The sequence below is a fragment of the Lolium rigidum genome, chromosome 7, assembly GCF_022539505.1.
Source record: "Lolium rigidum isolate FL_2022 chromosome 7, APGP_CSIRO_Lrig_0.1, whole genome shotgun sequence".
NCBI classification, from domain to species: Eukaryota; Viridiplantae; Streptophyta; class Magnoliopsida; order Poales; family Poaceae; genus Lolium; species Lolium rigidum.
The window spans coordinates 130,841,542-130,913,630 of record NC_061514.1 but is presented as its reverse complement, the minus strand read 5'-3'; the positions used below and the strand labels follow the sequence as shown (position 1 = coordinate 130,913,630).

Below are 72,089 nucleotides of genomic sequence, written 5' to 3'. Positions count from 1 at the left end.
CGCCTGTCGCGGTCGGCCTTCTTCTTCGCCGACGTCTGCGCCTTGTCCGCCTTCTTCTGCGCGTAAAATGCCTCCATGGCGGCGACGTCCTCCGGGAACGCGCGCGCCCACTCGAGGCGCATGCGCTCGTCCTGCTCCGCCACGCGCATGCGCTGCTCAAGCTCGCGGGCGCGGCGCCGCTGCTCGGTCGTGACGGACGGCGATGGCGGCGCGAGCATCTCCGCCTGCTCGCGCGTCCAAACATCGTTGAAGTTCATTTGGCGGCGGGGCCGACCGAGGCACCAGGCGACGGCGTCGTAGGCCCGCGCCGCCTCATGCGCGGTGTCGAAGGTTCCGAGTCGGATCCGCTCCTCGCTGGAACGGATCTCCGCGTCGAAGCGGCCTCTCGGCCGCGCGCGGACGCCGCGGTAGCCGGAGGCGGAGCGGCGGCGCGGAGGCATCTTGCCGGCGGAGGCGGAGTGTCGGCGCGGGAGGTGGACACGTGGTGGAGAGAGGGAGAGAGAACCGGAGGTGGAGACACGCGGAAACTCCAGCCGTTGGTGTGCGCGCGTCGCTTCGCCTTTATAGCGCGCGCGGCAGCGGACGTGGCAAGTTTCCCGCGCGGGATGGCTCAAAAGCGCGGGCGCGGCAAAAAAATTACCGCGCGCGCCTTTTTCCCGCTTCCGCTGGGAGTTCGCGCGGGCGCCCGCGCGCGCCAAACTGGCGGTTTTTTTGTTGTAATTCAATTTGTAGCAAATTAATTATTTTTTTAACCACTTTTGCTTTTTTTTGCAATGTATAGATTTTTGTTGTAGTAGGCCACAGTTTTTGTGGATAATATTTGCGACTTTTGTTGTAAATCGATTTGCAGGGAAAAAATTGTTGGTTTAATCATCTTATTGTAACATTACTTTTTTTACAAAGACTCGGACGTTTTGTTGTGATATTATATATTTTTTGTATATAGGTGTCACTTTTTTTTGTTGTAATACACTTTTTATGGCATATTTGTTGTAAATATATAGAAGGACACATCCAAAGTTATATAGCCTTTCGGTTTAAGTGGCAAAACTTGGGATGGCGGGTTAATTTGCAAGAACGAGGGGATGAAACTGCAAAAATGTGTTGCATATGTTGTGAACGTGGATATCCATCAAACGGCCGGAAGGACAACCGATTATGGGCAAAGTATCAACCCACTGACGCCTAGCGTCTGCCACGAACTTCCACGAAATGCCGCGCTGCACCCCGCATGCATTTCCCAGTGACACTTTAGGGCATGTACAATGGGGTGACGTCAGCCTTCCCTTACGGATGCCACGTCAGATTTATGATTAGTTGGAGGAGAGAGATTGAAGAAAGAGAACGCTGCATTTTCTTAGCTAAGGGATGATCCCTTATGAAATAAGAGAAGGCTATTTTCTCTCTTGTACCATTTATTTTCCCTTAGCAACCCAATTTTCTTCTAAAATTTATTTTATTTTCAATGATTGCTACGAATTACAATAAAAGATAATATATTATACCACTTATACTTAGTGTCCCATCTAGGTGATGTGGCCTGCTAATGTAAAGCGTGCCTTCCCAACCATTATACATGTCCTTAGAGCAGAACCAGTTTAATTGATCGATGACACGCTAGAGCATGTGCCGTGTGCCGACTTGCAATAGCTTAAAAAAAGTGCTGCTATGCATACGTATAAATTTGGTCCGATCTATGTACGACAAGCTGTTTGGCTTTGGGCATCTTCAGCGCACCGACTCAAATGATTTTGAGTTGTTGAAAACGGTTCGTGTGGACAAACGGACAGCCCACACACGCTTCAGCGAGGCGAACCAAACATGCAGCATGGAACGGCCAGGAGGTTCCACCGCCGCCGCTAGCGACACCACCGCAATTCGCGCACCCACCACCTCCATAGTACGCGTAGCTAGCGGAGGTGCAAGCTTGGGCGCAACAACTCTAGACGCCACTGCCTTTCGTTGACCTCGTCTTTGACGATGAAGAAGACGACAACGTCTGAATTTAGTTTAGGTTTTAGTTTTAAACTATGAAAATTATGTCTGAGTCAAAAAAAATTCAATTAAATTTTCGTGTGCTTTTTAAATTTGTGCCGTTTTATTTGTCTCATGTGCGCGGGCCAACTAGCCAGCGGACCGAATGGGTTGTGCCGCTGCGCGCACTGTTCGGATCGGCCAGACCGCTAGAAGCATCTTGTCAATGGGCCAACCCAAATGGATAGAAACGAACCGTTTGGGTCGCCGATTTGGGTCGGCCCGCTGGAGATGCCCTAACTTGGTAATGGCCCCCCTCCTCCTACCTCTGGCATGTTTGGCCCTTCGCCATGTTTGCATCCCAGCGTGCTCTCTTCGTAGGCAATGTCGCCTCCATGTCGGCGTCGTAGCGAGTCTAGTCCAGAGCCACCGCCGCACCATCGCCGTAGCCGTAGCGGCATGCTACACTCACGGGTCTCCCGTCCACCTGGCCGTGGGAAAAGGTGTGCACGGGGGAATCGAGCGGCCACAAGCCGGAACAAGGCGGTCGTGCAGGAAGCCAGCAGGAGGTTTATCCACGAGACATGTCGCATCGGCGTTAATGACGGTGGGAAAAATGTCGGGCGTTGGATCTGACTCCCCGACCAAAACGTACAACGAGACGTTCTGAGCCGATTTTTTTTATCTACGTACATATCCAAACAGAGTAAAACGGACACATTCGATATGTAAAATGGGTCTAACCTCTTAAATTGTCTTAATGGTGAAGATATTTGCATAAACAAAATAAGCTAAATCAAAATGATTGAATTAGGAAAGACCTCGATTAGTATTATATTTCGGAGCCGAGGCTTGGCAGTACTACGGGTTTGGGTCTGAGCTGGACTTGCACTTTGGGAGAGAAAACAAGATGAAAGGAGCGTCATACACGGATCGTACAGGTATTGTCGTGTGTGTGTGAAGAATTTTGGAAAAAAATGCCGACTTGCAAGAGTTTCCGGACTTGCAATAGCTAGTCGGCGTTGCTACACGTACTTTACACGTTTAAGTATTCCCTTTCACGCACCGTTTGCCAAACCGCTCAATTATTAAGAGCGTGTATTAAGAGCGTGTATTGTCTGCTTGGTAGTATATACTGGGTGGTTTCAAGCAGACCGCAGACGTACGTAGGAGCATGCATACGTAGGCTAAGTGCTTGTACCCAAAGGATTTATTCACGCTGCTTAACCTTTTTGTTTTGGTACATGTACGTACGTGGTTGAGAGCGACGGGATAGCGGTAGACCACTGCTCGCTCTGCGTCGTTTGGTCAACCAGGTACATACGTTCTTTAATGTGGGCATGTGGCCACCAGAATGCACGATATTTGCGTTCCCCTTGCTTATGATCGAGTACTCTACCTCCACCTGGTTGATATCCTGTATGACGAAGCTACATGAAGCCGCTGGCGATCCGTCGGATTCTGATGCTTGCCCCGGCAACGGCATGGTAACCTTTGGCATTAGGTGCGTCAGCGACGGCTTAAGCAAAGTATTTCTAACTGTAGCCTAGGTTTTTTTTTCCGGCGAGAATAAAAGCCAGGTTCGTTGCACCACACCACGGCGCCATGCATGATACCGTAGCGGCAAGAGCGATGGCTGGGTCAGGAACCAGGATGAACCTGGCCGGAATCCTCGCGCACGCGTATGTTGAGCCGATCGATCATACAGTCGGCCACGTCACCGTTGTCGCTGAAGGACGAGAGCCTCCGTGGCTCCACCAAGACGCACAGGGTGCAGTGATCCCCGTTCCGACAGCTACGGTTAACAAACCCCGTTACCTCAGCAGCAGGAGCCCCAACAGAAAACGGCCACCAATAATACGGTTTCTGCAGTATCGTGTTCGAATCGTGACGCACAACACAGGATTATCTCATTATCCTATCAACAGAATCCCGTGTGCGCGATGACTTCCTGCTTCAGCTTATCGTCGTATCAATCTACAGACCCAATAAGCTGCTGACGCCTAGTCCACTGGGTCCAGTTAGCACGGACACAAAAATAAAAAAGAGATCCATCCTTGGCAACTTCCACATCCGCCATGACCTGCGCTTGCTTGCGTGCGGCCTGAACCCTCTCGCGTCTCCCTGGAATGAAGGTCATCCTCACGCTTATCCTAATTAATCAAGGTCAGCCTCACGCTTCCGGCGGCGCATTAGCTATTAGCTACAGCTAATCCATTCTCACTACAGACTACTAGTACATGATGCGTCGACACGAAGCAGCTACTACCTCCGTTAAGTATAAGTATCCTTCTAAAACGTGTCGTGACAAAGCAGGTTGATCCATGGGATCGATCCGCGTCTTTCTCTTTACCTGAGCTAGCGAGAAGGGAGAAGGATTTCATGTGGTGTATGCGCCGCGCGCCACGGATAAGAGTAGACAGTAGTCATCTCCTTTACTCTAAAGTTGCAGTGCAGACGTGTCTTGACAACTCAGAATGTTCCACGGATCATCTTCGTAGTAATTGTGTGAGCAACAAGAGAACAGGACACCGCCGTAGATGGCCCCAACCGGGCCGCCGATGTGATACAGCAGAATCGATGTGGTCCATATACATCTGCGTCGATGGATCATCCAAGTAGGCAGCCGATAAGAATTATACCCATCTGATGTACTTTTCTCCGAGGTGTGCGGCTCTTGCCCACAGGGGCAGAAGAGAGGTTGGGCTAATGATTCTGAGGCTGGCAATGGAGGGGTGGTGGGAGACACAAGAGCGGCTCAGCCAAAGGAGTGTTTATGATTGTGATCCTAGGGCTTCAAAGTTCCAATGGACCCAAGCATGGGCGACTGGGTGTGGCCTCACCGCACGGGTCACCACCATGATGCAAAGCGGCGCCAATTCCATGTGGAGATCCCTAGGCCGCACACGCGCACCTAGCTGCTACGCATATGTACGTACGACGGGTCCACATAGACATATTGTACATTAGTAATCAAGAAGAGAAAGTTCTACCCAGCCAGCCAGGTCCACATGTAGTTCAGCAAACTATGCTCAAGCTCTGTCGTTTAGGATGGGCCTTTAGACGGGAACTCGGTTGCTTCCTTAGTTAACCTTGAATTCATGGATGCATCGTCACCTCCGTAGAGTACGTGTCGCAGTCGTGGGGATACCCGCGTCGCCGTTGCCGGCGCATTATGACACGGTCGCGGTAACGACTGGGAGGAGAGAGGAACCGTAGCATGATGGCGGCTGCTGTCTCCGGCAGGGTGCGGTGGTCACCGGGAAATTGGAGCTGTGGTGGCACCCGCGATATAGGACGTGCCTCTGTCTTGCTATCTACGGTTTTGTCAAGAGGGCTTGAAGGCAAATTTCTTTTGCCGTTTCAGCGGTTGTAACATGTCTCGTGCTTTGTGAGCAGGAGGTGCTAAACCAATGTGCGCAGGTAATGGCTTGGAGAAGTAACTTATGGTTGGATGGTTTGGAAGCTAGTGGAACCCCATCCAACCAAATTAAGTTCAAATCCTAGATTACAGTTTGATGTCTCATTAAAATACGAAATATTATTCAGTGGAGGCGACGTTTTAGTCGACAGCAAGACGTCCGTGGCAACTTCTTCAATCTTAAGACCTGTCAAATCAATTTGTTGGACTCAGTTTCTCGGAGATGCTTATAGTCCTATGGTGTGCGTGCGTGCTTTCATAATGGTGAGTGTATGTATATATGTATGAGCGTTTGCATGTGCATTATGTTTCACAAAAAAAATTAAGGATGACTTACTCGACTCAAACGAAGAATGAAAGCCTGCCTTACTTTTTTATCCTTGTCTTGTAACAAACTTGAACGACCACCCAGCCCCATCCTGCCCTAGATCTGCGTCATTTCGGCCACACCACATCACCGAGAAGCACATCCTCCGGTTGCATCTCCGCTCCCCTGAGTGGAAGCCACTGTGCCTCTCCTATATCCATCGGGACTGTTCCTGGAAACCTATCATGGATTCTGCCGAGACGGTTCGTAGATTCTAGGCCAAGACCCCTACCTCTTGTTTTGGGATCCGTCCCGCCGCCGCCATCCTCCTGCCCTAGATATGCGCCCGCGCTTGTTTTGTGACCCGTCTGATTAATTTTCCATGCTTGATTTGGAGTTCAACAGTATGATTTTCCTGTATATTTAACGGTTGATTTCTACTTCGATTTATCCTCGTCGGATGATTCCGATTGGAAATCCGTTGTCGACCATGGAGAAATCGAGGACATGCTTATGTTGGTCACTATGCTTGGAACTTCGACGACAAAGCCAACATGAAGAGGACCGAAGCGGTGAGGATCCACCGTCGACCGGCTATGGATTCCCCGTAACCAAGCGCTTGGTGCCGAGATGTCGATGAACGATGACTTCGTTGAGGTACCTATCTATCCTACGTACCTATTCCGTAGATGCTACCAGATGAGGTGAGAACTCTTCGTCCGTATAGTGGAGGCATGCGAGGCAAATTGCCAATTTTTCACTCGCCGGAGGAATACAGCCGGCCTCAACGGATTTACCGCCTACTAGAAAATTTATGTGGTGATGAGGATAATCACCTACGGAATTAGTGCCGATTACAAGGATGAGTATCTTCGCCAATAAAGTTGTTGCGCTTGTTTGCGAACACAATGATCCATGCTTTCGGAGATAAATATCTCCGAGCTCCGAATGAGGAGGACATGAAGATGTTGATGGCGATGAATGAAGCAAAGTGGTGGTAAGATTTGTTTATTATGTTATTTGCATTAATCTTGCATTATTTATATTTAGATGATTTTAGGATTTTTCACAAATTTATTTTTCTTTGCATTGTTATCTAACTCTACAGAAAAACCTTGTGTTAGTAAATTTTAAGGATGCCGGTTAGAAAATTGTCATTCGAATCCAAAGAGATAAACACCTAACCAAGCCGCCCGGCCAGGGCCTTTACCGGTTCCGACACCTACGGTTAACTAACCCGGCGACCTCAGCAGCAGGAGCCCAACTGAAAACAGCCACCAATAATACGGTTTCTATCTCGTTGGAATCGTGACGCATGGGGTGAGGGTCTCCCACGGATTATCTTATCATCATCGGAATCGTGACGACTTCCTTCTTCAGCTTATCGTCTACTATCACCGGAACAGGGTGACTGCTAATCCATTGGGTCCAGCACGGACCCAACTTGCTGTAAAGAAGAAAGCGTTGAGAGCCTTCCTTGTCAACTGCTACATATCCGCCATGACCCGCGCTTGCGTGCGGCATGAACCCTCTTTGCGTCCACGCTTAATTTTGTTTCCTTAAAGCCTCACGCCATGCGCAGCAAGCGCAGCATCATGTCGCTTATAACTTAATTAATCAAGGTCAGCCTCACGCCCCCGGCGGCGCATTTAGCTACTCCATTCTCACTACAGGCTAACCGATGTGTGGTAATAAAGTTGGGCAAATTTACATGCTTTTCTCTTCCACCAGCAAGTAAATGAGTTTGTTAAATATTTTCTGAAGTCTTAGTCACCTGAAAAAAGTGGAATCGCAGTTCATAGAAAAAATGCAGTTCGTTTCAGTTGCATTTTTATGGTCTAGCTAGAAAGGTGCAATTGAAGCTTCTTTTTTATTGGTAACTGAGACTTCAAGAAAAATGTTAGTCAATTGAAGCATAGCAAATCTGAAATAAATATGTGTCTCCACAAGTCAAACTGTTCCGTGGGGTCGGTCATCTTACTCTTACCTAAGTCCTTAGGTACTCCCTCTGGTCTCTTTTAATTGACTCGGATTTAGCACAACTTTGTACTAAATCTGAGTCAATAAAATAGGACGAGAGGGAGTAGAAGAGAAGAAGCCGTTGTGAGCGGGAGCGTCAGAGCGTGTATAATATGGTATTCCCTCTAGCCCTAAATATTTATCACATGTTTATTGAACCCGTGACAATAATTACAGTAAGGGGGAGCATATTTCATGTCATTCGTGTCGGGTGATCAAACACAGCGGATAAGAGTTGTCATCTACTTTGTCCTAACGTTGCAGTGAACGCGTGTCATGAGTCGTGACAACTACTCAGATTATACCCATCGCATGTACTCCCTCCGTTCTATAAAACTCATCTGAGATTTATCTAAATTTAAATATATTTAAACACTAGATAACATTTAGATAGACCAAGTTTTTAATAAATTAATACGTTTTCTTGGAAATGTGTGGCTCTTGCCGAGGGCAGAACAGAAATTAGGCTAATAATTCTAGGGCGGGGAGTGACAGGGTGGTGGGAGACACACAAGCAGCTGGGCCAAAGGAAATATATGATGGTGATCCTAGGGCTGAGAGCCCGAGAATAGACGAAAGCATGGGTGACTGGGACTGGGAGTGGCCTCAGAGCATCTCCACCGGCAGTCCCCAAATAGGTGTCGGCAGGGGGCCGGCACCTTCGTTTGGGGGCGTCAGCACATCATCCTCTATTTGGGGATGCTGCTCCCACACCGGCGCCCCCAAAACGGCGGTCCTGATAGATTTTGAAATTTAAAATGATATTTAAAAACTCAAATTCATACGAAATTTATATGAAATTTATACAAAAGTAGCTCGATTTTAAACATAACTAAACTTAAACTTAATGCCGATCTACTGGCCGTCGGTTGGAGCGCTCGACGGCCCTGCCTCGTCGTCGTTCTTCGCCATTGCTGCCTGCGTCCGTGCCCGCTTCTCCTCCGCTGCTTCGCGCATCTGGCGGTGTGGAGCATGGCGGTCGGCGTCGCAGGGGCTTGCCGGCGGCGCTGTCCCCGCGCTTCCAGCCTTTCCCGAGAAGTTTCGATCTCGGCGCGCCTCGCCTTCTTGCGGGCGAACGCGTCGTAGTGGCGATGAGCGTTGAGCTCTGCGAGCTTCTGTCGCTCCGCCTCCATGAGGTGGCGTCCCGCCTCCTCCGTGGCCGCTCGCTGGCGCGATATCTCGAGGACAAGCTCGAGGTTCGCTTCGTTGACGAACTCGCGCTCCTCCTCCCTCAACTGCTGGTATCGTTGCGCGTTCAGCGACGCGAGGATCGCCGCCTGCTCCGGGTCGACGGGGGCCTGCAGCGGCTCTCCCGACTGCGCTGCCTCCTCCGCCGCCTCTGCTTTCGCTTATGCTACGTAGACCTCGTGTCACGCCTTGAACCGTGGGTCCTCGTCCTCGTCGGAGCTGTGCTCGTGGTCGGCATCTGGCTCCAGCTCCGACTACGGCTGCGGTGGTGGTGGAGGCAGCGCGCGGCCGTTGAGGCCAAGCATCGAGTAGGTGGTCTTCAGACGGCGCAGCATCTTGATGTGGAGAGTAGAGAATGTAGCGGCGGTGGTGGAGAGGAGAGAATGGAGCGGCGGTGGTGGACGGCGTACGTACTATATAGCGGTGGCAACTACCCACATTTACGGCGTCCAGTCGCTGCCCTCGTGAACGCCTCGATTTCCGCGCGGGAGACCATTAAATGCCGACGACCAACCTTCCCGCGTCGCGACCGATGCGAACCGTCGCGTCCCCTCGCTGACAAGTCGCCCCCATCAGCAAAAACCGTCGTTCCGTGAGGCGTCGGCGCGCCCGATTCGCGCCCTTGGCGAAGGGGCCGGCATGGGGATGCCCGCGATTCTATTGGGCTCGAAAAATGGCCGGCGCCGTTGGCGCACCGATGCGAGCCCAAAACCGACGCCGGCCCTTAAATCGCTATCGGGGCTGCGGTGAAGATGCTCTCACCACCATGATGCATGATGCGAACTGGCACAGCTTCCATTCCATGTGGAGAGCCTAGGCCGCACACGCGGGACTAGATCCAACGAATGAGAAAGTTCTAGCCAGGTCCACCGGCCGCAATTTACTAGGAAATTATGCTGAAACCCTGCAGTTTAGGATGTGCCTTTAGAGGGGAACCTGGCCTAGCTACAGGTTCTCGGTCGCTTGTCAGTTAACCTTTGATGGGTGCATCGTCACCTGCGTGCTCGAGCGTGTGTCGCCGTTGCCTTGCCTTCAGTGGTGGCGCATTATGGCACGGTCGTGGAGGGGGAGCGGGACCGTAGCATGATGGCGGCCGCTGTCGCCGGCAGGGTGCGGTGGTCACCGGGAAATTGGGGCTGTGGTGGAACCCGGGACATTGGCCATGTCTCTGTCAGTCTGTCTCGCTATCTACAGGTTTTGTCATCAAGGCCTGAAGACAGTTCCTTGGCCGTTTCAGCGGTTGGCTGTGGTTCCAGCGGTACGTGTGATGCTGATGAGCAGGAGGTGCTAAACCATTGCGTGCAGGTAAGGGATGGCTTGTTCAGCTCGAGTGAAGAATAAAGGTCTGGTACTTCAAATTTATATTATATAAAATGTCCTTTAGCAACATATTCAGTATTTACTCGGAGGTCACTATATATGTAGTTGCTAGTCTAGAACAAAAGGATGTCCTCCAATGAAATCAAACGAATCTTTCAAAAAATGTTTTTCAAAAACTTATGATGAAGTGAATGGAAAACACTGCCCCGCTGAAACAGAAGCGACAAAGAGAGCATTGTGTGTCAACGCCCAACCCACAAATATATTAAGACTCCTTCAGCCCATAAGATACGCACTCCTCACGGCTTCCACTAATCCGTCTATTTGCGATGTTTTCTAGTTGGTTAAAAAATGAATATTGGAGAATAGAACTCTTGTCTCCTACTCCTACGATACTACCGAGGCTTTCCCTTATCTCATGTATAGGGGCTCCTAGCTCGCTAATAGCATTCACTAAAAAAATACCCTAATTACGCGCGATATTGCCCGCATTTGCACCGCCGCGCGGTCGAAAGTTGCAGGGTAAATTTGCGGTGGTCCCTAGCAACTCTGGCATGGTAGGTTTCATTTTCCAAAAAGACGGAAGTTATCATCGCCGTTAGCTCTGAAATGGTGTGGCCATCGCAAACGCACAGACGATATATTCTGGGAAAAAACTCACTAGTAGCTACCTTGTTCAACATGAGGTTTTGGCGGCAATGATTACGAAGAGAAAGTATTAATACAAACAATTTAAGTAAGCACATCATCAACGGGATGTAGCTCAAATGGTAGAGTGTTCGCTTTGCATGCGAGTCTCTCCCGCAAAAGACAGTTATCACCGCTTGATATCGACGATGTGACGAACCGCGCCTATCGTCTAGTTTTGTTTACCTTCCTCACTAGAGAGTTTGTTAGGAGCTTCAACATAAACTAAGAACGATTGAGGAAGGTGAGGTTTACTACATAAGGGTCTCCTAAGATGTGCAATTCCATATTGGAGGCAAAAGTCTAAATTTTGCACCTCTAAATATTTTGAAAAAAAATTAGTCCAAACTTGGGAGCAGATGTCTAATTTTACCCATCTAAACCCTATTAATAATATCTTCACAACTTGGTCCAAAAAAAATTAGGTGGGGCGGGGAAGGGGGGGGGGGCTATGGCCCCCTGACTTAGATTAGCCTCCGCCTCTGGTATCATCCAGCAGCGGTTTTGGAACGCCAACCAGTGGAAGAACTTGACCCGTGGGGGTGCCCAAGCTTTCCAAATGTGTTTCCACGCCTGGCAGGAGGTAGAGCCCTGGAACGTGGCGAGGTAAGTCAATCTCGCAGTGTAGTTGCCACTGGCCGTCCACTTCCAGAGCAACTGGTCTGGGGCGTCGTGGAGCTGTGTGCCGTTGATGGCCTGCCAGATCAAGAGGTACTGCCCAATCTCGTGAAGCCCCAGCGTGCCATGGATGTCTCGTGCCCAGGCGTGGCCCTGCAAGCCGTCCGCCACCGTCCTTAGTTTCCTTCAGCGCTTCAGGATGCAAGCATACAACAGTGGCGCGACCTCGCCGATGGACCGTCCATTGAGCCACCGGTCCTCCTAGAACAGGGCCTTGCGTCCGTCCCTAACCTGCATCGTGGTGGATGCGAAGAACAAGGCGTGCTCCTCGGTGGTGAACTGTAGGTCGAGATCATGCCAGGCGCGGCGAGAGTCGGTGCGACCCAGCCATAGCCAGCGCAAGCGCAGGGAGAGGCCCGTGCGCTGCAGGTCGTGCATGCCCAGACCCCCAAGGGGGATCGGTCTCGCCACCCGCTGCCAATTCACGTGACAATGGCCGCCCTTGGCGTCAGCTCGCCCTGCCCATAGGAAACCCCGCTGGATTTTGACGATCAGCTTGATGGGTTTTTTTTTTGTCAGGGGCTACATCCTACTCAATGGAAAATTTATGCGAAGGACAATATTATAATTTTGAAATGGAGCTACTAATTGACTTAATAGATGGGCATGACTACAATTTTGTATTATACTAGATGAACAGCGAGCTTCGCCTCGCCGCCTGTATTGTGTTCTAACACATCGTGACTAATACTTACACTTGTGGGCGATATGTTGTCCATCAATGACGTCACTTCATACAACTCCTAAGTGCAACGGAAAAATTCCCTTTTGGTTGAGCCACCATTGCAAGTAACAACTTCACCACTCGCACAACCATATGGTGCTAGCCCAGCATGTGTATAGATCATCCGAATGGGAGATCATCAATGACGTGGCTAAACTTATTTTGTTCAATGAATAGTACCAACACAGTTTCCAGAAAAAAATAGTGTGAGAAATCGTCCTGCATAAACGTTAAGAAGCCAGCGTATATGACAATAACTTCCTAGCCAACTACCAAAAAGAAAAGGAGAAACTACTGACAATTGATAACACCGAAATATAGCTAGCTTACACATCATGAGACAAATCAATAACAAAACAGGTGTTCAAAGTTGGTGTATGTTACTAAACAACCAAATTCATAAAGAAAGCCTATAAATTTTGGCCTACACAGAAGTTGGGAAAAGCCATTTATTCTTCTAGAATACACAATGTTACCCCATATACATGAAAAACATATATAGGCTAAGGCCACATAGTCTTTATTTCATTTTTGCTCCAGTTCCACTCACTTTCCATCTCCTTGGCTCAGAAGGATCTCTTTCTCGCTCTTTCCTTGGTCTCCTTGGGTAATACAAATCAAATTGCCCACCGAAGTGGAAACCTAACAAAAATACCTAGATGATCCAAAGTATCTGCATATGCAAATCAGCAAATCCAGCCTTAAAAGCAACCAAGCAGAGTAACAAATCTATCTACAATAGCCACATTTCACATCCAACCAAGGAGAACAAAAAATGCACAAATTTACATATTGGTATATTAAATGCGCCATGTCGATGGAATTCACACCGCCAAGTGAATTTGTTTTGTGATACAAATACCCATTTAACAATAGAATACAGAACTTTCCATCACCGTGAGGACCAAATATATAAAGCCCTACATATTAGGACATAATGGCAGTCACAAAAGATGTGTGCAAACATGACTAAGTCTTTTAAAATGGTCTGGGGTAGAGAAAATCATGTATGCTTGAAGAAAAACTAAAACATTTCCTTGGTTATACAGCTCTGCTTATTCTGATTTAGTATTTGATCACTTAATAGTCTACACAAAGCTAAACGAACTGACTTAGCAAAAAGTAATTTTTTTATCACAAGTCCATCTTAGCGCAACATCCAATACAAATTACACCAACATGATGTTACTACCTGCTAATCTTCTCATAGGCATAAGTTAGACAACAAGACAATATATAAATGGAAACAATATGGAGCCAATCGAACTAAACAAACAAAATTACAATTTGTTTTGATAGGAATCATGGAAAAATTCTTGAATGGAGAAGATGTATACATTTACCGAATACCAATATTTAGACGTTCCTTTGAAATAAAATGACCATTCCTTACCTGGTCCTATGTTAGAACCAGGCCTACTATCCTAGTCCTTCATGTGCATTAACCACCAAGGTACTCTAGCCATTTGTTGTGGAAAGACAAACATTAGTCTAGCATGGTAATTCACAAAAATGGAACTACTAATATTTATATATAAATAATCTGGACAAAGTATTCCTAGGAAGTAAAGTGACACCAACATGACATGAGAAAATAACCTCAAAACAAAGTCAACATTTCTGTATTATCACACAGTAAAGATTTACTGCAGCAAATAAACATTTTAGTGTCTGTCAATTTGCATTGTATATGATCGAGGATCTCCTATCATGGTATACACATGTTTTAATTTGGATCGATAGATGAATGCAACAGCTAAAAGAGACGCCAGAATATTATAATCAGAGACGATCCTAGGAAGAGAAACAATAAAGGGAGAAGCCCGACATGATGCATGTGGTCAGGATATAGCACACTACTAAAATAGACACTCATGTGGTTTGCCTCAATTAAGTAAACAACAATGATATGGACATGAGGACATGGTTATGTATCATATTCTGGCGAATCAAAATTGTAGCAGTGAGTAGTGATTCAGCCGGCCAAACTATACAACCCAGCCACGATTTGATTACCGTAGTAAATCGAACTATCAAAGTGGATTGATTTCAGAATTCACTGTTATGGTACAAGATCCAATGGGAAACTCTGTTGACTCCAAAATAAATTGAAATTACTTAAGCTCTCTTGAGATCTCAACCGTTTCAGCTAGTAGAAATTTATTTAGAATGCATAGCGAGAACTGCCTACATCCGTCAGGAACCACTCATTGAGATTGTCGCGATGTGTGAAGCAGTTCATACAGAAGTATAGTTTGATTTGGTAGAGTTGTTTATCTGTTAATTTACCCTTATAGGAGCTCCAAGCCTATTATGCAGCACCAAAACAGAGAGCTACATTAATACCTCATTTCATTAGTAGCTCGTTCAATTACGTGAAAATATTTTCCCACTGGAAAATCAACCCACATGTTTGACATGTCCAAACTTATAAAATGATTGGATTGTAGTATCTATGAATATCTCCTTGTGAAATCTTAAGGTTACGATTGTAACCCACCATGTATTTGCAGTGTTGCTAAGTACAATATTTGAACAGCGAACTAATATCAAGTGATACATATTTTCTCCAAAGTAGGAAGCCATGGATGCTTACAGTAATTTGTATGTTCCTCTTGCGGGACATAAAAGCTTTGTCCTTGGGTTTTTGTTTAACAGCATCTTGAAGCGTCAAGCCATGCAGGTCTCTTATATGTCTTTCTTTAAGTGCAGGATCGAACACAACCTAGCTACAGTGCAGATTGCATGCTTGTTCATTATTAATGACAATGCAGACGAAGCTTGTCTTCTCAATGCCCGGGCGATAGGAAAATATTTCTTCAGACAACAATACAGGGATAGTATCGTCGGAATCAAGTGACTCGAAGAAGGTACTGCCCTTGTATAGAATAATAGGAGCTAAATACATTGCAAAGATGGCCTTAAATTTATGCATTGTTGTTTGGAGCAAATTTTCCTACAACGACTCTAGGGCCTGTATGCATACTTTGGTATTAGAATGTGCAACTATTTATTACAAAAAAAATCTGAAGTGATGTTGGTGCAAAAGAAACTATATCTAAGAGTAATCAATGAAATGATTCCACGCTAGGAGATACTAACCTGAATCTGCAGATAACAACTGTCACGAGCACAACCCAGATCCAGTGGAGAAGGATTAGGAACGGAAGAGAATAAATACATCCAGGTAAGCTGAGAACAGTGGGATCATGGGAAACATACCACGCTTAGAGCATCCCCACTCCTCTACCCGACGAGACCCCCGAGCGACGTTTTTCCCATCCGGACGGCGTAAATCGGCCCAGTCGCGCCCCGGTTCCTCGATTTCGTCCGGATTTGGGCCTAAATCCATCCGGCGAGCCCACGCCATCCCCGGTCCCCCGAGGCGCGCTCGGGGACTCCGGACGAAAGAATTTGGCGCGAAAGAGTCGTGTGGACCCTCGTAGTCGGCGACTGGACCGCCAAATCATGTCGATTTCCCTCCAATTTGCTTGCATATCCCCATTCTCTCTCCCGCCGAATCTGTGTAGCCGTCTCCATTCCCCTCCTCCTCCTCTTTCTCGCCGAAGCTTGGATGACCGTGTCCATGGACGGCATAACCGGGGCGAATCAGTCCTTTGACACGTATTGGCTTCGAGTGAAGGCGGCGTTCGATGAGCGCAAGCTCGTCGATCCCTACTTCAACGAGACGATCATGAACCGGGGAGACAAGGCCATGGCCACCCATTGGGGGATCATACAGATGGCGTGCAGCAAATGGCACGGCATACAGGAGGAGCTCAAAAAACACCGGTGAGCGGCGAAGACTTTGAATCCAAGGTATGCATACGCCGTGCCTCCTCCGTCGACCCTGCATGTACTGATCGCCGTGAGCTGACCCATATCGCCGCCCTATTTTTTCCCAGGTGCGCCGTGCTTTCGACATGTACCACGATGACACCGGTCTGACGTTCAAGTTTCTCAACGTCTACTCCCGCATCGAGAAGTGCGAGAAGTGGACGGAAACACGCACGAGCCTCTCGAAGAGCAAAACCGAACAGTACAACCCCGACGCTCCGGCGCCAGGCTCGTCGGATGGCCGCCCGGAACTCGGCCAGAAAAAGCACAAATATCTCAAAAAGATGGGCCATCCTGCCGAGAGGATGCAGGCGTCGTTCGACAAGTGCTGGGCCGACACGAGGACGCACGCCGCCGGGAGGGACGACAAGTTCGACGGCAGGTGGAGGGAGATGCTCGCCAACCAAGGCGCCCGGATCGCCCTGCTGAAGACGACGGCCGCGGCGAAGAAGAGGAACACAGACTTGGCGTTCCTGATGAGCGGCGGCAACACGGAATTGATGGACGAGGAGACGAGGAATTGGTACGAGGGACATCGCAGCGACATCCTCCGACCCGCTCCGGCCAGTTCTTCGTCTTCTCCGGCTCCTACCTCGTCGTCATCACCATCTACAGCGTCGACTACCGCTGCTTCAACGTCGACTGGGGCCGCGGCGTCGGCCGCCGCTTCGACCACGGTGTGTGACACCGCCGTGCCAGACGGGACTGCCGACGCCCCTGTTTCAGTGTAATTTCCCTCCGATCGCCGATCTGTGGCTGATCCTTTTGCCGATCGAATTTGTAGCGGGACGACGACTTGTTTGAATTTTGACTTTTTCCGCCGAACTCCGGGTGGACGGCTGGAAATATGGTTCTTCCCACGAATTAATTTCGTCCAATCCGACGGTAGTTTCGTCCGGATTTCGGCGTGGGGAGGCCAAACGAGTGGGGATGCTCTTAGGTTGAAGGAAACTTGTGTCCGCGGGTAACCTCTATCGTAGGTATTCGCTAGATACAGTCGCACACAGCCCTCATTGGTATCAGCGCTAGCGGACGGCCAGGCGAGCAGAAGAGGGCCGCTGGTCTCAAGACGCCGCATCCAGGGTGGAGCATATGAGCCTTTTGGTGGCGCAAAGAGGGGAAAGGGTGGGCATGATCTGCTCCTACTCACGGCGGCGCGTGGAGGGGAGATGGGTAGGCGACCTTCCCCCTTGCAGATCGAGAGGGACGGGAGAAAGGGAGAGAACGGAAGGGGAGGCGTCATCACAATGGATAGAGAGGCTAGGAGGGATATGAGTAGACATCAGACGACGGGCGGTCTCCATGACCTAGTGTTCGTATAGGGGGCCGACGCCGGGAAAAAGCGGAGAGCCACGACGTCACCGGCTCCGGCGAGGTTGACAGCGATGCTCCTGCTCCGGCGAGGTGGACGGCGATGCTCCGGCTCCGGCCCTCCATCTCTCAATTGCGGTGCGGGGTGAAGCATGGATGGGATCAGGGAGAGATTTTTTTATTTTGAGGGGTGGATTAGGGAGAGATGAGATGGGAACGCATAAAGAAAAAGGAAAGAGAGGGTGGTCAGTGGTGGGCCACACTGCACCGTCAAAACGCTGAGAGGCCGAGGATTGCAACGGCCTTACATGTTGTTTATCTATAACATGTCCCTTAGCACTTCTCCCCTCCCGGGTCGCACGCGCGGGCGACTCCGGAGGGCAAACCCTAGATCGAGCGAGCGCCCCCCGTCCGACCCTCCTGGCCGCTGCCGCCGCCGAGGCTGGCGGTGGTGGCGGCGCCCGGCCGTCAAAGGGTGGCGGGCAGATCTTGGCGAGCCCCATCGGGCCTTCCTCGCGCGGGACGGGACGACAAGCTGGGTAGCACGCGGGGCGGTGTCGAGCGGCGACGCGGCGAGCTGGAGCGGAGGTGCTGGTCGGGCGGCTTGGCGGGGAGGCCTGCGTGCGGAGCAGGGACCGGAGGCGACGACGCGTCGAGGCGGCGGCGCGGTTCCCTGGGTGGCGGCGCTGGTCTTCCCGGGCCATGGAGGTTCGGTAGTGGCGCAGCAGCAGCTTCTACCGGCATTTGGCTCCTGGAGGCGGCGGAGGTCGTGGAGGGGCAACGCCGGCGGGGCTGGCGGCTGGCGGCGCGGGCCAGATCTGGGCCCTCCCGGGCCCGATCTGGGTCTGAGGGCTTCGGCTGTTACACAGCTGTCAGGAGGTGACAGCTGATGTGCAGCTAATCCTCGACCGTGCAGGAGGTGGAGGAAGGGCGGGGGCTGCGAGAAGAAGGAGGGAGCTCGTCTGTGCAGGTCGTGGGAGTTCCACGACATTTCGGCGGCTTTGGTGAAGTACTGCGGCGGCGGTGTGAACATCTTGAAAGTTGTCCCAGTCCGGCGGGTACAGTGGGAAGTATGCGGCTTTTCGGATGAAAGTCTTGGCCGCCTTGGTCGGTGCCAGCGACGGCGGCGTCTACGGGCGTCGTTCCCCTCCTTGGAGGCGTCGCGAGGGGTACCGATGCTTCTTTGCTCTCTCTCACTGGTCTGGTAGATGTCTCCTGGCGAAAGCCTAGGTTCGGAGTTGGATCGGCGCGATGGCGGCGTCCTTGACATCGTCACTCTGTTGAGAGCATCGCGTTTGGACACACGGCATGGAGGTTCCTGGTTGCTCTCCTCCGGTGCTCGCCGCTATCCACGGCTTCTTCAGGGGCGCAATGCACGCCATTATCGGCGAGCCCAAGATGATGCCTTCTCGGGACCGGCCGAGTTTCGTCATCTATCTCTTTTAAGATGGTGCGTTGACAAGGAGAGTCCTTTGTAGTTGTTGTTCTTTGGAGGGTCCTGTATGGATTCGTTGCATAGAAAACAAAAAAATTCCTACCGCAAGAACGATCTCCAAGCCAAGATGCAATCTAGAAGACGGGAGCAACGAGGGGATGATCGAGACTAACCCTTGAAGATTTCCAAAGCCTATAAGAGTAGGCTCTTATTGCTGCGGTAGACGATCACTTGCCGCTTGCAAAAGCGCGTAGAAGATCTTGATCACGGTGCCACGATCGGGCAGCACCTCCGTACTCGGTCACACGTTCGGTGTTGATGAAGACGACGTCCTTCTCCCCATTCCAGCGGGCAGCGGAAGTAGTAGATCCTCCTTGGAATCCCGGCAGCACGACGGCGTGGTGGCGGTGGTGGTGGAGATCTCCGACAGAGCTTCGCCTAAGCTATGTGGGAGAGAGAAGTAGGAGGGAACCGCTAGGGTTTGGGAGAGGGGCGCCGGCTAGGGCAGCCTTGAGGGGTGCGGCCATGGTGGTGTTGTGGTGGCCGGCCAGCCCCTCTCCTCCCCTCTTTATATAGGTGGAAGCCCCAAGGTTTAGGTCAAAGTGTCCGAATAAGACCCCAACAAAAAACCTTCCATGTAACCAAACCTAGGGGGAGTGGGACTCCCCTTTCCTTAGTGGGGTGGCCGGCCACCATGGTGGGGAGTCCACTTGGGACTCCTCCTCCCTTAGGCTGGCCGGCCAAGGTGGGTGGAGTCCCTCTGGGACTCCACCTTCCATCCTTATTTCTTCCGGACTCTTCTAGAACCTTCTAGAACCTTCCAGAGAAAATACCGGATCATTTTCAAACCTAGAAAATGACTTCCTATATATGAATCTTATTCTCCGGACCATTCCGGAACTCCTCGTGATGTCCTGGATCCCATCCGAGACTCCGAACAAAACTTCGAACTCCATTCCATATTTCCATATCTACTTAAACGACATCAAACCTTAAGTGTGTCACCCCACGGTTCGCGAACTATGTAGACATGGTTGAGACTTCTCTCCGACCAATAACCAATAGCGGGATCTGGAGATCCATAATGGCTCCCACATATTCAACGATGACTTAGTGATCGAATGAACCATTCACATACGATACCAATTCCCTTTGTCACGCGATATTTTACTTGTCCGAGGTTTGATCATTGGTATCACTCTATACCTTTGTTCAACCTCGTCTCCTGACAAGTACTCTTTACTCGTACCGTGGTATGTGGTCTCTTATGAACTTATTCATATGCTTGCAAGACATTAGACGACATTCCGCCGAGAGGGCCCAGAGTATATCTATCCGTCATCGGGATGGACAAATCCCACTGTTGATCCATATGCCTCAACTCATACTTTCCGGATACTTAATCCCACCTTTATAACCACCCATTTACGCAGTGGCGTTTGATGTAATCAAAGTACCTTTCCGGTATAAGTGATTTACATGATCTCATGGTCATAAGGACTAGGTAACTATGTATCGAAAGCTTATAGCAAATAACTTAATGACGTGATCTTATGCTACGCTAAATTGGGTGTGTCCATTACATCATTCATATAATGACATAACCTTGTTATTAATAACATCCAATGTTCATGATCACGAAACCATGATCATCTATTAATCAACAAGCTAGTTATACAAGAGGTTTACTAGGGACTCCTTGTTGTTCACATAACACACATGTATCAATGTTTCGGTTAATACAATTATAGCATGGTATGTAAACATTATCATAAACACAAAGATATATAATAACTATTTATTATTGCCTCTTGGGCATATCTCCAACAGTCTCCCACTTGCACTAGAGTCAATAATCTAGTTTACATTTGTAAAGATATAACACCTTGGCCTTCCGGTGCTTTATCATGTATTGCTCATGGGAGAGGTTTTAGTCAACGGATCTGACACGCTCAGAAACGTATGTATTTTGTAATTCATTTGCGTCTCAACGCATCACTCATCTTCTCTTTCTTAATAGATGGCCCCATTTTACTGGTCTCACAGTGAGCCACGTCACCCTTTATTTGGGCACGGTGCTGCGTGGTCGACCATCTATCGTCGCGCTACTCGCTCGACCGTATTTCTTTCCCGTGGCCTGGGCGTTGTTTCTACGTTCGTGGGCTGTGCGTCCCTGGGCTAGACGAGAACCCCCACAATGGGCTATCCTATCCCTGCTTGGGCTGGACAAGAATATCTCCAATCCACCGGCGACGTTCTTATCGCTTCCTCTTCTCCGTCAATCGTGCACCCTCATCCTCTCCCCCACGATCTCTACGAGACATTACTGCACTGCAAACTGATGGAGCCATGGAGGCATAGCAGGAGTTAGCGCAAGTTTCCTTTAAATTCCGAGCTCAATCTCGAGGGTACTCCTCAATCTTCATAAATCCCACTCTAACACCGCGGTCTAGGCCAGGGTCGCTTCGTACAGATCCACACTTGCCAGCACGAAGAGGATGAGCTGAAGGCTGAAGCCCATCCCTGGCTGGATGTGAGATGGGGCGACCCCCTCCAAGGCTCCAACGATCATGTAAGGTACCCTGATACTGTTGCGTGCGTGTTGCATATGTCTTCAGTCTGTAGTCCTAAAATCTTGTTATGTAGATGTAGTGTGCATCTGATCCTTGATGCGGTGGCAACAAGGATTATACATGTTTGTGTAGATTTTCTTTGGAGAACATGCCTGTGTGTATTCCCCCCTTTTTTAGCTACCGTGTGTGTCAAACAAAAGAATTCATATCTTGGATGCTCCATGGCCAAGCAGGAGGATAAATAGATCAACCAGTCTCATGCTTATTCACAAAGAAACAATATCATGAAGGTATTCTCAGTTTACTTATTTGTCCAGTGAGTAATATATTCGAACCATTTAATATATATATAGTGCTCAATGTATAGAACATACGGTTATGATTGTTTCAGGGAGTGTGGCAAGCTGGACATATGATAAAAACATACAGGAGTATGTTTTGGAACCATACGTTTCCTTACTTCCTATTGTTCTCCTTTTTTCCCGACTATATTTATGTTCAACTATTCTCTAAAATAGTGTCCAGCATGTTTTGAAGACTCATATTTTTTTATGCCTACATACATATACCTTTTCCCAACACAGGCCTCGGCAATGTGTTTATATTTTTGGAGGAACACATGGATGCTTAATGTACTTGCAGAAGATGTTGGTTCTTGACTTCTGCTTATTTCTTGGTATGTAATATTTTCTCATTATCAAATCTAGAATTAACAAATGTTTCGATTTTCATATCTTTGACTGTATTCTTGGTCCATCATGATTTATTCTTTAATACTGTATCTCATTTTAACAATTGCAAGAAGATCATATGTAAAAAAATGCACGTTTAACACGTTTGATGAAGTTGTGTCATTGAATCTTTTCAATGCCATGGTTGGTCAGAAAATGACTGGTAAAGCCAGGATATTTATTCAGCAACATAGTTTATGCTATGAGCTCAATTTCCAATAGGTATTTTCTCCCTTGCAAATTATGGAGAAAAACACCACATTGGCAGAAGTGAACTGCAGGTGTCTGACAATAATCTGCATCCACAACTTTGTTATACAACGGTCTCTTTCAATATTTTTTTTCTAATTTATTTCTACACTATTTACTGAATAAGTTTCACATGTAAGTGTAAGACCGTTTTGCTCAGTTGGCACGTTGATGGATTTATATATTCTTACGTTTGCTTGCTCACACATATACAAATGCTTGCAGTGATGTCTTTGTTCAAACTCACAAGTGTATCTCGCAAAGTCATTCATATGGTGATCGTAGCAGTTATTTGGATCTGAAGGTGGAATAGAGCGTAATAACTGTTTGGGATAGCAGTTTTTTTCTTGAAAGGATCGATCAATGTGTTGTATATACAAATGATGACAGTCATATGCCATGTATCACCTTCCTTTCTATATTGTTTGGGATATATGCAAAATGATCTTTTGGAGTAACACATGTGTTATTTTTGTTACATTTACTTTAGTGTAACTGAAAATGGTATGTTTAAGGATTTTATTGCAGTATCCTATCGTCTTTCTCATAATTACTAAATATATTTCATTATCATACATTATTCATAGCGGATGTCTCGCAAAAGTTCCGCAGCAACGCGCGGGGTATCGCCTAGTTTCCAAATGAGTCGGCATTAAATATGTTTGGTCTTCTGGTGGAACCTTAATTCCGCGGTCTGAAATATGTCACTAATATTGTCACACACAATATAGCTTCAAAGTTCTGACTCTGTCGGAACTACACCAAGTTCTCAAAGAACCTCTTGATTTTAACATCCTTGGTCATTGTCAAAACAATGACATATTCTGCCTTCTTTTGTAAAATCCGTCACAATATTTAGAACTCTTCTAAATCTAGCATAGACAATTTCTAGCTCATTGTGCTACCTTTTAAACAACACTTAGTCTAATTTGAGATTGAAATTTTATTTTCATATGTGACAAAACAAATATCGGTGCAACACTTTACAGTGATTTGTTTGTCATTTCTCCATATAAAACTATATATATATCCTTGGTTTCTTCTTAAGTACTCAAGAATATTCTTACTGTTTTTCAATGATCATCACATGAATCATTCTGGTACATGCTCATAAAATTTTTTAAAGCACATGACATCTGATTGTGTACATATTATTTGTGATCTATAATCACTCATGTGTTTTTACTCATTGAGTGTCAGATACAATCAAGTCTTGTTAAAACTTCACATGATAAGAATATTTTCTTAATATTTCTATATTGAACTATTTCAATATCCATTCTATGTACTTTGACTTAAACTTATTTTGTGTTTCAATCTATTTTCATAGATCTTGACACTAGATATGTTTCAGTCCATATCCTTTTATTGAAGTTAATTTCTCAATGAAACCTTTTAATCAAGTATATAATTACATTATTTATAACCAACTATATGTCATCTACATAAAGTACTATAAATATGTCTTCGTGCTCCCACTTAATTTCTTGCAAATGCAAGCCTCTTCATCGTCTCTGATGAAATCAAAAACTGTTTGACTATTTCATCTGGTGAAGATTCCAACTCCGTGATACTCACTTCATCCAATTGAAGTTCGTATACCTATCTAGTATTCCACGGACCAGCAAACTCTTTGTTGTATCTTGTATACACCTTTACTACACACTTCTGTTAAGTAATGTATTTTGCCATCCTACTAGCATATCTCATAAAAGAAATATGTAGCGATTACTAGAATAATCCTCATAGACTATAAGCATTGCTACGGAAGATCTAATCTTATCGTAGTCAACTCTTTGAACTTTGTCGTAAACAACTTTTCGACAAGTCGAGCTTCTTCAAGGATATTTCATCCAAGTCCATCAATTCTATAGATCCATTTACTTTCAAAAAGTATTTATCTATCTTGGATTTTATGGCGTATAGCCATTTTAACGGAGTCAGGGCCCATCATAACTTCTTTGTATGTAGTTGATTTATCGTTGTTCAAAAAACAATCATTTGTCAACAAATCATTTATTTGATCACAAAGTAAATCATACCTACAAAGTTCAATAGGTACTTTGATCTCCATGGCTAAAACATTTTGTAGTCATGGGAGCTATGATCGACGTGGCCGCTTCGGAACCAATTCCGATGCTGCGCTACTCCGATCATTATGCTCGGGTTCATAAACCTTATCAAGTTCTATTGTCCTCCCACTCAAATACTTCGCTAGAAACAATTTCTCGGAAATAAGAAACATTGACAAACACTTTTGTCTTTGTCTTGTGGGAAGAATTCCCAATCAAATCTCACGGGATAACCAACAAAGACATTTATCCGATTTTGGTTGTAAACTTATTTACTTATGCTATGCATACCAAAATTTAAGAAAAGACTATCAGGGTTCATACCTATGCCATAACTCGTATGGTGTCATTTCAACGGATCATGATGATGCTCTATTCAGTGTAAAAGCGGTAGTCACTAAAGCATAATCCACAAAAATATAATGGCGTCATAATATTTTATCTCATCATTAATCCAACAAGGTTTGGATACATCTCTCGGATACTAAAAATATCATCATTACGATACTCCAAGAAATATGAGTTGTAGAACAATTTCATAACTCTCTTAGATGTTCGCTAAAAACTCGTAATTCAAATATTTCCATCATGATCCAATCATAGATATTTGATTTTTCTATTACGATGATTTCCACTTCATGCTGAAATTTATTTGAATCTATTCAAATGTTTCAAACTTCTTCCTTATCGAATATATCCACATATATATACTCAATTCATTGTTGGAAGTTTTCATGAAGTAGAAGAATCTCCCGCATACAACTATGCCCAGTGAACCACATACATCAGCATGTATGTTTCCACTAAGTTAGTTGCCCTTTCAACTCTTGGCCTATGAACGGTATTTTAGTCATTCTCTTTAGAAAAGATTTGCAAGCGCCAAACGATTCAAAAATCAAATGACTCCAAAAATCCATTTGCATGGAGTTCCTTCATGCGTTCCTTTCTAACATGACCTAAATGGCGGTTCCACAAATAAGTGGAATTCAAATCATTTGCCTTTTAGCGTCGAGTATTATGTGTGTGTGTTTCACCATTAAGATTTATAATAACTTATCCATCGTACATGGAGTAATGTCATAATTTGAACAACTCATTGTTTTGATTTGACCAGAGCAAAATAACAATTATTAAGTTCTTTATTATAAATTCTAAGGGGTAGGTAGAATGCCAACGATAAACATAACAACACTTTATTATGTTCCAGACGTGCATTATTACCATATTCCTTATCAGTCACTTAGGCCATTGTATTCTTGTATTGCGTTGTTTTGTATGACACTTCATACCAACCAATATGGTACTAATACCCAAGAATTTCATTGTGTGACCAAACAAGGAATACATCCATAACATGTATATCATTTATATACACCTGACCTAGACTTTCTAGTCTTTTCTTTCTTTCTGCCAATAATCTTTTTGTAGTTTCTCTTTTAGCTTTCCTCATTATTCAGAAAAATACTTCAACATCAATAACATCTAGGTTTGTTGGTCAAATACCAATAACCTTGAGGTTCTTACTTTGAAGTTGATCATCATATGACAAGTGTTCCGGATTTCACTATTAGTAACCTTTTAATATGATGAACAATTTCACTCATAATATTATCATATCATGAAGACTTTTCGAGACCATGTATGTACATGCTAGGCTCGTAAAGTATAACCTCAATATTCGCATGTGCAAATCTGGCTTGCACCCGTTGTATGCACACGTAGAATCTATAACATCCGATCATCACGTGATGCTTCGAAACGACGAGTCTTAGCAACGGTGCATACTAAGGACGATCACTTCATGGATATGCGAATATTGTTAGTGCCCCAATAGTTGGAGGATTGGGACGCCTTGCGTCTTCAACCTTCGTACATTCCCATAAAACTTATGAGTTTATGTAGTCTCACCAAATTATATTCTATCATCTTGCAATAAGGTCTTAGATATCATATATATCTCATACCTTGATTATTTATGAAAACTAAATTTTCAGCTCCTTACTTTTCAAACATATTTGAACTTCAAGTTTCACGGAGACAAGATAACTTTAGGTACTAATTGAAACCATAGCTCTCTGAATCAACAATGTGAGGTTTACTAAAAGTTTGCAATAGGACTTAATCATTTCTTGATTCTTTAACAATACGGTACCAATCCGTAAAGTTTCTTGTCAGATTTTAACGAGTATTTCTATCTCAATAACAAGACTAGCGCATGGTAGAAAACGGATGCCAATACTACAAAATTAATTCAAAATACTACTCGAGACTATGTTTATGATAATTAGTTCATGTTTTAATCTAATTACTAATGAACTCCCACTTAACACAACATCCCTCATAGTTGTTAAGTGGTACACGATCCACATCCACTACACCAAAACCGATCATCACGTGAGATGATGTAGCTTCAATGGTGAACATCAACATGTTGATCACATCATCCATATGACTCGTGTTCAACCTTTCGGTTTCCGTTGTCCCGAGGCCATGTCCGTACATGCTAGGCTCGTCAAGCAAACCCAAGTATTCCGCGTGTGCAACATGGCTTACACCCGTTGTATATGAACGTTGAATCTATCACATCCGATCATCACGAGATGCTTTGAAACGACGAACTTTGGCAACGGTGCATACGAGGGGAGAACACTTTATTATCTTGATATTAATGTGAGGGATCATCTTATAATGCTACCGTCGCGATCTAAGCAAAATAAGATGCATAAAGGATTAACATCACATGCAATTCATATGTGATATGATATGGCCCTTTAGTCTTTGCGCCTTCGATCTTCATCTCCAAAGCACGGACATGATCTCCATCATCAACGGGCATGATCTCCATCATTGTCGGCGTAGCGTCAAGGTCCATGGCGCCGTCTTCATGGTTGTTCACCTCATGTAGCAACTATTACAACTACTTTGAAATACTACTCAACATGAAATTTAAAGACAACCATAAGGCTCCTGCCAGGTTGCCACAATACAATAATGATCATCTCATACATATTCATCATCACATTATGGCCATATCACATCACCAAACCCTTCAAAAACAAGTTAGACGTCTCTAATTTGGTTTGCATATTTTACGTGGTTTAGGGTTTTCGAGTGAGATCTAATCTACCTACGAACATGAACCACAACGGTGATACTAGTGTTGTCAATAGAAGAGTACATTGAATCTTCACTATAGTAGGAGAGACAGACACCCGCAAAGCCTCTTATGCAATACAAGTTGCATGTCGAACGAGGAGCAAGTCTCATGAACGCGGTGATACGTCCAAAACGTATCTACTTTCCCGAACACTTTTGCTATTGTTTTGCCTCTAATTTGTGTATTTTGGATGCAACTAACACGGACTAACGCTGTTTTCAGCAGAAGCTGTTACGGTGTCTCGTTTTTGTGCAGAAATCCAACTTTCGGGAAAAACCTCGGGATTTTGACGAAAGGGCCTATTTTCCCGAATACGACGGAGCCGAAGGACAATTGAAGTGGAGGCCCGAGGGCCCCACACCACATGGCGGCGCGGCCCGGGGGGCCCGCGCGGCCATGTGGTGTGGCCCCTCGGCTGGCCTCCGACGCCCCCTTCGGACTACTTATTCGCCTCGACCTAAAAACGCACGGGGAGAAGTCGAAGTCGCCGGAAACCCTCCGGAACGCCGCCACATCGCGAAACTCCGTCTCGGGAGCCGAAGTCTCCGTTCTGGCACTCCGCCGGGACGGGGAATTGGAGGAGATCATCGCCGCCATCACCGCCAACGCCTCTCCATCAACCAGCAATGTTTCCCCCATCCATGTGTGAGTAATTCCCCCGCTGTAGGCCGAAGGGGATGGTAGGGATTGGATGAGATTGGTCATGTAATAGCATAAGATTGTTAGGGCATAGTGCCTAGTGTCCGTAGATGGTACTTTTATGATATTGTTGCAACTTGTTATGCTTAATGCTTGTCACTAGGGCCCGAGTGCCATGATCTCAGATCTGAACATGTTATTAATTCATGAAGATATTCGTTGTTTATGATCTTACCTGCAAGTTGTATACACACGCTGTCCGGAACCAATGGCCCCGAAGTGACATAAATCGGGACAACCGGAGGGAATGGTAGCGATGTGAGGATCACATGTGTTCACGGAGTGTTAATGCTTTGCTCCGGTACTCTATTAAAAGGAGTACCTTAATATCCGATAGTTTCCCTTGAGGCCCGGCTGCCACCGGCTGGTAGGACAAAAGATGTTGTGCAAGTTTCTCATTGCGAGCACGTACGACTATAATTGGAGCACATGCCTATTGATTGATTAGTACCTGGACACCGTTTTATTATTATCTGCAAATGCCCTGCTATGATTGTTACATGAGTTTCTCTCATCCATGCAACGCCCGTCATCCGTCCCCGTGCCTACGATATTTTAATCCTGCTTGTTTACTAAAATCACTACTGCTTGTCTTTGTTACTCTGCTGCTGTTATTTCACTATCGCTACTACTATAAAACTGTTACTATCGATAAACTCTTGCGAGCAAGTCCGTTTCCAGTGCGGCTGAATTGACAACTCCGTTGTTAAGGCTTTCAAGTATTCTTTGTCTCCCCTTGTGTCGAATCAATAAATTGGGTAATACTTCCCTCGAAGACTCGTTGCGATCCCCTATACTTGTGGGTCATCAAGACTATTTTCTAGGCGCCGTTGCCGGGAGCATAGCTTTATTTGGAAGTTCACTTGGATTGATATTGTTCGCTGCAAATTCTCCATCATGGGTAAAACTCGCGATACTAAGGTCGCCATATTACCATCCACTACAAGAAAAGGTACAACTCCGAGTACCTCTGCTTGCTCTTGATTCACCATCTGTGATTGATAAACTTGTTTCACCGCCACATGCTTCAAATGCTGGTACTTCTGCTGAATCTGAAAACTCTCATAATATTGATAATATTTCTGCTGTGCTTGATGATAGTGGTTCATTGGGAACTTTTCTAGATGCTTCCATTGCTAGATCTAGACAAATTGAAAATACTGAAACTCCTGATGTTACTACACCTTTAATTCACCCGAACTTGAATACTCTAGTGATGATCTTGATGAAGATTATGTGGAACTTGATGATGATTTTATTGAAAAATGCCATGCTACTACTGATGCAAGAAAAATTAAAAAGTTGCTTGCAGAACATACTGTTAGATATAAACTGTCTCCCGATCCTAAATTTGCCACATCTCCTATAAACATTAGGGATAAAGATTATGATTTTTCTCTTGATCTATCTCATATAGCTATTGTTGAGAAAACACCCTTTTGTGGTACTGAAAAAGAAAGTGCTTGTTGAACACATGACTGAGTTATCTACTTTGAGTAGCTTGTTTTCTGATGATGTTAAGAAGCGTACTTACTTTGTTGCTAAAATCTTTCCATTCTCATTAAAGGATGACGCTAAAACCTGGTATAATAGTTTGCCACCTAGCTCTATTAAAAGTCCAAAAGAATTGCTTGCTGTTTTCTTTCGGAAATACTTTCCTGCTAGTGCTCAACATGCTTGCTTTGCGAGAGAGTTTATAATTTTGATCGGGGAGATGAAGAGAAATTGCACGAGGCTTGGGCGAGATTTTGCTCTCTTATTAGAGCTCTGCCCGACCATGATTTAGAAAAGCATGATTTACTTGATATATTTTATAGTGGACTAACCATTGAGTCTAGGGCATACCAGGATAGTTGTGCTTGGTTGTGTTTTCGAGAAAAGAACTCCGGACGAAGTCTGAAGAATTATTGGCTAAAATAGGCCGGAATTATGATGATTGGACTACGCCTGAACCAACTCCAACGCCAATAGTGAAGAAGAGGGGTTTAATTAAATTGAATGATGAAGATATGAGGGAAGCCAAGAAGTCTCTCAAGGAGAAAGGTATTAAATCCGAAGATGTGAAGAATCTACCTCCTATAGAAGATATATGTGAGATAATTCCCCCTTCATCCATGATTGAGGTAAATTCCCTTCAATGCTTTACTAGGGAAGATATTCCGTATTCAAAACCTCCTGCGCAATGCTTAGATGAGTTTGATAATTATATTGTTAAGCAAGAAAATTTTAATATGAGAGTAGAGAATCATCTAATGGAAAATTCTCAAGCTATTAGTGAATTGCATGATATTGTGGAGAGAACCTCCAATGATGTTAAGATGCTTGTTAAACATTTTCATATGGTTCAAACTCAAATTGATCAACTTACTAAAGTGCAAAATGACTTGCTAGGAAATAATTCTAAAGAAAAACATGCTTATGAAGTAACAACTAGAGGTGGTGTCTCTACCCAGGATCCTCTATATCCTGAAGGGCATCCCAAAAGAATTGAACAAGATTCTGAACAAACTAAAACTAGTGCTCCATCTAAGAAAAAGAAGAAGAAACATAAAAATGTTGTAGAATCCTCCGAACCTGCTAATGATCCTAATAGTATTTCTATTTCTGATGCTGAAACTGAAAGTGGTAATGAACATGATAAAGATAATGATAAGAATGATGCTCCTGATAAAGAAGAGGTTGAAAAAGAACCTAAAAAGCATGCTAAAAATAAAAAGTATACTAAGGAAGATTTTATTGCTGAGAAACATGGAAATGAAAGAGAACCTTGGGTGCAAAAGCCAATGCCTTTTCCTGCTAAGAAACTAAAATCAAAGGAAGAGGAACACTATAATAAATTCTGTGATTGGATGAAACCTTTATTCTTGCAAATCCCTTTGACTGATGCTATTAAATTGCCTCCTTATTCAAAGTATATGAAAGATATTGTTACTAACAAAAGGAAAATCCCCAATGAGGAAATTTCCACTATGCTTGCTAATTACTCTTTCAATGGAAAAGTTCCAAAGAAGTTGGGCGACCAGGTATACCTACTATTCCTTGTTCTATTAAGAATAATTATGTTAAAACTGCTCTATGTGACTTGGGCGCCGGTGTTAGTGTTATGCCTTTTTCTCTATACAAGAGACTTTACTTAGATAAGTTGATATCCACTGATATATCTTTGCAAATGGCTGATAAATCTACTGCTATTCCTGTTGGTATATGTGAGGATGTTCCTGTTCAAGTTACTAATAATCGCTTGATATTAAGCTGATTTTGTTGTGTTGGAAATGTCCGAAGACGATAATATGTCTATTATTCTTGGGAGACCTTTTCTTAACACCGCGAGGGCTGTTATTGATTGCAATAAAGGAAAGGTTACTTTCAATGTTGATGATAAGGAACACACCGTCTATTTCCCCAAGAGGATTGAAAAAGCGTGCGGAGTTAATACTATTTCTCATGTGAGAACTATCAAAGTGGGAACCATCGATTGTCCTATATATGAGCCTAAAGAAGAATATCAAACTCTTGTGATTGGATCCATATCAATACAATTCAAGGTAACATGATTGATTTGAGGTTTATTTCTTCATATGCTATGTAAAATTTATTTGGTGGCAAGACTTGATCAACCTTGTTAACAAATACATTTTATATGCATAGAGGAGGTAAACAACATCTCTTTCCTCCTCCACTTGCTTTAGTTGCTGTAGCATTTTTAATTTGCAAAGTTTCTTAGTTGATTTGAGATTTCAAAAAATTTCCTGGCCGGTAATAATAAACTTAATACCCGAGAAATGTGCATTTTTCAAAGTTTTCAAAAATTCGCGAAAATTACACCGTTGGTCCTATTTTTCGACGAGGCACTGGGAGCACCGAGAGGATGACCTGTGGGGCACCACAGGGTGCCACACCACAGGCCGGCGCGGCCAAGGAGGTGGGCGCGCCACCATGTGGTGTGGGCCCCTCCTTGCCCCACTATCTCATCTCTTTCTCCCGGCATCTTCTCTCTCCGAAAAAACTCGAACCAACTTTCTCTCACTCGCGTTTTTGCTCAAGAGCTCAGGATTTTTCGATCTCTTTGCTCAGCCCAGATTTCGTTTGAAATTTGGCACATTTGCTCTCCGGTATGTGACTCCTTCGATTATCCAAATAGAATTTTGTTTGGTTGAGTATATCTTGAATATTTTGCTGCTTGTAGGTAACATGTTTAGTGAGCTTGCATGTTTGTTCTAAGTGGTAGAAATTAGTTTTGATGCATGATTAGTACTCTAGCAAGTTCCTATGGTAGTTTCCCTCAATTATATGTCACCAAATCAAGTTTTATATTGTTTGTTGAAAATTTCAGAAAATGAAGAAGTTCAAATTTGGAGAATTGTTCAAGAAAGGAACAACCAGCACCGGGAGGCCTTCTAGGACCGCCACCCAAATTAGGCGGTCGTACAATGAGGACATCATCGCGCCTAGCTTCGCGCCCGAAGAGGACAATGGGGCTCCTAATGCCTCATCCTTCCCATGTTATGATTTTTTGACAAATGCAGGGATATTGGATGATTTCTTCACCCTTGTCAACAGGGCGGGCTTAACCACCTACGTTGGAGATGAAAGGGAGCAATACTACATGCTCACCAAAATTTTTGTCGAGAGCTTCAAGTTCCAAAACACGGAATATAATCCGACAGTTGCATTCAAGATCTATGGTACTCCCGTTACTATGGAATTGGAAGAATTTTGTCGTGCATTGGATATTGCCCCTGTAGGTACAGCAAGGAGGATCGATAACAACCCTCGGGACTTGTTGGAGCTCTATCGAGGGATCACCAATGATGACTCGTCGCACCATTCGGCGGGGCAAGATAAGGAACATTCAACTCCCCGCCATTAAATATTTTGCATATTACGTTGCCACTAGCATACTTGGTAGGGAGAACACTAGCAATATTTCTAGTTACCATCTTGCTTTCGTGAATATTGCACTTACTGGGACGGACATCTTATCACCTTGGTTCTCTTATTGCTCGCCGCTTGTCTACCAAGGGGCCTATTTTTGGAGGAACTATTGCACTTGCGCATTTTAACACATTTAGAGCTTCCTATTGATCCTAATGATGTGCCATTAACCCCTAGGAGGCTTGATATCATTGCTATGAAAAGCCATCAATTTGTTACCACCGAGTCTACTTTAGATAATATGGCCTATAGAATGTTGTTTGCTGACGGGGATGAGAAAGAAATCCCTCTTCCCCGGGCCAGGTTTGTTCGATATTGACAAGCAACCATGGTCGCGCACTAAGGAGGAGGTGGATGAACATATGAAGATACAAGATTTCCATCAGCAGCATGACTCCGAGGACGCCGAGCCCTCCTACGATTACACTGTCACGTATCCGGGTGCTTCTTCTAGCACATACCCGGAATATGATCCATCTTCGTCGTACCACGGAGACACTACCTCATGGTCTCGATGGGATTGAACTCCACTTAGGCCAAAAGCCTAAGCTTGGGGGAGGTATACCGGCATCACTCATTCTTTGCATATTATGATTGCTGGATACTTGTATATACTTGTTTAGTCTCTTTGAGTGGTTTTCTAATGAGAGGAAGATGATATTTGGGGAAGTGCTGCCTGAAAACAGATTCTGGGCTGTTACCGTAGAAATTCGTGCGCACAGCCAGAACGTTATTTTGCGAAGCCAATTTTTTTGCATGTTCCCCAGGTTGTTATCTAACTTTCATTAGTTGAACACTTCTTGAACTGGGCAACGTAAGATTTTTGTAAAAATCGATTTCTGTACTGCTGTCAGGTTTTGGCAGATTTCTGCCATCTCGCTTTTCTGTGTTTCTTTTAGTTTGCTATTTCTTGTTTCCACTTTGTTTCTTTCCCAAAACACAAAAAGACCGAAAATATTTCTGTTGTTTCTCTTCACCATTTGTTTATCTTGGTTTCTTGCATTTGTTTCGCTTTATTTGCTATTGCTAGTTTGCTATAAGAAAACCCAAAAAGATTTTGCTTTGTTTGCTTGTTTCCTTTTGTTCTTATTCTCAAATTCGAAAACACCAAAAATATTTGCTGTTCTTCTTTGGTTTGTAAAGTTCATTATGAGTTCAATGGTCTTCGGTGGCTGGTGCGTGGTTTTCATTTCATATTATCCAAGCTACACAAGTGAAAGGGCAATAATGACGATCTACGACAATGCGATTGTGGTGAGAGGCTGGTATGAACTCTATTTGTTTTCATTTTTGTACATATACTCATCCATGTGAGCATGCTTAGTTGGTTCATGTGAGGTATATGTCATTTAAGAAAGTTTAGTAGTTTATGATCTCTCATGATTAGCTCCAATTTATTAATATGAGTAGCATGTCATGGATGTTTGCTTGCATTGTTTTATCCATAAGTAAGTATGGCATTGTGGTATCCTCCTCTGAATAATTCATTTATATCGACTTGGCACATGCTCACGCATGCATATGACTGAACAAAAGTCAATTAAGCCTCAATGATTTACATTGCTTCGAGTTCTTGTATCACTTTTATGCCTCAGTTAATTTATTTTGCCGCAAGCATGATTATGACAGTTACTGCTCTCTTGATTTGTCGCTCCCTAGTCTTTTGCTAGCCTTCACTTGTACTGAGCGGGAACGTTGCTCGTGCCTCCAAACACATGAAACCCAAGTTATTCCAAAGTGTCCACCATAAATACCTATGCATGGCATTTCAAACCATTCCAAAGTAAATTCTCATGCGCTACCTTTAAAATCTTCAAAATGCTTCTTAATTTGTGTTAATGTTTCATAGCTCATGAGGAAGTATGTGGTGTTTAGCTTTCAACCTTGTCATTTACTTTTGACGGACTCTCATATGGACTAGTGGCACATCCGCTTATCCAATAATTTTGCAAAAAGAGCTGACAATGGGATTCCCAGTCCCGAATTAATTAACTTAAATAGACACTCCTCCATGGTTTGTGATTGTTGGACGGCACCCGAAGGATTCGGTTAGCCATGGCTTGTGTAAGCAAAGGTTGGGGGAGTGTCATCATCATAATAAAACTAAATTAAAAAGGCACTCCTTCATGGTATGTGATTGTTGGCAGGCACCCGAGGATTCGGTTAGCCATGGTTTGTGTAAGAAAGGTTGGAAGGAGTGCCACATAAACATGCAAATAATTCATGGGAGCCGCTCTTGGGAGTCCGGTTGGCGAGGTAGTTGGTGTGCCCATTACCATTCGTTGACAACAACAAACACCTCTCAAAATAATTTTACTCCTGCTTTACAAATGAAAAGCTCTAGCGCATGTTAATCCCTGCTTCCCTCTGCGAAGGGTCAATCTTTTACTTTTATGTTGTGTCTCCATCCTTTCTTTGAGCATTTTCTTGAGAGCACAACTGTCATTCTTAGTATAATATGCTTGTCTCAAAATATGATTGATTGTGGTATAACTTTGATGCTTTTATCTTTGACAATCACTACTTCTAGTCTTTCTATGAACTCCAGAGGTGCTCGGGCATTTATGTTTTGCCAATAAAATACAGGCAAGCGAGATACCACTTTATCATACTCTCTTATGAACATTGCAATCCTGCTTATATACCTGATTCATGATGCTTATTATTAATTGTTGGTACCTCTTCATGATTGACATAGTTGTTAGATGATCTTATTTGCATGTACCTTATTATGAACTGCTCAAGTATTAGCCATATCATGAGAATATATACATCATATGAGCAAATGTGTTCGTGAAAGTTCTTTTATCGCTCAGTTGTTAACTGAATTGCTTGAGGACAAGCAATAAGCTAAGCTTGGGGGGAGTTGATACGTCCAAAACGTATCTACTTTCCCGAACACTTTTGCTATTGTTTTGTCTCTAATTTGTGTATTTTGGATGCAACTAACACGGACTAACGCTGTTTTCAGCAGAACTGTTCTGGTGTCTCGTTTTTGTGCAGAAATCCAACTTTCAGGAAAAACCTCGGTATTTTGACGAAAGGGCCTATTTTCCCGAATGCGACGGAACCGTAAAGGACAATTGAAGTGGAGGCCCGAGGGCCCCACACCACATGGCGGCGCGGCCCGGGGGCCCGCGCGGCCATGTGGTGTGGCCCCCTCGGCTGGCCTCCGACGCCCCCTTCGGACTACTTATTCGCCTCGACCTAAAAACGCACGGGGAGAAGTCGAAGTCGCCGTAAACCCTCCGGAACGCCGCCACATCGCGAAACTCCGTCTCGGGAGCCGAAGTCTCCGTTCTGGCACTCCGCCGGGACGGGGAATTGGAGGAGATCATCGCCGCCATCACCGCCAACGCCTCTCCATCAACCAGCAATGTTTCCCCCATCCATGTGTGAGTAATTCCCCCGCTGTAGGCCGAAGGGGATGGTAGGGATTGGATGAGATTGGTCATGTAATAGCATAAGATTGTTAGGGCATAGTGCCTAGTGTCCGTAGATGGTACTTTTATGATATTGTTGCAACTTGTTATGCTTAATGCTTGTCACTAGGGCCCGAGTGCCATGATCTCAGATCTGAACATGTTATTGATTCATGAAGATATTCGTTGTTTATGATCTTACCCGCAAGTTGTATACACATGTCGCCGTCCGGAACCAATGGCCCCGAAGTGACGAAATCGGGACAACCGGAGGGAATGGTAGCGATGTGAGGATCACATGTGTTCACGGAGTGTTAATGCTTTGCTCCGGTACTCTATTAAAAGGAGTACCTTAATATCCAGTAGTTTCCCTTGAGGCCCGGCTGCCACCGGCTGGTAGGACAAAAGATGTTGTGCAAGTTTCTCATTGCGAGCACGTACGACTATAATTGGAACACATGCCTATTGATTGATTAGTACGTGGACACCGTTTTATTATTATCTGCAAATGCCCTGCTATGATTGTTACATGAGTTTCTCTCACCCATGCAACGCCCGTCATCCGTCCCCGTGCCTACAGTATTTTAATCCTGCTGTTTACTAAAATCACTACTGCTGTCTTTGTTACTCCGCTGCTGTTATTTCACTATCGCTACTACTATAAAGCTGTTACTATCGATAAACTCTTGCGAGCAAGTCCGTTTCCAGTGCGAGCTGAATTGACAACTCCGCTGTTAAGGCTTTCAAGTATTCTTTGTCTCCCCTTGTGTCGAATCAATAAATTGGGTAATACTTCCCTCGAAGACTGTTGCGATCCCCTATACTTGTGGGTCATCACGCGGTCATGTAAAGTTAGCCCGAGCCGCTTCATCTCACTATGCCACAAAGATGCAAAGTACTCAAACTAAAGACAACAAGAGCATCAACGCCCACAAAACCATTGTGTTCTACTCGTGCAACCATCTATGCATAGACACGGCTCTGATACCACTGTATGGATTCGTTGCATAGAAAACAAAAATTTTCCTACCGCAAGAACGCAATCCAAGCCAAGATGCAATCTAGAAGACGGGAGCAACGAGGGGATGATCGAGACTAACCCTTGAAGATTTCCAAAGCCTATAAGAGTAGGATCTTATTGCTGCGGTAGACGATCACTTGCCGCTTGCAAAAGCGCGTAGAAGATCTTGATCACGGTGCCACGATCGGGCAGCACCTCCGTACTCGGTCACACGTTCGGTGTTGATGAAGACGACGTCCTTCTCCCCGTTCCAGCGGGCAGCGAAGTAGTAGATCCTCCTTGGAATCCCGACAGCATGACGGCGTGGTGGCGGTGGTGGTGGAGATCTCCGACGAGCTTCGCCTAAGCTATGTGGGAGAGAGAAGTAGGAGGGAACCGCTAGGGTTTGGGAGAGGGGCGCCGGCTAGGGCAGCCTTGAGGGGTGCGGCCATGGTGGTGTTGTGGTGGCCGGCCAGCCCCTCTCCTCCCCTCTTTATATAGGTGGAAGCCCCAAGGTTTAGGTCAAAGTGTCCGAATAAGACCCCAACAAAAAACCTTCCATGTAACCAAACCTAGGGGGAGTGGGAGTGGGACTCCCCCCTTTCCTTGGTGGGGTGGCCGGCCACCATGGTGGGGAGTCCACTTGGGACTCCTCCTCCCTTAGGCTGGCCGGCCAAGGTGGGTGGACTCCACCTTCCATCCTTATTTCTTCCGGACTCTTCTAGAACCTTCTAGAACCTTCCAGAGAAAATACCGGATCATTTTCAAACCTAGAAAATGACTTCCTATATATGAATCTTATTCTCCGGACCATTCCGGAACTCCTCGTGATGTCCTGGATCCCATCCGAGACTCCGAACAAAACTTCGAACTCCATTCCATATTTCCATATCTACTTAAACGACATCAAACCTTAAGTGTGTCACCCTACGGTTCGCGAACTATGTAGACATGGTTGAGACTTCTCTCCGACCAATAACCAATAGCGGGATCTGGAGATCCATAATGGCTCCCACATATTCAACGATGACTTAGTGATCGAATGAACCATTCACATACGATACCAATTCCCTTTGTCACGCGATATTTTACTTGTCCGAGGTTTGATCATTGGTATCACTCTATACCTTTGTTCAACCTCGTCTCCTGACAAGTACTCTTTACTCGTACCGTGGTATGTGGTCTCTTATGAACTTATTCATATGCTTGCAAGACATTAGACGACATTCCACCGAGAGGGCCCAGAGTATATCTATCCTTCATCGGGATGGACAAATCCCACTGTTGATCCATATGCCTCAACTCATACTTTCCGGATACTTAATCCCACCTTTATAACCACTCATTTACGCAGTGGCGTTTGATGTAATCAAAGTACCTTTCCGGTATAAGTGATTTACATGATCTCATGGTCATAAGGACTAGGTAACTATGTATCGAAAGCTTATAGCAAATAACTTAATGACGTGATCTTATGCTACGCTAAATTGGGTGTGTCCATTACATCATTCATATAATGACATAACCTTGTTATTAATAACATCCAATGTTCATGATCATGAAACCATGATCATCTATTAATCAACAAGCTAGTTATACAAGAGGTTTACTAGGGACTCCTTGTTGTTCACATAACACACATGTATCAATTTTTCGGTTAATACAATTATAGCATGGTATGTAAACATTATCATAAACACAAAGATATATAATAACTATTTATTATTGCCTCTTGGGCATATCTCCAACAGGTCCGCCGCAGGTCGAGACGCGGCTTTGGTGCTTAGCTTAGGATAGGCTTTTTCATCTTGTGTTGTTGTTCTGTCGGTGGTGGTTGTCTTCGGACTAGCCTGTGTGGAGTTGTTGCTACGCTCGTTGCTCGCAGCGAGTGGTAGTGTTCTTGTACTCAAACTCTGCCTTCTATAAAATTATGGTACGCCTTTGGCGTACTCTCGAAAAAAAAATGTCCCTTAGCAACATATTCAGTGTTAATTCGGATGTCAGTATAGTTGCTACTTAGGCATAGGAGGAAATGGCCAATTCTCGTTGCTGTCCAATCTATACCTAATAATAAAGGAGCTAACGTTTCCTTGGTTCGGTCCGTCATCTTTACGCTTTCGTCCACCTCATGTATGCTTTCGTCCGACCGAAGCCATCCTACGACCAAATGATGTCGCTAGAAACAGTGTCCGGTTCAATCCAGTTATATAAGGAAATCTTGGCTAGCAACGTATATGAGAAGGAGTCTATGCCCGGGTGATTTTCCAACACAGGTGATTTTGCTTTATATACAATCCAATCTCCAGAAGCCACGATCAGATTGTTGTGGATCTTTCGACAAAGCGTAACACCCGGAACTGCTAGATGGAACGAGGAGATACCCTCGCCGACGAGATTGGTTTAGGGCGCTAGATCAGAGGAGGGAGGTTGAGATGCTGGACCTGGACCTGGACCTGCCTGCCGTGAAAGTGCAAGACGCTGGCGGATTCACTATGCAGTATGCACTGGCAAAAGAGGGATATTGTATTGCTGCCGTAAGTATATGATTCAGTCTCTATTACTCCAGCTCTTAACTGATCGTGAATTCGTGATATATTCGCTATCTAGGAGATTAGTAACCTGTTGTAGCTAGGCCAGTCCTGGAATTTAGTAGCTATAAGCTTACAACTCAAGAGCAAATCTTACCAATCCATTCTTTGCTAAGTTTTGCTTATACTAAGAGCATACACAATGGTGATATCTTAGCCATGCCACGCAAGATAAATACTAAGATGAAGAAAATAGAAGGTTAGAAAAAGAATGTGCATTCTTTTAATTAAGAGATTATCTATTAGTACGATCTCTCTAATATTTAGGACGTGCTGGTTACTAGAGAGAAGACTAAAAATCAACCATTGTATATCATATTTTATTATCGTATCTAGATTATGTGGCGTGTTAATACAAGATACTAGGTCTTATCAACCATTGCACATGTCCTAATAGGAGGATCATGATCTGGCTTATGTCTGGCCAGACCGCTTCCCCTGGGACCTTCCTCCTGGTTCATGCAGACCGCATCGCCGCCACATCGTTAAGATAGATCGATTTCTGGAGGCTCGATCGGCCTGTGTATATATATGAGTGTTGTTTAAAAAACATAGGGGTACCGTATGCTGTACTTTTTCCCAGAGTGAAGTTAGAGGCTTTATACGAAGGTGATGTACGAAATACCGAATTGATGAGTAGAAGAAATGCTGACGTGACGACAAATGAAGACTATCTCGATCAAAATCATTATCGCAACTAGGAAGCACATTGTATTCAACAACAACGCAGCCAAATCAGACGGTCGGACACGACTAGCCAATCACAAACATAGCCAAGGCTATGTCCACTAAGTCAACCAATGAGAGATGGAGGTGACTATTGCCAGCAAAAAAGGTATTTCTGCAGATTTTTACTATCCCATTGCAACGCATGGGCTTGTTTCCTAGTGAAATCAAAGGCACATTTCAAACGCTTTTTTTTTCTTTTTGAATACTGAATTGAATGGAAAACACTGGCCCGCTCAAAAAAATGAAGGGAAAAAAAATAGAGCACGGTGTATCAAAGGCCCGAGCCAGATACATATCAATACTTCTTCAGCCCATAAGATATGCACTCGTCATCATCGCAGTGGCCTTCCACTGATCCACCAGATCTTCTACCTGGGCTGTTTTCTTGTTCGTCAAGTCCTCTTACTCCTACCCAGGCCGTATTTTCTTCACGAGCCTTCACCTCTCGTATAGTGGCTCCTAGCTCGCTAGTAGTCACTAGTATGTACTAGTAGCGTCCACTGAAGAAAAAAACTCACTAGTAGCTAGCTCGGCGCGAGACATTCAGTTTTGGCGGCAATGATTTCGAACATGAATGGGGATGTAGCTCAAATGGTAGAGCGCTCGCTTTGCATGCGAGAGGCACGGGGTTCGGTCCCCCGCATCTCCATATTTTTAAATTTATGTTATCATTTTTACTTTTTCTCCTATGCTGGGTGTGTCTGTTACATGAACGGGCTCCTCGTGATCTCAGGCTGAACTGCCCAAGGGCTGCTGAATTCTAAGGCCCGTGTGGGTATTTTCTACATTCTAAAATAAAATAGATTTCACGGTTCTTAATTTGTATGCGCACATCCTGGAGACTAGGTTGCTAGCTATGAGTTTCGTCCTATTTTGGCCTACGGAAGTGCTCCACACACGACAAACTTTGTACGACAAAATTACGATGATCCTTTTCCTCTTTTTTTTTCACGGCAAGCAAATTGCAGCGAGCCGAGCAGTCTTTCATCTCTCCACTTTCGGCAATATCCGTCAACCCCCCCGGCCGTCTCCCTCGTCGCCCCCAGATTCTTGTGGTGCCCATGGAGCTGCCACCTCCTTCTGTTACACGGAGTATCTTCTTATCCCCGAGCTAGACGTGCGCGCGCTAAGAGCATGTTCAACAGAGCTCCAAAAATCGGCGCGCTATAAGTCGTTTACAATGCGCTGTAAATCAATACCGCGCATTGGCGTGAAAGTTGCCCCGCCGGAAGCGCCATTTTGCCGCGCGTGCTCGGGCGGCAAAAGTGCTCCTCCGCCGGAAGCGCCATTATGCAGCGCATTGCTTCGTCTTCATTCGAAATATAAATCAAACAAAACAAATAAAACACGAAAAGTTACGAAATATATTAAAAGTTCGACATTTGAAAGTCCGAGGAGTGCGAGCTCGGAGTCGTCTCCGACACCGGCGTCGAAGTCCACTCGAAGGACGAGGAGGAGAAGAGGATGATGGTGGATGGCCCTGCGCCGTTTTTCTTCTCCTCCTCCTTCCTCGCCGCCTTCTCTGCCCTCGCCGCCTTCCTCGCCGCGGATTCCGCACGACGCTTGTCGTGGCTTGCCTTCTTCTTCTCCTTCGCCGCCGCCTTCTCCTCCTCCTTCTGCGCGTAGAATGCTTCGGTGGTGGCGACATCTTCCGGAAATTGCCGCGCTCACTCGAGGCGGAGGGCCTCGTCGCGCACGGAGATGAGTAGCCGATGTTCCAGCTCCCGGCGGCGGTGTTGCTGCTCGCGCGTGATAACCGGCGGCGGCGCCAGCTACTCCGCCTGCTCCCGCGTCTAGACGTCATGAAAGTTCATGGTCCGGCGGGAGCAGCCGAGGCGCCACACGACGGCGTCATACGCCCGCGCCGCCTCGTGCGCCGTGTCGAACGTGCTGAGACGAATCCGCTCCTCGCCGGAACGGATTTCCGCGTCGAAGCGGCCGCTCGGCCGCGCACGAACGTCGTGGTAGCCGGAGGTGGGGCGGTGGCGCGGAGGCATCTTCGCGCGGAGGCGGAGCGATCGACGGCGGAGTCGCCCGGAGGCGGAGCGGTCGGAGGTGGAACGGCGGCGGGAGAGAAAGAGGCGTGGAAGATAGGCGTGCATCTCTCTGCTGCCCTTCCGTGCGCTTCCAAGCATTGCAGCTCCCTCCCGACGTTGCCGGCGTCTAAACGCCGATGGAACCGAGTCAGTATTAACTTATGAAGCAGTTTTCCTGCTGTCGTACAAGAATCGTACGAATCGTACGAAATAGTTCGTACGTATAGCAGCGCTCTTTGGCCTATCACCATCTTTTACTTTTCGGATGGTCGGGCGGCGCCATAAACTTGATAACCAGCACCACAGAGTCAAGAAATTAAACTAAATAGAATCTTAAAACAATCTTATTCGAGCACACTCCTCTTTTCCTCTCTCTTTCGGATGTTAAACCAATCTCTGATTTAAGTCCATAACTTCCTTTTATATAGCTCATGTTGCTCTCTCTCTCTTCTCTAAATTGGTTCATCCATAACCATTTTTAATTAGCACAAACACCCTCTGAATAAAAACACGCTTTAAGAAATGAGATGCATGTTGACGATGGGTTTCATTTCGACCATCGGTATTGAGTTTTAGGAAATGTATTTTTTTCTCCTCTCTTTCCGAATAAAAATAAGGTCTAGGTGAGGTTGATGTTTGGGTTGTTTTCTCTCTCCTCACTTTTCCCTAACCTCTTCTAACCAACACAAAAAAAAATTTGTTTCAAAATAACCTTCAAATGAAAAAGAAGGATGTCGACGATAGGGCTCCATTCTAACCACCTGAACCGAATTCCGTCAATTGTATCTTCTCAAATCTGCGTTCAGAGCTTGTTTAGACGAATTTACTCACATTCGTCGCGGATGGTCGACCATTCGAAACAACCTTTCAGGAGTAGCTTTACGTCGTGGTTTGCACACCTCTCGTTTTGATGGACATAGAAAAATAGTTATTCATGTGGTTGCTAATCAGGGTCGGCCCATATGGGCAACGGGGCGACCGCCCCGGGCCTTCGCGAGGCAGGAGCGGGGAGCCCCAGCCTAGGTATTAGTTCAGTACAATCGATACTTGTGTATTAGAGTTTTAGGCCCAAGAAAACAAGAGGAAAAAAAATAGAGGAGAAACCTGGCCCAAACCCACCGTAGGGCAAAACAATGCTTCGGTCCAAGAAAATCTGATCGATTAATTCCCCCCCGGCGCAGTGCTAATGACTGTTTACATGTGTGTTAGTGGTTGTTTACCTACCAACCAAATGACATCCATCTGTTCCTCGACAGCATGAGCGACAAAATAGGGCCTTCAGGGTCCCGAGTAGACTGAGAAGGAGCATATCACTGCATAAGACTCTCATGTAGATCTAACTTTTTTTTTACTCAAATGTAGTACGAAAAATCCCTACTGTGTTATTCTAAAGCTTATAGAAGGTGGGAATTTGTACATGGTAGTGTCATAGTGTCATACATTATTACAGGAGACCTTTCAGAATATCAAGCCATGCTTGCATGGCTTATTTGCGGCTAGATCTAGCTCTATGCATATGTAGGTTTAACTTAGTCCTCTGCTGGCCAATTAACCACCTGAACCGAATTCCGTCAAATGTATCTTCTCAAATCCGCGTTCAGAGCTTGTTTACACAAATTTTCTCACACTCGTCGCGGATGGTCGACCATTCGAAACAACCTTTCAGGAGTAGCTTTACGTCGTGGTTTGCACACCTCTCATTTTGATGGACATAGACAAATAGTTATTCATGTGGCTGCTAATCAGGGTCGGCCCGTATGGGCAACGGGGCGACCGCCCCGGGCCTTCACAAGGCAGGAGCCCCGGCCCAGGTATTAGTTCAGCACAAGGATACTTGTGTATTAGACTTTTAGGGATATCGCTAGGTGAAGGCCGACCTTTCCAAAGGGAAAATTCGTGACAGAAGGACCGCGCACGTGCTAACGCGTGGCAGACAGCCAGCGGCACGCGGACGTCACGCCCTCACGCGGCTGGGTGCATGCGGAAAAGGGAAGTACGAACGTGGTCTTTTCGCGCGGCCGGTCCACGCGGAAGTACGTACGAGAGGAGACTAGCTGTACCTGTTGTCTTAGCGTGAATGTACAAGCTGCGCGCGAGCTCTTTTCTTTCGTACGAGTGCCCGCCGGAATTCTTTTCCTTCTGCGCACTAGCTCATGCAAGTACCACGCACAAACTCATGTAAGTACTGCTAGCTCTTTTCCTCTTCCACGTACAGCTTAAGGCCATTTCTTTTCGGCTTCTACGATGGCTTATGGGGGAAGCTTCTTCCTACCTACTTCTCCCAGAAGTTCTGATGCCAAATTTGTTCTGACTTATACTCGAGTTTAGATCAAACTAGATTATAAGCCAAAACAAATTTTGGATCCGAGCTTCTAGAAGAAGGTGGTGGGGAGAAGCTTCTTCCAGAAGCCAACGGAGAAGCCGAAAAGAAGTGGCCCTTAGTCATATACACAACACACACAATACAAGTATCTTACAACACACGAGTACAGTTATGTGTAATACACGAGTACAGTTGTGAACAACAGACGAGTACAGTTACACACATGGACGAGTACAAGTACAGTTGCGCACACGAGCAGGTACAGTAGCGCACACGAACAGGTACAGTTACGCACAACTCACGAGTACAGTTGAACACACGAGCGAGTACAAGTACAGTCACGCACACGAGCAGGTACAAACGCGCATACGAGCAGGTACAGTCGTGAACACGAGCAAGTACATGTACGAAGTACGATGACGCACACGAAGCGTGTACGGTCACGCGTAAGTACAGGTAGCAGTCCCGCACACGGGCGAGTACAGTTAGCGAGTAAAGGGAAAAATTGCACCAAATACACTAAAACAGAAGTACTTATCAGTTGAAACACGAGTACAGTTAGATACACACCACAAGTACAATCATAATACTATTGGAAGTACGAAAAAAAAGTATCTCCAAACCTATCAACATGGGATCTAGTTTTGAAGATCTCGACGCGAGGATCTCAAAAGTGAAAACGGTTCGTAATTTGGACTTACGGTTCTCAAGATATTTCATTTTGAAAAAAACGAATCTAGAAGAAAAAAGGAAAAACTGACACAACCCAGTCTTCTCTCTCCTCCCCCATCCCCACCTTGCTTCCCCTTGCGACACGTGGCGAGCAGGGAGATCACTTCCCAGGAATTTTCTGGCACCACAGCGTGTCACTTGTCGCGTGCGGAGCGAGTTGTTTTTCCTTCGCACAGGTCGGTCTTTTTCTAGAGTTTTCCGACTTTTAGACCCAAGAAAACAAGAGGGAAAAAAATTAGAGGAGAAACATGGCCCAAACTCACCATGTAGCTAGCACAGAAAGGCCAAAACATGGTTCGATCCAAGAAAATATGATCGATCAATTGTCCTCTCCCCAGGCGCAGTGCTAATGACTGTTTACATGTGTGTTAGTGGTTGTTTACCTAGCAACCAAACGAGTTCATGCAACCAAATGACATCCATCTGTTTCTCGACAGAATGAGCGACAAAATAGGGCCTTCAGGTCCCGAGTAGACTGACAAGGAGCATAGCACTGCATAAGAGCATCCCCACTCGTTGGCGCTCCCCACGCCCAAATTCGGACGAAACAACCGCCGGATTGGACGAAATTAAGTCGTGGGGAGTACCGTATTTCCAGCCGTCCACCCGGAGTTCGGCGGATAGAGTTTAAATTCAAACAAATCGCCGTCCCGCGCTACAAGTACGGCCGGTTGATCGGCAAAAGGAGCAAAAGGATCGGCCACGGATCGGCGATCGGAGGGAAATTACACGGAGACAGGCTCGTCGGCAGTCCCGGCCGGCACGGCGGTGTCCGACGGACCAGCTTCCTCACACGTCGTGGCCGAAGCGGCTGCGGCGGGCGACGAGGAAGCAGCGGCGGTGGACGTCGAGCAGCCGCGGTCGACGAGGTAGATGGTGAGGTAGACGAGGTAGGAGCCGGCGGAGACGACGAAGGACCGGCCGGAGTGGCTCGGAGGATGTCGCTGCGGTGGCCCCGGTACCAATTCCTCGTCTCCTCGTCCATCGGTTCCATGTCGCCGCCGCCCATGAGGAACGCCAAGTCCGTGTTCCTCTTCTTCGCCGCCGCCGTCGTCTTCGACGAGGCGATCCGGACGCCTTGGTTGGCGAGCATCTCCCGCCACCTGCCGTCGAACTTGTCGTTCCTCCCGTCGGCGTGCGACCTCAAGTCGGCCCAAGCACTTGTCGATCGACGCCCGCATCCCGTCGGCGGGATTGTCCGTCCGTTTGAGCTCTTTCAGCTTCTTCCGGCCGAGTTCGGGGCGCCCTTCCGCCGCGCAAGCCGCCGGAGCGTCGGGGTTGTACTCGCTCGGTCTTGCTCTTCGAGAGGGTCGTGCGAGTTTCCTTCCACTTCTCGCAATTCTCGAGGCGGGCGTAGACGTTGAGGAACTTGAACTGCAGGCCGGTGTCGTCCGTGTACATGTCCAAAGCTCGGCACAGCCGGGGAAAAAGAGCACGGCGATACGGGTCAGCCTAACGACGATGTACCTCGGTGATGCGGGGTCGGCGGAGCATACCTTTTGCTCCAAGTCGTGGCCGCCGATCGGCCGTTTATCGACCTCCTCCCGTATGCCGTGCCATTTGCCGCACGCCGTCCGCATGATCCCCCAATGGGTGGCCATTGCCTTGTCTCCCCGGTACACGTTCATGTTCGTCTTGTTGAAGTAGGGATCGGCGAGTTTGCGTTCCTCGTACGCCTGCCTCACTCGAAGCCGCATGTGTCGAACGACCGATTGGCCCCGATTATGCCGTTCGTGGACACGGTCATCCAAGCTTCGGCGAGGCACTCCTCTTCCTTCGGCGTCCATTTGATACGCGGTTCGGCGGGCGGCGAGTCCTTCTTCCTCTTCTTCTTCCCCTTCGACGAGTTGGCGGCGGCTTGAGTTGGCTCTTCTTCTTCCTCGTCTTCTTCTTCGACGGCTTGGCTTCCGTCGGCAACATCCTCCCGATGCTCGTTGCGCGCCGCCACAGCTGCCGTCGCCCTCGTCTCCTCTTGCGTGAAGAACCCTGGGCACGCAGCGGCGGCGGCCATGAAGAACCCCGGGCTCACAGCGGCGGCCATGGAGCCGGAGGTGATCATCTCGTGGATCTCCTCTTCGTTCGGCGCCGCCATCGCACCGAACGGGAGCGGCCCTCGTCGCAGGGCCGGCGAGGTGCCCTCGAACAGGCCGCCGCCGCCGACGTCAAGCTCCGGGCGGCGACGTCGTGGACCTGGACGGTTGGACGTAGGCGCCCTCTTGGAACACGGCGGTCGGCGACGGCGAGTACAGCGAAGGGGAGAAGGACGACGGGGAACTGGTTGTACCTTGCGTCGGCCATTGGCCGGGGAACATGCTGCCGCCGCTCATGGCCATGCTGATCATCCTCGCTTGTTCGTCCTGGGCCGCCGCCGCCCTCTTGGCGGCGGCTCTTTTCACCCTCTCCGCCCTGCCGCTTGTTTCCACCTCGCGCCGTTTCTCGTCCGCCGCCCACTCGGCGTTCGACATGCCCGGCGGCTTCGTCTTCTTCGCCCGCATCTTCCTCGCCGGCGCCTTCGGCGGCATTGTGGTGGACGAGAAGACGAGGAGGAGAGTGGTGGTGGACAAGAAGACGCCGCCGGAACTCGGAGCTGGAAGACGAGGAGATTGGGGAATTTCGGCGGGAGAGAATGGGGATATGCAAGCAAATTGGAGGGAAAATCGACAGGATTTGGTTTTCCAGTCGCCGACTACGCGGGTCCACACGACGTTTCGCGCCAAAATCTTTCGTCCGGAGTCCCCGAGCGCGCCCCGGGGGCCGGGGATGGCGTGGGCTCGCCGGATGGATGAAGGGCCAAATCCGGACGAAAACGAGGAACCGGGGGCGCGACTGGGCCGAATTTCGCCGTCCGGATGGAAAAAACGTCGCTCGGGGGCCTCGTCGGGGGGACGAGTGGAGATGCTCTAAGACTCTCATGTAGATTTAACTTTTTTTTTACTCAAATGTAGTACGAAAAATCCCTACTGTGTTATTCTAAAGCTTATAGAAGGTGGGAATTTGTACATGGTAGTGTCATACATTATTACAGGAGACCTTTCAGAATATCAAGCCATGCTTGCATGGCTTATTCGCGGCTAGATCTAGCTCTATGCATATGCAGGTTTAACTTAGTCCTCCGCTGGCCAACTAAACACTAATAACAAAAAAATGATATCTCATCGGGAGAGCCCATGGTTTTTTGAAAGAAGAGTGGTGAGGCAATCAAAATTTGTCTTTAGACAAGAATCGAACCCTGACCGACCGGGTGTGACACTGCGTGTCCGACCACTAGGCTATGCCTTAGTTCTCTAAACACTGATAACCTGAATCGGCTACATGTCAACATGGGTAATCTTTGGAGCTAGCTGGCTTTCTGTAACAATAACATAGGTCTAAGAACAGGGATGTAGCGATGCTCATTACCCCTGAAATACCTAAAATGTGCCCCCTCCCCCACTTCTCCTTCTCCGCATCTTCCCGCCGCCGCCGGAGGAAGCCGGAAGGAAAAACCCCTCTAGGTAGATGGCGGTGGCAGGAACTCATCTCCGAGCACGAATGGAAACAGGGGGGCTCCTCATCCTCACGTGGTGGGGACTGGGATCTTTGGCCGGAGCTTCGCGGCAGCCCTAGAAGGCATGGCTCGTCCGACGGAGATGGACGCCGAGGCGGCAGCCCCAGACTTCTTCGACGACCTTGGTGATTGTTGTTCCTTCAAAAGCGTCATGACGCATGTTCAGGGGACTCGGTACGGCTCAGCCCCTCATATCCATGTGGTGCCGGTGGTGGTGGCGGTGCCCGCTAAGATCTCCGGTCTGCTGTTAGGAGCCAGCATGCGGCGGCGTGGGGACTTGTCGATCTTCTTAATAAATGATTCGGTCCTTGGAATCTTATCGTGCAAAGACACTGCTCTGCTTGATGCTGGCCTTCATTGATCTGGCCGACAATGTGTTCTGAAAGGCTCCACCAGCGGTCTCCATTGGACGCATGATGCTTCTAGACTGCTGGATCGGATGGGGTTCGCTAGTGTGCACCCATATTTCTAGTTGTGCTGCTTCATGATGAATTGACGCGAAGCTTTGCTGGTTGTTGCCATCATGGGACATGTCGATTTTTGATTTTCATGGAGAAGACAGTGGCGAAGAATTTCATAGTAGCTAAGATCTCTAGTGATGGCGGACCAAAAATTCGTTGCGATGAGGATTTTGCTTAGTGTTTCTTGACTTGGATTAGCGACATCGGCAAGCGAGAGTGGCATCACACGAGATGTATAGAGTCTTATATTTCAGGTTGAAGATCCAAGGTCTGCCTTTAATTGGATGTGTCTAACAATGTTTTTGTTGAAGACATTGTTTTGAGAGGAGGATTTGCTTCAGGATGAAAATCCAAGTTTTGACCTTGATTGGTTGTGCATGGCAACGGCCTTGTTGAAAACATTGTTTTGTGAGCACGGACTGCGGGATAGTGGTTTGTGTTGCAGCTACAAGGTTTTTATCACCATAACGTGATCTTTTGTTTTTCTTTTTTTTTCCTTTTTTAGTAGGGTTGATCTTTAGAATATTTTGTTGTTGCGGGGCTGAATGTAATTGATATTGTTTACATTATTAATATATTATCTTTATCAAAAAATGGTGCTACTGAAACCGCATTGGCAACGCCTAATCTATCTATACCTAATAATAAAGGAGCTAAGGTTTCTGCCAAAAAGTTTCGTCAACGCATTTTTTGGGACCGTTTTGCCCTCCCACCAAATCACATAATACATCAAATTGCCCCATACCGGTTCGTTTTAGTTTTTCAGAACTGCTCTGCCACGGCTTTTTTTCTCTCCCGTAGACTTCACCGCCGCGCACGCATCTGGCTCGCTTGGCCGCCATGGGTAGAGATCGCGAACAGGGCCACCATTGGGCTTTTTTGTTCAAAATATCCCAATGCTGGCTCACGAACGAATATTTCGTGTCAATAGTCCCACCTCGCTCGCCTATAACGAGTTTCACCGGTTTATATGCCTAAATTTTCTGGATTATAATAAGCTGATTTGGAACAATAGAATCAGCAAAGATGGAAGGCAGGTATCGAATGAACGTTGTTGAGGGACCCGATTGAAAGATGGAATTAAAGGAAGGAAAGGGATCGCGATCCGCAGAATTTGGGGAAGGAGGAAATTAAAGAAAAACCCATAAGGTTGGAATCGATCAGACAAAATTGGGAAAAAGCCTCAGACCCGGAGGAGAGATCCCGGCGCGAGTGATGCAGCCCTGGCCCTGGCCGACGTCGTCGGGCGTCGCGTGCGCCGTCGCGTGAGAGGGAGAGAAGGGGCCGCGAGGAACTGGTGCTGGGCGGCGTGGCGCTGGTAGTCTGCAGCAGCCTGCAGGGAATGGAGTCTACCGAGTGGGGAGGTTATCGGATATGGCTTGGGGAGGAACTCGGTTGCTAGCTGGGCCAAGCAAAGATTGTGGGCCAGTCTGGTCTGGGCTCTGCACCGGCAGGTCCTTAGGTGAGAGGGTCTCTCCTTTTTTTTTGTTCCATGGAGTCTTTCTTAGAAAGAGGATCTGATGGAGTCTACGATTGTTAACAAGCCCCGTTACAAAATAAAAAAAGCAGCAACATCATTTTTGGAGCTAATATCCAATGATCTGAAGGATATCAGATGAATTTGCGGAAAAGAAAAGAGGAAGGAAAACGAATATAGCCTGATGAGGGGCGTTGACTTGGGGAGGTGGCACTGTTGGTCGAACTAAGCTCGATAGGCCAACAATGGCGTTGGCGAACGGAGCAACGGTCGGGAGGCGCCTCGACGCCATCGCCATGAACCAACGGAAAAAGCGCGCCACCGGGAGGGGTGAGGAGCGAGGACGTGAGGTGATATCTAAGCCCCAAGCCACTAATAAGTTTGAGGAGAGCAAAAACTTTGTTGGCCCTCTTCTTGAATTTCTCAACCGTGAAATATTTTGTATCATCTTATTTCAGATACAATCATATTCTGAATCTGTAAAGTGCACACAAAAATAGTAAATGTGCCTCCACCTGGAAAATTTGGATACACAATTTAGTTTTACACACGAGACCTACCGGTTGAGGTTTATGCAGATTAATAATTATGGTAATGGTCTACGAAGCTGAGTTACAAGACTAACTCAGTTTAGTTCGAGCAGGCAGATGATATTTCTACCATGAAAGATCGGTTTTATGGACTTTAAATAATTATTAGATCTAATTATTATTAGCTTCATGTGAAGAATCTTGCCAGATCGACAACACAATAGTCTCTATTTGTACAAAATCAGTCTATCATGTGAGCCATTGTGTTTGTTTTGATATTTTTATATCACAGCTAAATGGATGACAATGAATGTAGTTTTATATCTTGGTAGCATGCAAATTAGAGTTTATTTGGGGATAATTTTTGTAATATAGTTAAACTATAATAGCAGCCAACGATTTATTCGTCTCCTTTTTCTCTTCTTAACGCCAATGGTATATTGATGTGGCACTACCGCATGTACGGTGTAGCGTGATTGAGAACGCACGTCTAACTGTGGTTGATTAATAGGACAAACTTATACCAAGAAAAGCATATACAGTGTGCCACATTAGCATATTACTGATGGATTTTTAGTATTGATTACGATGGTGACCAAAACGAAAAGTGTCAACACAAATACCTTACAGGAGAATTTGAATATTTATTTATCCCGGTGCAACGCACGGGCACTTTTGCTAGTATCTATACACTAAAATACTGCTCAGGTTTCGTGAGAGCGTGAGACTCCAACTATGATTATTGACTATTCAAACTAACTGGTGGTGCATTAATTATGAATTATCATAAGTTAGGTTTATCTCATTCGCAAGAAAACTTACGTTTATCTCATGCATGCTTGAGATGGCGAATCAGTATTTTTTGTATAGGTGTTGAATTGAAAAATGTATGCATACTTCAAATTCAATCAAGAGAATATATTGACACAAGGTTGTACTGTTGGGTGCGTGATACACAAAACAAAAGCTTGCCGCGTATGAACAAGATCATATGCGAGAGAGGCAACGGATCATACCCTCAATGAACAATCTAGTAGAATTTGTCGATGATGTTGTCGAAGTAGTCGCGAGTCAATCCAACTAGACTCGTCTAGTTGCGAGTGGGGATATATTATCCCTCGAACCGCTCACACGATCTAGTGTTGTACGTGTAACATATCCACGGTATCCATGGTAGGTTGGTTGGAGCTATGGTCTTCTATTTTCTCTCTTTCTTTTTGGTTGCTTGTTGTACGACAGACCACAAGCACAAGCACAAGAACTCCTACCGAGTACAAGCACACATTTCACAAGCAGTGCAAGCAACAAAACTCAATTAACTTGCAAGCAAGAAAAATTCAATTAAAAGAAAAAACAGCGAAAAAAGAAGTTTTCCTAAATCAAAAGATCAAGAAATCTATTTTGTATGGTTCTTATTTCGTTGAAAACGTTTCCATGAGACTTTCTTTCATTGAAGAAGTCCATGACTTGTTCTAGGTGATATGAGGTTGAACAGGCTTTAGAAAAAATGCAAAGAAGGGTACATGAGGGTGGAATAAAAAAAAAAGATGACCCCTTCTTTCTTCCTGAGCATTACCGATAAATATTCATTCTTTATACGTTAGGTTGGGTTTCAGATGTATATCATTTATTATATGAAACCAAAAAGCAGAAATGACAAGAAAGTTGTATATAGATGGAGGAAAAAATGACGATGTGGAAAACAAGGCAGGGGTTTTGTACAATGATACTGTACAACAATTTGGAAAAGGGATGTAGCGCAGCTTGGTAGCGCGTTTGTTTTGGGTACAAAATGTCACGGGTTCCAATCCTGTCATCCCTACCTATTACTTCTCCTATGGGCAGTAACGAGGGATCAATTGAGATCGATTCAAATTGGACAAAATTCAGAGTTTCATTTTGCTATATGCATGCGGTACAAAAATCATCCTTTTCTTTACTGCTTTATCTCCCGTCGTAAGAAAGCGCTCTTAGTTCAGTTCGGTAGAACGTGTGTCTCCAAAACCCAATGTCGTAGGTTCAAATCCTACAGAGCGTGATTCTGTTCTTGTTTGTTATGTCGAATCATAAAAAAGAACTTAACAAAGTGGAATGTCCGACTACTGACCAATCTCCGTCCATTTTCCCTTGCCTTTCCTTTACGGGTATGCCTGTTTTAGGGGACCTTATAGTAATAATAGTCTAATAGACCAACTAGAAGAGGAGAGGAATCCTTCATGAATCGCCTTGCTTAAAGAGGTTTCTTAAAAACCGCCCGTGTCTTGTTTTGAGGAAGCAATGAACATTGTATTTTTCCATTATCAATAAATGAGGAAGGAGGGGTGAGGTCCTCACTTGCGAGTGAACCACAAGCACCAAAATTCAGTTTATTTACTGCATAATCAATATATTGCACAAGAAAAAAATTGAGCAATCCAATAGTTTCTTCAATACTCCATCAGAAGGCAAAATATGGAGTACTCCATCACACAAATATTGACAAACATTGATATATAATCAGAACAAGTATTGCAAGCAATACAAGCATAGCCATGACACAGAGAAAATAATTTTTCACTTGGAATGTTCACATAGCTTATCCATATTATTTGTTAGCCCCATGCTTGTTTAATATTTACTTCAGGTTTCACATTATTTGGCTGACCATGCTTGGACAAACATTTCTTATATTTTCTTCAATTTTTATCCCATGGAGTAAAACTGAGATGTACATGGTGACTATTCAAAAAGAAAAATGGAAGGACAACAAGTATCTAGGGTAAGATCCCCTATTAAGAGCACAAACAATTCAAAATCAGCAACTCTGCCACTCTTGATGCACACCAAATTGAGATAATGATAGAAATTACTCCATCAAGATTACTCCATGCGGTATATTCGAGGCCGAAGTTTCTAAAATCCCTAGCATTGTTCCACATTGAACGTAGTAGAATAAACGAGCATGAATAAACAAGCACCTATCAGGCTAGGAAGACATAGTGTTGAAGGCGAGGCCGTATCAAGCGACGACGCAGGTCTGGATGACGGTGTTCTCCTGCTTGCTAAAGGATCCCCCCCCCCCGTGAGGTTGAGCTTGTGCTGATGAGGCTTGTCACCCCCACGATGGAGCGATGGAAGGCGTCGATGATGTCTCAAGCGTATGCGCTGGTCCGCTGCTCTAGATCGATGTTGTGTCAACAACGTAGATTGAGCGGCTCTATCGCCCAACATCTCGTCGCCGCCGCATAAAAATGCCACATTTGACCTCCAACTTTCTGGCGCACACAGGGTGTGAGAGGTGCAAGAGGAAAGAGGGTGGTGTGGAGCGGTGAGGAAGAGGGCGGCAAGGAAGATCCAGAGCCAGAGGGAGAGGGCGGTGACAAGTGGGAGTGGAGGGGAATGAGTCCGCGTAAGCAAGCGTACCCGAGTGAGTGGTGGGGTTAATTTTGGGAAGGCGAAAAAATTCGTAACGTGGCAAAAGTTATACTAATAAAGCTTGTACGTCTTATATTTTAACGCGAAGAGAATATATAATAAGATGCTAGTTCCCAAGTAGGATCGAATAGCACTTTGTAGGTTTCGCTCAGTGATCTGTGGTTGCTTCTCTTTGCTGTAGCATAGATTGGCCCCTGTTTCTAGTTGTCAGTCAGGTGTTTAAGATACCAGTAGGTTGGTTGGAGCTGCGGACTTCTGTTTTCTCTCTTTCTTTTTGGTTGCCTGCTGGCGCGAGTACAAGTTACTTTGTTCCATTATCTTTCCATAGCCGAACCCAGCTCATTTTAGCTTCATATGGAAAAGAAGAATATGGTGGCCGATAGGATCTCTAGAATCTAGAAGATGTTGAAGATTAATGAAGTCATAATAACTATTCTCTGTTTAAAAAATCGTGAATTGAACTGGTGGGCAGTCTACAGGCCGAGTTGAACGTTATGAACTTATGATCGATCGAGTACGGAAACCCTTCTGCGCTAAGTTAAGTTAAGTTAGTCTCGATCGTCTTACTAAGTTCGCCGTGCCAATTCTGTCCTTGTTTTTTCCTCTAGTTCGTCCTCCTTGATTGGCTTGTGCACCCTGATCCTGCCTTGCTCTTCTTTAAATCGATAGAGACACCAGGCTGAGTTAGATCGCATAAGCAATCAATTGCGAGGAAACCTTCACCAGCACGCACCACATACTGCCTTCCTGCAGCCTAGCTTCTGCCTTGAGACCCGATTCTAGTAGAGAGGCGCCGACTCGACCTACCAAGATCGGTGCAGTTCAGTTAATCTTGATCAAATCAAAGCAAAAGTTAAGCTCCGATCGAGGGGGAACTCATAGCAAGCACGCATCTATAGCTCCAAATCGGTGCAAGAGCGAATGGACCTTTTGCATGTCACCGTAGTGACACTGTTCACAGGCCACAACGCATGCAGCACCCATATTTAACTCGTCCTCGACTCCTCGAGCCTCCTCCTCAGCTCCTCCTTCTCTTCTACAACCTCACTACCGAGTTCCAACTGCCAACGGACAAGGATGGCGCTGCCAGCGGCGATCTTCTCGTGCCTCCTCCTCTCCCTCCTCATCGCGGCGACGGCGCGCCCAGGCTCCGGTAGTGAGGAGCGCGCGCGCATGGCGGGGAGCTTCATCGAGTGCTCCGACCCGACACCGTCCATCCTCACCAACGCCACCAACGCCACGGAGTTCCTCAGCAGCCTGCTCCCGCTCCTCGCCGAGCTGCCCTCCGCCGCCGCGCCGACGGGCTTCGCGTCCCTGAGCTCCAACGGCCGCGCGTTCGTCCGGGGCCTCTGCTTCGGCGACGCCACGGTGCCGTCGTCCGGCTGCCTCAGCTGCCTGGCCGTCGCGGCCAGGAACATCACCGCCGGCTGCGGCGCCACCACCCGGCGCGCCGGGATCTGGACGGAAGGCTGCTTCGTTTCCTACGGCGACACCCACGCATCCTCGCCCGCCGAGGACGCCTTCCGCTCCCTTGTCACCTTCCGTGGCAGCAGCGACGCCGTCCCCGGCGCCCACGCGCCGACACACTACTCCCACCACCTGCATGCCTGGCTCCTCGCCTACCTGGCCCAGCCCACGGCGCTGAGCGCGATCGGCAACATCTCGGAGCCGCGGATGGCGGCCACCGCGGACGCGACCACCCCCGTGGGCGGCACCACGAGAAGCACGGTGCAAGTGCTGGCGCACTGCACGATGGACCGTACGATGGCGGAGTGCGTCAGGTGCCTGGTGGACTCGGCTCGAGCGCTGGACTGGGACCTCGACGCGGACCGCCGCGACGGTGGCGTGTCGGCTGCGGTGGTGGGCTTCAACTGCTACCTCCGCTTCAACGTCTCCACCACACCGGTGACTCAACAAACCGGAGGTGAGCTAGCTCTCTCCCTCTCTCTCTCTCTCTCTCTCTCTCTCTCTCTCTCTCTCTCTCTCTCTCTCTCTCTCTCTCTCTCTCTCTCGGGAAATGTTGGAAACGTATTAGCAGTAGTACCACCCAATTGCTTTGCTTGCAAAATCATTGTACGTGATCACCATCTGAACTCTGATATGTTTTGTTGGCAAGGAGCAAATGGCATGCAACAGGAGCGCTGCCAACTAATATATAGTCTAATATAATACAGTATACGTTTTTGTTTTTCAGGTGTTGTAGATTTTCTAATTACCATCATTTGGGTCCTTGTCGTACTACTAGCACTAGTGCTGGTAGTTTTGGCCGCTCTCTGCCTCGTTCTGCCTAATGGAAAGAAGAAGACTATGAAGAGAAGATGTATACCCATGCACCACCGGTCTGGCCGACTCCACCTCCCTCAGGTATTTCCGTGCTACCTAACAATATACATGATTCATTCTGGTTTGTATTTCCTTTTTTTTTTCTTGAGCTGTTTTGGAGTGAAACTTTAGGACGCGTGGCAAACAAAATCATGTCCGCAGAAATGCTGCCGACTAACAATCCGGATTTCTTTTCTTTTAACCTTTTTGTTGTGGCATATCATGTATAGGTACGCGTGTAAGGAGAAGCACGATGATCAGACCAAGCTGCAACAATTCCTGGCAACAAGAGGCCTGCCGTGTGTAGGTAGTTGATCTTCTGAAATTTATATAGCCACCGGGTTAATGTTGGAGATCAGCGTGTGTAATCGATCTGGAAGTCCATGCCTACTTCTGTTTTAGTTTGTGTAGTTATATGCACTAGGAAGCATCGTGTGGTGGCACGCTGGGCCCGCTGTGTAAGTAGAAATGTAATACTCCAGGGCTCCTCGGTCTCTCATATGTGACAATTGGGGATCCATGTGGCTTCGGTGATTGCCAATGAAGATGAGATTATATAAATACGTTGTGATGCCAACACATCCCAAATTCTGAAGAAAAAACCTGATTGCAAATACAATAAAGTTATATTACTAATAAAATTTCAATTATTTTCCTTGCCTCAAATAATATATATGTGATAATAAGGTTATATGTTGTATTAATTTCAGGGGCGCATGAAGACATTGTAAAATATAGTAGCTAATTGTCAATAAATATGTGTTTTTTTTACCAAATTACATAGGGAAATATTTTCTATTAACAAGGGGGAGTTACAAAGAACGGTTACATCAAGGGGTAGAAGTGGAACAAAAGAGCTATGGAAAACATTAAGAGAAAATTTTGCGAACCCAATCTAACAAAGGCTCCAGAAGGGCTGACTTCACTCTATATTGATGTAACAAGACATCACTTCTAAATCTGACTTCCAACGTTCTAGTGAAGGACTTTGTTATTTAAATATGCAATCATTTCGTTCCTTCTAGATATTCCATGTCGCACAAATGGAAATTTATTTAAAACAAGTGCCACTAGAAGCTCTTTTTTGCATTGATGAAACACCCCAAAATCTAGAGAGAACTGTCCCAAATAATATTAACATCATCCTAACATTCATGGGAAAAAGAACAGTCAAAGAAAAGATGGTCTCTTGTTTCAGTATGGTGGCCAGCACACAGAATAGAGTGAATCCCTCGATCAATCTGCCAATGTTTTCTTTTGCATGAGATCCTGAGTGTTGAGTCTATCCATGATTAACAATCAAGCAAAAACCCTCAGCTTAGGCAAACACCTGGACTTCCAAATAGCAGATAGCGCAGGGTCTTACACCTGGCATGCTCCTATCTAGTTGTTTATGGGAGACCTGCCATTTTGCCATACTTTTAAGTACATTGGAAACAATAGAATGTGGCACGTCATCTCGGGTTCTGACTTCTGAGAGCTCATCTTTTTTGTCTGATTGGAAATTTTAGTTATACATACTGAATAGCTATTGGAAGAACGTTCATTATTTGTTTGATACATATTCGTACCTTTGCCACATTTATGGTGAACCATAGTATGAACCCTGAAAAGTTACGACACTCAAAAGAAAGACGAATAGATTGTTCATTGCCAGTTAGGCAAAAAAAAAAGCATTAAGTCTAGTGCACGTGGGAAACCATGGTAAGAAATTTGGGCACTGTTGTTCTCTTTTTTGACACAAAATTCTATTGTTTTCCCATATAATCAAAGAGTAGTCTAGGGAGTGTTTGGTAGACTGCATCCAATTTTGTGCATCCAGGAGGCTTGCCCCGTCCGAAATGTGGTTTGGGTTATGTTTTCCACTTTTTTTTGGTTGCTTACCAATCCATTTTCCTCATGAGCTGGGCAATTGTCCTCTTTGTTTGGTAGGCTGCAGACAATCTTTTTTTTTTTTGCTCAGCTGATGCAAAATCATGGGTGTTTGGTTGCACACATGATGCTGCATATAGTTACCATTGTTCAAATATGGCGAGTTTACCATGTCATTGAATATTACATCTGATCATAGAGGAATCAGAAGAACATGATCTTATGATCACCGCATCAAGCCGACTATATGACGATATCTTTCAAACTACTCTCTTGGACTCGACGATGTGCTCATTCATCTACAATCATAGCTTCAGCTGGCATTGCCTTATCAACCATATCCTCATCGGCCAAGAAATTTGGTACTCCTCCTCCACCTACTTTGAAGTTTTATACCCTCTATAGCTGTTGTTGTATGAACCATTGACTTAATCTAGGCAATTCCTCAAGAAAATAGTTCAATTGTGTCGTGTGCACCTATCCATTCCAATGGCATATTTGATGTAGTTGTGATGAGTTCTCCATTGTGTAGTGTTGACGGTGGCATCATCCAAGTATGTTGTGTTTGTATAGCTCTATATATGCATGTAGTTGTGGCTGACACTAGACGACATATAGAAGTTGTGTCTACATGCACATAGTCCTAGCTGGTACTGTCTGACACATGCTTATTTCCCACGGTCCAATCACATCTTTCGTGAGAACCAACCAGTGATTTGATGGTTAGGAGGGCAGTGACCGGTAATCATGGACGTACGGACGAACTGGCGTACGGAAAATGTACAGGCTGACGTGGGCTACATTGGTTTGTTGAAGTTTCATCCCCTCCTGAAAAATCGAGGCTGAGTTTGGATTTCCGGCTCTGCTATGTGAGTCCGTATGACTTTTTTGTAAAATATTTTTGTAGGTGTAGCATTACTCGGCAGTGACACCCCCAGCCCACCAAAGTTCAAATCCCAGATTTGACACTTTGGTGTCTCATTAAAAAGGCGGAATATTTTTCTGTGGGAGGCAACGTTTCCATTGATAGCGAGGCGTTCGTGGTGACTCCATCAATCTTAAGACCCGCTGGATCAGTTTCTTGAACTCGGTCTCTCGGAGATGCTCATAGGGGTAGGGTGTGCGTGCGTTCATACGGATGAGTGTATGTACGTATGTGTAAGCGCTTGCGTCTATACTGTATTTCGCAAAAAAATCACATCTTTCGTTGTGCTTGGTTTGTTGCCAATGTCCATGTATACCTAGACCTGTGATTCATGTTTGTATCATCCTTATAGGCACATACACACACAAAGCAGGTGGATGGCGGTACAAAACAATAGAAAGCAATGTTTGTCAATAGCAGACAAAAGTGTATGTCTAATTACTGATTATTGCCAAAGTATTTGTTTGATACCCCTTGTTGGTTAGGTGTTGGCCCATATCGCTAAGAATATCAAATGTCAGGTGAATGGGGGGAAAGTATCTCCGATGATAACAAATCCGCACTCATAAATACAATCAAGACATATACTAGGATATAGTTTGAAATTCACACAAATGAAGGGCAAAAGAAATAATGATACTCATAAGATATCTAGCACATACTTTTGTTATGTTTGCTAGGGCTTGATATACCAAAATTATTTAGTTAATGAATATAATTTCATATTGTTTGTCAAAGAGAGGTGTAGTTGGAAGATGTTTTGTTAAGGGCACTAGATGGCCCCATCACTATACGATTTTCATTCATTTAGTTGCACATTTTCGCTTATACTTGCAATCGGGCATGTGCAACATATATATTTTGTAATATGATATGTATATTATCACATTTTATATGTATGGACCATATATATACGACACTATAGTTTGTCACACAATTAAAAGTCAACAATGTAGTAAACAAAATTTAAAATCACATTGTGAAAATATTCCATATATGATATACCTAACGGTACCAGTACTATTTTACCTATGTTACTGTTGTTATAAATAAATACAAATACATATGGCAAGCAAGTACGAGGTTACTGAATCGGTTTTAATCATGCATTATAGGAATGTAGTAAATTAAATCATTTATTCAACTAAAGTTTAAATTAGTTCCTAATCAGTTAAATGAAAACTAGATGAAATGTGCAGAGTGATAGAATTGCACAAGCACATCACTAGTAGAGAAGGCCTTCGCACATGGCTGAAATGGCAATATCACGCACGGTAAACCTTACCGTTACTATGAAAGGGTGGGCGATGCTTCTCTTGAGCACACACGGTTTATTTTCAATAATCTAAAAGTTACATTCCATCTACTCTACCACCAGCAGTATTTGCTCACTAGCATTTCTAATTAAATTGTAATCGCCACCAAATAAAGAAGGGTACTTAATTCCACCTCATACTGAGCAAATTCTCTCAGGAAAGCTTCCTTTCCTGACATTTGCGCAACACCATATACAATAACTAAGTTCCGTTTAAAACCATCAAAAAAATTTAACCAAGCATCTAACAAAATAAATGCCTTGTTCCACCTCCAACACTTCATATTCAGTATTTTTAACCCCCACCAAGATCCCACCAGATCTACCATGTGATGGAGCAACATACCAAAAGAAGTCTTGCATCACCCCAATTTGATCTAACCACACATCACTAATCTCTTCAAGCTGAGTTTCCTCTTATCGGCCGTCCGCAAACTTCTACCATTCCAAGAAACTCCTATCGTTTTTATTACTTTTTATTCAATTTTATTTAACTTTACTTTTAACACTCACAGGTTCAAAGGTTTTCTTATTTAAACCTTTTACCAGAGGAGAAAGAATATGATAAAGAATATCCTCATTTTCTTCTAACTCCTCAATCCCCACACCATCATCAGTCATCAAAGGTTTAAAAGTGTCCACTCTGTTTCTTCTTCTCCTCTCATGCCCAGTCTCAAACTCTCAATGCACTCTCCAGGATATCATGATCCAGCTAAGCTGGCGGCGATATGAGGCCTTGAGGGTCCGAGAAGCCCGAGATGTCATTCCTCATTTGGAGCATAACTGAACTTCGGTTGGTAGGATTAACTTGATGCCGCCGCTCTCCAATTGAACATGGCCTGAATCTGCTACAAGTTAACACATCTAATTCGTGGAGCTAGCTGGCTTTCTGTAACAAGAAGGCAAGTCTTAGAACGAGCAGGCATTGCCGTTCACTCTTGTGCAAATGTACCAAAATGTGCTTCGTGCAGTTGGACTCCACTGTCGATTCCTGCTACTTAAACCGCCATGGCGCCATGTAAACACATTGCATCTCTTAGCTCGACTGATAGTTTCCAAGATGCAGCAGGTCTCGGCAGCCTCCACTGTCCTCCATGTCTCCTCCCTTTCTCTCGTAGTACTGCTACTCCTCTCAGCCACCGGCGCCGCGCCCGCCAATGGCGACACGCTGTCCGGCAACGCCACGGTACCAGCGGCGGGCGGTGGTGGCTCGTCAGCGCCGCCGTCGACGGTGTCAGGCGACATCACGGAGCTGTACCTCTGCCACATGTGCATCGGCCGCGAGATGTTATCCAGGAGAGTCTGCCCCGGCTACTGGCCCGACTGCCACGCCAACTGCGACCGGCACCCGCTGCCCGGCGCGGCCGGGACTCCTGGGCTATCGGCTGCCATCCCCAACGACGACGTTCCGTGCTACGTCGCGAAGATATACACGAACGGCAGCCACGAGATCGTCCAGTACCTTGACTGCAGCCGGGTCCGCTTCTGCTCCATCACGTGCGGCGGAGGCGACGTCGCCGTCGCCGTCGATGATGGCGGGAGAGCCCCGGGCGGTGCTGCTCCGACGTCCCCCAAGGGCATGCTGCTGCCGCGCGCCGAGGAAATGCAGGTGTGCAACACGCAGGTCACTGCTCGGGCTCGAGCTGCCCCGCCCCGCGGCGCCTAGCAGCAAGGGGCGCGTCGCGCGCACCTGCGGGCTTTCTGCTCGGATGAACGAGTGCATTGCTTATACCCATTATTTCTGTGCGGTGAACTTGTGATGTGACTGTTGATGGCTTGATATCCAGGTTTTCATCTTCAAGAGATGTATGACAGGTCAAATAAATAGTGACAATTTGAGGGTTTGTTATGCCCATGCATGGAAGGGGATAATACAGCTTGATTATCTGCTCCTTCGAGCCTCCTATGATTTCGTATTTTACATGTTCAAATTTGAACAAACTACAAAATAACCGTTCGTCGTTGCGGAGAAAATACAGTACATGACAACGACACAATCAATTTTCCATATCGATTAGATGTTGTCACACTTGTATGAGTTCCTCCTATGCCGACTCCATGCTAAGAAGCCGACTCTACCATCGTGACTTGTCCTCACCTATCACATACTTTTTTTTAGTTGTAGGATGAAATATGCAAAAATAAAAGAAGAAGCTAGATGGGCTAAATTTTTATTACAAAGAAAATTAAATTGAATACAACCTTATGGATATTCCTTGTTTTTTACAAACAACCAGGGCATACACATCCTTAGAAAAAAATATCGGTATTTTTCTTGTGGCAAACCAAATAACATAACATTTAGTATATTTTTTTTAAACGGAGGCAAAAGCTTTGGCTCGTTCTATTAATTACGTAGAAGTTTTTGGACAAGATAGTCCATACAAGCGAGCACCGAATAAAACAAAGTACATGATTACTCTCTTGGCATTATTTCTCCTAAGCGTTTAGCTCCCGCCAAAACCCACAACCGTGCCTCTCTCTTTATCTTGTCAAGGATGACAGAAGGTGGATCGTGATGCCGGGGATGCCCAACCAAACACGGATGAGGTTCCATAGACGCACCACATAATGATAATGGACGAAAAGGTGGCAAACCGATTTCGTTTCTTGCTTGCAAAGAGGACATAAGCCACAATTTGGCCAACCACGTTTTTGTTACCGGTTAGCGGTCCAAATTCTATTTTGCATTAGAAGCCAAGCGAAGAACTTTGCCTTTGGAGTGGCCCAAACCTTCCATACCGACTTATACAAATTGGAGGTAGTTGATCCGAAGAATTGCAAATCATAAACCGATTTGGCCGAATATTGTTCATTTGACACAAGCCTCCACGAGATGGTGTATTCAATCTCCTCAATTAGTTATACCTCTTGCAACTTGGCCCAAAGGTTAATGTATTGGGAGAGATGGTCTATAGTGAAGTTTTCATCCAAATTGATTTTCCCAACCCAAACGTTTGCCTCCAACGCTTTGTTCACTTTCCAAGATTTCCTTTTTTGAACACGTACACAAAGATAAGAGACACAATATCCTTCGGCTTTCTTCCTTCAAGCCAAGGAGCATCCCAAAATGAAGTCTTGCACCCGTTGCCAATGGTGATTTTGGTGACGGCATGGAAAATATCCATGTCCGCCTCAGAGCATGGGTTACTTGACCCGACCCAAATCTTGGAGCTATCCGTCCATTCAAGCCACGGCCAACGAAGGGGAAGAGCCGACGTAAATTTTTCTAAGCACATGACTACAAGCCCACCAAGCTTCTTGGGGCGGCAAACTATTTTCCAATTAACTTTGCATTTCCCCTCGGTTGTGGTGTCCTTCACCAACCAAAGGAAAGCTCTCTTGATTTTGTTGATGAATTTAAAAGTGCCCGGTGGAACAACAAGCGGTGTGAGGTAGTAGTGGCTTGAGAGGTGATGACCGATTTGATAAGAGCCGTGCGGCCAGTCGTGGTGATATATTTGCCACCCCAAGATGGAAGCTTCCCGGCACATTTGTCCTCAGGGTGTTGAAAATCGACACGCTTAAGCTTCCACACCGAGAGCGGGAGCCCAAGGTATTTCAAGGGGAAAGAAGTTCTAGTCGCTGGTATACCCTCAAGAATGTCATCAAGGTTGACATCGTCGCACCGGATGGGAACCACCGGGTTTTTTGGAAGTTGGTACATAGGCCGGTGACATCGCCAAAACACTTAAGGATCTTAGCCAAGTTGATGATGTCCTTCCGAATAGGGGCCACGAAGACCGCCACATCGGCCGCATAGAGTGAAGCTCTAAGAATAGTTCCACGACCTTGAAGCTTGTGAAGAAGGCCATGCCGAGGTGCCCCATCAAGGATTTGAGTAAGCGGGTCAATAGCGAGGACAAAGAGTAGCGACGAGAGAGGGTCTCCTTGCCTAAGGCCCCAACCATGCAAGATGGGGTTGCCGGCCATGCCGTTGAGAAGCACACAAAGATGAGGAAGTAGATAACAACGCGATGATCCAATTGCGAAATCTCGAGGGGAACCCACGACGTTGGAGAAGGTCGACAATGAACTCCCAACGAATGGAGCCGAAGGCCTTCCGGATATCAAGCTTGAAGAGAAGCGCCGGCGTCTTGGTTTTGTAAAATCTCTTCGCAAGGTTCTTCATATAAAGGAAATTGACATGAATGCTTCGTTTCTTGATGAATGCCCTTTGGGCATTGGAGATAAGGTGGTCCATGAGAGGACCCAAACGAAGCGCAAGCACTTTGACGATAATCTTGGCAATAGCATGAATTAGGCTAATGGACCTAAAGTTCGGTCCTCTGCCCCATCCTTCTTAGGCAAAAGTACACATTTATGTGTTTTCATTTTGTGCACAATTCAACATGCCATGAAATCCTATGTTTTCTGATTCATCCATGGCTTCAAGTATTCTGATTCAAATAGGCCATGTGAAAAAGTCCAAAAAGAATGCCATGTAAATAGAAAAACCTTCCAAGCGATTTCATTGTGCTTACTCGACACGCGGTGGCAACAATACCCTAGATATACAAGACAAAGCTAAATCAATTAATTTAGATCGAAGGAATTAATATTTTTGTCTAATTATTTTTAAAATTTTGAATTGTTCTTTTCGATTTTTTTGAAAGGCTACATTTAGCCGCATTTGAGTAAAAAAAAAAAAGACAAGCACCTCGCCTGCTTTCCAAAATATAAAAGTCAAAAAGGAAAACTCTAAACCTAGATCTTGTCGTACAGCCGTCCCCTCTGTCTCTCTCCCTGTCCCTCTCTTCCCCCATGGCTTCCGCCGAAATCCCCAACGCCGACACCGCCGACCCCAACCCCAACCCCAACCCCATCCCCATCCCCGCAGGCTCGCCGTCGCCTCCGCTCCCGCCGCGCAAGCGCCGCCTCTCCCTCTCCCCATCTCCCGCACCCTCCCCCAGGCGCTCCCCGTCTCCCTCCCGCTCCCCTGGCGGCGGCCGCCAAACCCGTAGCCGCAGCCGGAGCCGCAGTCGGAGCCGGAGCCGGAGCCGCAGCCCGCGCCAGCCCGACGTCAAGCGTCGGCGGCAAAACGACCTCACTGTCGAGGCGTGCCGCGACTACCTGCGCGACAGGTGCACCCGCTCCGACCTCGAGTGCAAGTACGCGCACCCGCACCAGTCCATCTCCGTCGACGGGTAAAAGCGCGAGATCTCGCATCCTCCCCGCATTGCCACATGTGTGTCTGCGTTTGCTGCGTGTTGTTCTGATTTTTTGGTTTTTGTTGATTTGGGAATTCGGCGGTCAGGGAGAACAAGGTGACGGCATGCGCGGATTCGCTGAGGAACAACTGCTTCCGGGGCAGAACCTGCCGATACTACCACCCGCCTCCCCACATCCAGGAGTATGAGCGCACGCCCACCCCCTCTCTGTTTGTTCGATTCAGTTAGCTTGGTTTGACCCGCGTGCCTCGGCCGTGGAATTGTGGCAATTTGGCTCGATGCTAAGATGCAGACTAATGCAGGTTTATTTATGCTAGTTCGAAGCATATATGTTTGAAAATCCTGGTTATAGGTCGGTCTCTAAAGTATTAGCAGCAGTAGCCATCTAAATGATGAAATTGCTTGCTTCATGTTGTGCATTGTAACATTGGGCTTACATCTGGTACAGATTACTGAGATCCCTGTTATGTGAGTTAGTTTTAATAAAATTTCAATCCGGCAGTTTTGGACTGTGCATACATTCACAATATATACAGGCTCACACAGCCTGGACGGTTTTCTGCATTTGTTGAGTGTGCCAATGTACCTGCACATGTTGCTTAGGTTCTCATATGGGTGGTTCAGCATGTGCGTGGGTTTGGTTCAACTTTCTTATTCCAGCCTTGTTTGGTCTATTTTGTACAGGACGATGCTGAGATCAATTGGTTTGGACGTCCCACATCTGAGGACAGTAAGATTTTTAACCTTCAATGATTTCTTAGACACATTTGTTGGCTGGCCCTTCGCCTTAGCAGTTCAGGTTTTCTCAGTATTTAGTGTTCTCTGCTAATTACGAATTGTTAGCTTGGTTAAAATGATAACAGAAGTTAGGTGTTAGGGTTTATGTTCTACGTGGTTTGACCCTAAGGGAAAAAGAGCAAAAAAACCTTTTGTTAGAACAGATGGAAGATACCAACAATTTTGTAGCTATCTTGTCTACATTTAGAATGGGCCACTTCACCAGCTATGCTGATGTATTGATCTTATGATATGCTCCTTTTCTTCTGCATTTATTATTCGGTACTGCCCAACTTAAGCACACTTCCTTCAAACCTTTATCAGGTGTGCAGAGATTTTGCACGTGGGCGATGTTCAAGATCAGCAAATGAGTGCCGCTTCTTGCACCATTCAGCTGTTCAAGAGACTCCAATTGTAATATTTTTTTGTCTCATGTTAAAGATTGTATTACTAACTTGCCCACATAGCTGTTCACATGTCAACTGCTCTTTCAAAGAAAAAATAGATCCCCTCCTTAGCATTTCATATATTTTGAACACAATTTACTGATTTATATTTTTTGTTGGTTGTTCAAAGGTTTGCCAAGATTTCTTGCGTGGGAGGTGTGACCGTATATCATGTCGGTACACTCATGTAATGGCACAACCAATGGTCCCCCCACCAATGAGGGATATTCCCATGCAAATGCAATACCCTGAGATGGTAATTGTTTCTTTTGAGGATACAGTCTTCACATAATACCATGTTGTTGATGAGAAATTATCCCCTCTCTCTTTTTCCCATGAAGAAATTATGTTGGAATATATTATGTACCTGCTAACAAGTAAGCGAATCTTTGAGAAATGAGTTGGTAAATAAATAACCGCATATTTTTTTTATATTACCGGATGTCTTTTGTGCTTTATTAGATGAAACCCCGTGAGTTGCAGCGGGAATTCATAGAAACTAAACTATTGCGTGAGTAAGCTCCATCCAACAAATTATTGTGGGAATGAACTTCAAGTTGCATCCAATCCTTGGACAGTAGACCTCTTAGAAACACTGGTTGCAATGCTAAAATATTCTTTAGCTCACATACTGAAGTGCCATGCTATTTGTTATTTTCAAGGCAAACCAAATGGCAGCAGGCACTCCCAAATACAAACTATAAACTTGAGAACATGGGATCATCCTAGTTATGCACTTGTATGGATCGGGACTATGTTCCAAATATCCTACATGTCGTACATGATTGCGTAGAGAAAATATGTGAAGAATTATTAGGAACTTATTCTGTACCACTTGTCTTCGATGGGCCTTACTAAGTTTGCACCAAACTCTAAAATGCACACAGTAGACATACATGTATGTCAACACACATACTATTCACTCCTCAGGCACCACACTTTGAGTTTTAGCCCAGTTGATACTGCATATATATGGCTGCTCATTCAACATACATGTTGCATACTTGCTGGAGATAAAACTCATAGACAAAAAGATTGCTCTGCCAAAGTACCTGATCTTTTTCTCATGTAGAAAGCAAGAGTATAGTTTCCAAGGTACAGGAGCACTGCCAGCTTACTTTTCAAAGAAGACGCGGATCGAGCTGGAACTTGGAACAGAATCACCGAATAAAACAACCCCTGGAGATCAACAAAACTTGATAAGAAACACATTCTGCGTGTAGAGATATATAGGGTATCACCTGCAAGCAATATAACATATAAGGCCAAATTGTTATGTAACAAATAACGGGATGGCTACAATCTGCAGAAATAAATTAATCGGCGTACCGCAAATTAACGATTTAGCAATTGAAAGAAACACGAAAAAGGTAACAAAAATGACTTGAGATTTAGGCAGTCACATCCGTTCAATTCGTCAAGAATTCCACCCAAAATCAACCGGTGTAGGAGATTGCCATCTGGATGAGAATCATCTGCAAGATTCAATTCCGCCCATTAAGGGCAGCCCGCTGCATGAGGCTCCCGCTTTGCGCGGGGTCTGGGAAGGGGTCGGACCACACTGGGTCATTGTAGGCAGCCTTTCCTTGCAAATTTTGCAAGAGGCTGTTTCCATGACTTGAACCCGCGACCTCCTGGCCACAAGGCAGCAGCTTTACCACTGCGCCAAGGCTCCCCTTCCAATTCCGCCCATTAAAAATTAGAAAATATTGTGGATCAATCAACCGAGGTGAGGCCTTACCAAGAACGAATCAAGGGAGGAACAGCTGCGGCGAACTATGCTCGCTAACGGTTGTGTTGGTTGCTCCCCCGTGTCAACCCTGCTGACCTGTGGAAAGAGATGGTGGCTCTAGAGGGTGGCGCGGTGAATTTTGGAAAAGGATCGGGAAGGGTTGAGTATGATGTTCCGTTGATCATAGTATGTGAATCGTCTAGTGATTGAACGTGAGATTACCTTTTTTACCATTGGGAAAGTTAATATAAAAAGGAGAAAGGGGAATTCGATTGGTTGTCTCGTTATGATAGTGGCAGAGATAATGAAGTTTCAGTTGACCGCCAATTCAATGCCTCTAGTTACCAATTGAGATGGAGAGAGCCCAAACGAAACTGGGTTAAATGCGGGGAGTTATGAAGGAGAAGGCCTTGTGAGTGCTACATGCCTACATCAAACTTGTATGGTAAAAGAAAAGAAACTACTCGTTAAAGAACCTAAAAATAAAAATGATGACGTGGACCAATTAGAGACTTGCTGATGTGTATAGTTTGCATGTTGAGAGAAATCAACTTAGTTCCTATTTAGATATTGTAGATAAGTTTATCATGGACAGTATATATTTCTAAATTTTGTTTTTATCCTCAAGGTTTACATGCCACCGCCACCACCACCACCACATGGATTACATATGATGGCTCCTCCTCTCTCGCCTCCTAGAACTTTTGCTGGTAAATAACAAATGGCAACCCTCCTCCCCCATCTGATTTTCAATTTCAATTTATTTGGAAAAGGAGCCCTAGTTTTCCTCTCTGGAAATGTAGTCTCGACTCCTGAGTGTTCCGTATATTAATAATGCATGATTACATATTAATTAACTGCCTTCTCTCGTTTTGTTACCCTATTTTTGCAACGGAAACTGATCTTATGATAATTTTCTTTAAAACACAGGTCCTAAGGCGCAAGTTTGCAGGGACTACTTGAAGAACATGTGCAATAGAGAATCCTGCAGATTTGTACATCCTGATTCACAAACTGAGGTTTGTATGTCTTATCATGTATTTATGCTACTTTATGAGCTACTAGCTAGCGCATTCATTTTGCTGCATCTCTTCTACTAGGTGGCACATGACAATGTTGAAGTTTGCCGTGATTTTAAACGGGGAGAATGTACGCGACCTGCCTGCCGCTTTTACCACCCATCTTCAAACTGAAGTCCTCTTAGATAAAGTAAAGTTACCTATATCCAATGATTTTTTTTCTTTTTTGAATCCAGAATCAGATTAGTAATGCATGGCTGCTGAATACACACATGAGGCTGTACACCCCTAGAAACCCTCACTACAAGTTAACCTTAATCTTTCTTTCTGGACATTTTGTTTTGTCCATTAAAAATAGGTGGAGAGTTTTTTTTTAAGATTGCCAAAATTTATTAATTAAATATGTATTCCATATGAGTAATCTAACATTACTGAGAGAGTCACCATTGAGTAATTTATGTGTACGTGCAATTTTTGTGTGCCCATGTCAGAAATGTTGTTCTAAGATTGCAATTTTTTTTCCATAAGATTCCCTCATGTTATTTTGCCTAAGCTAGTGCTTTTTCATGGGGTCAATAATGCTAATCCCTCTTTTTGTGCCGGGAAGAAGATAAGAAAAGCATGTGCTGTCCTAAGTTGTACTATGAGATTATTTCTTGTTTCTTTGATCCGTTGAGTTGTATATAATAACCTTTATTACTTAGCGAGATTAGCTCCTCTATTTATGCTCTTTTCAATGCGTGAACTCCACAACAATGGCAAATGGCCTGCTATATGGGTCCAGTGTTTTGGAGAATCATGTTAGTTTGTGGGATTGGCAGTGCAGGTTTGACATTTATGTGGAAATGACGAAATTATAATAAGCTAATATATCTGTGGCATGACCTGTCTATGTTGTGCTAGTGCATTTCTACCTCTGTCCAATTAGTCTCTA

The 72,089-nt window shown here is 45.6% G+C and overlaps 1 protein-coding gene, 1 long non-coding RNA gene and 2 other non-coding genes across 4 annotated transcripts; all 4 read left to right on the top strand.

The window, feature by feature from the left end:
- The first annotated feature begins 21,354 nt into the window (after positions 1–21,354).
- LOC124669463 lies at positions 21,355–22,856 on the top strand. Its single transcript, XR_006992194.1, has 3 exons — positions 21,355–21,764; positions 22,059–22,150; positions 22,680–22,856. It is a non-coding gene; the product is annotated as an uncharacterized LOC124669463 (long non-coding RNA).
- An 18,776-nt stretch (positions 22,857–41,632) lies between these two features.
- TRNAA-UGC lies at positions 41,633–41,705 on the top strand. The gene has a single exon. It is a non-coding gene; the product is annotated as a tRNA-Ala (tRNA).
- A 12,421-nt stretch (positions 41,706–54,126) lies between these two features.
- On the top strand, positions 54,127–54,200 carry TRNAW-CCA. The gene has a single exon. It is a non-coding gene; the product is annotated as a tRNA-Trp (tRNA).
- An 11,623-nt stretch (positions 54,201–65,823) lies between these two features.
- On the top strand, positions 65,824–71,598 carry LOC124672000 (zinc finger CCCH domain-containing protein 28-like). Its single transcript, XM_047208309.1, has 9 exons — positions 65,824–65,859; positions 66,736–67,157; positions 67,268–67,363; positions 67,866–67,911; positions 68,283–68,372; positions 68,535–68,660; positions 70,765–70,846; positions 71,067–71,155; positions 71,237–71,598. Exons 1-9 carry the CDS (start codon positions 65,824–65,826, stop codon positions 71,327–71,329), a joined length of 1,080 nt encoding a protein of 359 aa, XP_047064265.1. The 3' UTR covers positions 71,330–71,598.
- The last annotated feature ends 491 nt before the right edge of the window (positions 71,599–72,089 follow it).

What these genes read in the sequence shown, in the direction of transcription:
- LOC124672000 (XM_047208309.1), top strand. Translation starts at nt 65,824, where the DNA reads ATGCCGAGGTGCCCCATCAAGGATTTGAGTAAGCGG. An exon ending in ACGTCCCACATCTGAGGACA is followed by an intron (nt 67,912 to 68,282) that starts GTAAGATTTTTA and finishes AACCTTTATCAG; the next exon opens with GTGTGCAGAGATTTTGCACG. An exon ending in CTGTTCAAGAGACTCCAATT is followed by an intron (nt 68,373 to 68,534) that starts GTAATATTTTTT and finishes GGTTGTTCAAAG; the next exon opens with GTTTGCCAAGATTTCTTGCG.